This window comes from Protopterus annectens, chromosome 6.part0, assembly GCF_019279795.1.
Source record: "Protopterus annectens isolate FY-2018-M chromosome 6.part0, PAN1.0, whole genome shotgun sequence".
Taxonomy (NCBI): domain Eukaryota; kingdom Metazoa; phylum Chordata; order Ceratodontiformes; family Protopteridae; genus Protopterus; species Protopterus annectens.
The window spans coordinates 1195906619-1195978707 of NC_056737.1; positions in this window are offsets into that span (position 1 = coordinate 1195906619).

The following is a 72089-nucleotide window of genomic DNA, read 5'->3' on the forward strand; positions in this document are numbered from 1 at the left end:
GTGAAATATATCCCTGTTGACATACAGAAACATGACAGAAGTGAGACTGTTGGAAAGGATTGTTAGAATTACAGGTAAAACATGTCAATAAAGCCTAGAATTAAGTACCATCCTGAATTGTAAAAATAAAACAAGTGAGAGAGTGTGAGAAAGAGTTATGAATCCACCAATAAAGTAGTAATAACTCCTGAATAAAGTATACTGCAGTCAGTACAGAATGAAATTAATGTGACAAGCAGAACCAAACAGTAACATGTGTTGAAAATGTAACTGCAGCTGGAATGTGTATCCCAAAATCTGGATATGTTGCTCTCAGTCTGCAATATGCAGATAGTATGGTTGTCTGAAATACCAAACATCCACAGTTGTCTATAGCTATATAAAGCAAATGTAGCAGGATGATGTGGCTGAACAGAGCCAGATATGAATGTGTATGAATAAAAATGAAAATGTATATTGATGTAGCAGTAACATTCCTATCACCAACTTGTAGTTATCACATAGGAAACTGTAGGCAGAACTGTAGTGTGTATATATCTGCAGCTAGTAGAAATGTACAGCATATGTATTGGTATTTGAAGTTGTTAATTATATTTTCTTCACCCCACCCTATAACCACATATAATCCATTCCACGTGAAATTGGTATGTGCAATTACAATTAACACCCCTGGACATTTGTCCTGTTGGTTCATACATATTTGCATGTATGTTGATGGATCTGCCCTGTTCATACATCCAAACCTGATGGCCTGTTGGCATCAATCAACCCTGCATGTTGTTGGACTGTGTATTGCTGTTCAAAATATGCATGTGTTATGCTTGCTGTTCAATGGTTTGAATATCTGGGTGTTTGGTTAATGGGAATACTAATGCATGCTGTTACAACTAATTGTGAATGGTATTGTACGTTACTAACCCAAACTGTCATGACATAATGCAAAACAAAGGACGACAGGGAAGGCGGGTTTCAGTGGACCCACCTCTCCCTCCTCAGCTGGCGAGTGCACCTGGCAGTAGTGCCCAGGCCGGACCCTCCTCTGGTGGCCCTGTGCCACCTGCAGGTGGAAGCACTGCAGGGGATGGGGCTCATCCCCCCTCTGCAAGCGTGGCCAGAGGAGAACATCCACTCACCCTCCGTAGTGTCTGGACTATGGTGCATAGGGAGATCTGGCACGCTGTGCTTGGGCCCCTATGCCAGCTTGAGGCACGGGTGGCATAACTAATGGGCGTGCCTGCTGCCCGGCCTACACAGCCCCCAGCACAGCCCCGTCCTGGGCCGTGAAGGCACAGTGGCAACTGCCCATGGATAGGGATATCAGTACCACTGTTGCCATCTGTGGGCTCATGGGCTCTAGATATCCAAACATCCGTCCCTGTCAATTGTGTAACCCCCCCCACATGTGTCATACACCACCCCTGTATGCATCTTGTTTGTCTTGTCTGTTAACCTACCCAACCTACCTCCCCAGCTATACCGACTTCCTGTACCTGACATACCACTCTCACCTGAAAAAAAAAAGGGGGCACTCTGTACCCACAAAAAATTATGCCCCATACATAGCTGCCCATTTCGCACACATGTCTGCTGGACATGGAAACTGTCAATTACAATTGGCTGTACAACAAGTATTATTGTTGTCCTTACACCTCTCTCATGGGTGGAAGGTTTCAAATGTCACACCAAATTACAAACATATGCACAGCTGTTGCTGATGAAGAAATGGGCAGCTATGGGCCTTACCTACATCCCTCCTGCAAAACCCGAGCTTGTTTCCCTACTGTCTTACCCTCTTTGTGACCCCTTTTTCACCACTTTCCTGTCTCCCCATTTTCATTTCTTTCAAAGAAAATAGCGTGGGTGTGCACAAGAGTAAGCACTGTTAAGCAGTTGTAAGTGGGTGTGCGCGGAGCTGAACGCCAGTGCGCATGCGTGAGCTCCGCGCAAACCAGCGCTAACCCGGTTACAACTGCTTAAAAGTGCCTTAGTCACTCTGAATGACAAATCCTGTAGTCTGCTCAAAAGCAAAATAAAATCCCACTGTCAGTCCCGAACCCAGGACCTTGGAAACAGTAGTCTGCATGACTTACCATGAAGCCATGACTGTTATATAAGAACATTGTGCTACAATAAATATATCATGTAATAGTAGGAATGAATGTAAAGGTAATATAGGATGTGTAGTACACAAAGCATGTCATGTATATTTACTGTCAAATGTAGTGGATTTCTAGAATAGTAGTGTTTGAACAGAAACAGCCATGCTAGTTAGTAGCTAGTAGGTAATAATGTCACTGTAGCACCTTGCAAGCCACACACATACTCACAGCAGGATAATCACTGCCCATACCCCACAACCTCTTACAGCAACACATGCAGACTAAGTAATAGAAAATGTGGAGCAAAGGGCCAAAAACAGGGACACATTCCAAATAATGCTACAACAAACTTAGACAGTTCAGAGAGTAACAGGTTCTGCATTTTGTTGGATGTTTGGAAGGGTATGAAGTCTGAAACTGAAATGTTTGTCACTATAGTCTGACTTGAGCCCAGAGTGAATTGCCAGAAAAAGCTGTTTATGAGATATTGACCAAAATATGAGGCAAAAATGTGGACAACCTGCAAATATCTGTACACTTGAGAGGTCTGACACTGCCATATTTGAATAGTTAAGAGCCTAGACATAGCAACAGTGACTGAGTTACAGGGATGCCCCGTAGACTCCCTGTGAAATGTACAAACAGTAGGCAGAACGGTGTTACAACACATGCAATGGTAACTATGAAGTACTGAAAGTATGCACCACTTGCACGGCAGAAATAGTGTAGTAATACATATGCTCATGCTATCCCACAGTCACAACTGCAGAATACCAGACAATTTAATGGTTGTACCCCACTGATATGTACCATTCCATGAGGCAGATAAAAGATGCACCTGAGAGTCTCTGGGGCCTGCTCAGCAGCATACTCAAATACCCTAATAGATGTCAAGGCCCACATCATGGCCAGACCACACTGCATGCACTAACACCCTAGCAGATATAGCAAGCATTCCAATGTGTGAATGTACATGGAAATTAGGAAAGCCACAGCAACACACTACAGTCAAGACACCTAGCAGGCATACAAGTAGTGAATGTAAAGGGCAAATATTGAAGCCATAGCAACAAAGTGCAAGAGCCACTACTATATACCAGTTACACCACGTCCCACAGGAAAGCACACACACCCACATTAACAGTAGTAGTAGTCTTAGGTGTCAGTGTACATACACACTTAGTACAGGAAACTGGAGAAATGAATGGAGAAATGTTAATCTACAACACAGCCAGAAATATGAGAGGGATACTAACCCTTACACTCACATAACAGTGTCCACAGCATACCAGCATGGTCCCTGCCCTTAAACTCTGAAAGGGCTACGCCTATCTCACATACCTTTTTATAGCACTGTCCTGGAATCACAGTGAGAACTGCAATCAGTACACAACTGGCTGCATGCAATTAGCAAATGCTGGCTCACAATTGGTGCAGAGGCCATCACATGGACATATGCAGATACCTACAAAAGCATACTGTACTCCCAGTCCACACATGCAATACTTTCATTGCACCCTGTGGAGGTAGGGAGAGACAGACAGAGAGAGAGAGAGAGAGAGAGAGAGAAAAAACATACACAAACAAAACCAGTCATCAACAACCACTCGAAAGCTGACAACTGGCAACTGGAGCAGCAGGACACCAAGCCAGATGGCAACGCAAGCAGCTGTGACAAACACAGGTAATGTAAAGTAATACTTTAAAAGTCTACATACTGTGAACCCTCCATATGTGTCATTGGTCTGTATCCATATGTATATGAAGATGTGCATAGGGCAGGGGACATACAGCAACTATCAGTGAAGACTGTACATACATATGTATGTGAGGGCATCTATGTGCACATATCAATGAGGTTGAATGTAGGTTGTAGTGCAATGTACAAAGTAGGTTTCACAGTTATGTATGTTTAGCAGTATGTTAGTGTGTGTATACAGTTTTGTAAACAAACATGTTGATATACCTATCTATCATATGGATACGTATGTATGTCAATATATGTATGTATATATATATATATATATATATATATATATATATATATATATATAATATGCATATATGTATACATACATAGAGAGGGATGTAGGAATACATAGACAGAGGTAGATAGATAGAATATGTACAAACATATATATGTAATACACACATACAGATATAGATATATGTAGATACATATACATAGACAGACAGATCTGACTATCTACAGATATGACTGTATATGATGATCTCACACTCCCCCTGTCCCACCCCCTCTGTCACTCTCACCCCCTCTCTGTCACCCCCCCTCCATATCTATAGCAATATATGTACATCGATATATATATATGTGTATATGTATACAGACATATATATATATATATATATATATATATATATATATATATATATATATATATATATATACATATATATATATATATATATATATATATATAGAGAGAGAGAGAGAGAGATGTATATATATTCTGAGTGAGGCACATGTGTACAGATGTATTGCAACAGGTGCTATGTGATTGGCTGCCCACCACTGCATGTGTCAGGGGTGAACAGGGTCATAAATGTGTACAATAGTCCCCACAATGATATTCACAGTGGCACACTATTCCTGGAATACCTGCACATGGTATGTGTCAGCAGACATGGTGTGTCAGCTATGGACATGTAGGTCAGTGTACCCCTCCACACCACACAATGGCTGCCATGGTATGTACCTCACATGACAGCTACAGATATGGAGAAGGACACAGTGACATGTACAACACTGTGACAATGCACTCAAACACATTACCAATGCACAGTGACTGACAACACCACAGAGTACACACATACTACCCACATAAAGGTTACCACTCCTGGATTTACATACTTAAGTCACACCCATGACAGATGTCCAACAACCATAGTAACACCTCACACCATCCACAACCTAAATGACTGTTGTGTGTCGTCCATGACACTGCAGTAGAGAGCACATGGCAGAGGTACAGGTTCCTACCCACAGATAAGACATACCCTGCAATAAACCACACAGCATTAAGATGCAAGACTCCCCATGAGTACATGTCAGACATACCCCTGCTGAATGTTAGTCAGATAGGTAATATGCCATATGAGTCACCCTGTGTAACTGTTTGACAGGAGCAGGTACCACCACATCACATGTGTCACAATGGTCAGGGTAGCAGAACAGTATTCTGCTGTAGTCCCAGGGGCAATAGCATATTGTATTGTATTGTATTGTAATGTATTGTATTGTGTTGTATTGTATTGGTATGTAGAGGTGCCTCCTTCGTGGAGTGGAACCACTGCTGCTGTACGCCAGTGTACAGGTACATATCCTGTAGTCAGGCTAGTGTTACATAACACTTCTATATGTGTGTTTAGCTCCTCTTGGAGTTCATGTAGCTTGCAACTGGGGATACCATCAGGTCCCATTCATGTTGTGTTTACTGCTTTTCTGAGGGCGGCTCTCACCTGGACATCTGTGATGACAGGGAGGTTGCAGTCAGTTGGGATAAGTATGTCTTAGTTTGGGGGAGAGGGAGGGGGGAAACTTGCACTGAAACTTGTCTGCCACAATGTTGCCAACATCTGTGGGTTCAGTGAATTATATGTTGTTGTGTACTAACTATGAGCATATTGGAGGGTTTCTGACCAGGTTGCTAACATAACTGAAAAAGGTCTTGTGGTTATCTGTAGTGTCCCTGTTGATTTCCCTCTCAAAGTTGCCCATGGATGTTTGTATGAGAGAAAATAGCTCCTTACTAGTGCTGATCAGACATGCCTTCCCTTTATGGAATTATGCTCTGTCTTGCAGTAGCTTCCATCTTTTGTTATACAATATGTCTATGGCTGGGGTCCACCAGACAGGATGCTTTCCCTTTGTGGAGAGTGTCTTGGTCTTATATGGGATTGCATGATCCATGCATTCTCGGAGATGTCCATAGAAATCATTTGTGAAGGGGTCAGCATTGTGGATTGTGTCTTCCACTGGCCCAGTGGGCTTAAATGATACCATGTCAGTGTTACAAAGTGTAAAGTTTGCATTTGAAATTTTATTCACTGTAGTCGTTTGTGCTGGTGGTGGAGGTGGGATATGTATATCCAGGGCAATTAGTTTGTGGTCAGCTCAGAGTAGTTGATGATGTACCCCATACAGTACCTCGATACAAACCCCCAGAGTGAGGAGGTGCTTTGGACCTGAATCAGTGTTCTGACTGCTGGGGTTTGGTAGTATGTCGTATGGAGTGTGCCAGGTACTGTTGCACAGTTGTTGGCTGAGCACTGATACCTGGCCATTTACATGTGTATCCACCAATAGACAGACAGATGCTATATATGTGAGATATGTTGTATCACAGCAGTCGAGTAGCATGTGTAGTATGTGTGCCAAATTCTGCTGACATATTTTGCTGATATCATGTTATTTCCTTTTTAGGACCATGGCTCACCAGCGCAATCCAGCGTACTCTGCAGCTGAGGATGAGGAGATACACCAGAGCCTGGTTTGGGATTATGCAATACTCTTTTCCCACACCAGCCAGAATCAGCAGGAGAGGGCTGCACTGTGGCAAGACCTGGTCCGTCAGGTAAATGACATAGGCACGCATAATAGGACATGAGCAGGTACGACATCACTGCAGTGATTTAATCAGAAATGCCCATCAGCGTGCATCAGATATCCACAGGCAACAGGTTGCCACAGGTGGTGGGGTGGCTACACATCCCCCACTCACCAGACTGGAGGGACTACTCATAAGTGTTGTGGCTCCAGCCTGCCAACAACAACAACAGCAGCAGCAGACCTGCATTATGATGGAGGCTGGAGCCACACAGCAGCAAGACTACAAGCGTGCAGGTAATATGCCATATGTATAGTTGACTGTTGTGTACACTGGTAGTTAATGCATGTGTGAGGTGCTTGGTTTGTAGCTGTCATCATAATATTTAATGTGCAAGTGTGATATTCTCAATATCAGTAGCTGACCTGTGAAAGGTGACTTATACTACTGACCTGTATTATACTCAGTAACAATGGCACAGTTTTGCCCACTGACATTAATTTCCTCACTTCTGCAGGTCCCTCTGGTGTAACAGCAATGCAGTCTATCCATGCTGGTGAATGTGTATTAACAATACCTTTAATAGTCTTGATAGTAATAGTAATATTAGGCTCACTGAGTAGTGCTCTGTGTATGCATGCAGGTGTGTCTGTGTCTGAGTGTTGATATCTCACATAATGAGTAGTGTGCAAGTGTGCAACTGTGTGCATGTGTGCATGTGTGCATGTGTGCACCTGTGCATGTGTGCACGTGTGCATGTGTGCACCTGTGCACCTGTGCACGTGTGCATCACTGGTAACATTGTGCAGACATTGCAAACTGTGTTTCCTGTTTCCCTCCCACAGGTTCTGGTGCTGCTCTGGTGTCATGCAGCAGGGAACCTGAATCAGGTGCCACGGGTACTGATAATGTTGACATCTGTGTAATGGCACAGGAAGATATGCCAGGGTCCGTCATTGGTCAGCCAATTGACAGTACACAGCTGTCAGCCCCATCAATGTGCACAGTTATCCTGCCAATACACCCTTTGTCACCAATGTCCCTAGGTGATGGACAGGATACAGTAGGCATTGACCAGGGTAATGTGGTATCTGTGGCACATGCTTCCCCACACGGCAGCCATGGGCATGGCCCTGAGATGGTACCACACAGACAGATGTCCAGGGGTTCTCGTGGGAGCATCCGTGGGCATACTGCCCCTGTCAGACGTGCCCACAGAGGTCTTACAACCTCAGCTATGTTTCGGGCTGTCATGCAGGTACAGTCACGTATGGAACAGTACACCAGACAGGGTCTGAGGGAGCTGACAGCATGTCGCACAGCCATGACTGACAGTATGTGTGACATTGTGGCTGCCATCCGTAATTTCACTGATGTCATAGACAGACGTTGTGGGGACATATTAAATCGGTTCCACAACTACATGTCCATGATCCAGGGCAATGGTGGATGGTTGAGGCGTCGACGTGAGTGTATGCCAGCAACAGCAGCAGCTGGCAGTCTTCACGGATGACTACAAGGCCGCGGCTGCCCACATAGTGCCAGCAGCAGCCCCAGCAATGCTGGGTCTGTGCTGTCATCAGACCAACCCAGGAGACCACGTGCACGTGGCTCTGGACAGGCCCGACAGGGATCTGTGTCCAGTCAACAAACATCTGCTTCTGATGACAGTACCCAGTCTGGATTGGTACCGGATACGGTCCGTAGCACCCCTGCAAGGCACAGGTACCGTGTCCGTGGCCAAAGACACTGATCTGTATGACCTGGCTGGTACAGTCTGTGGCTGTCCACAAACACCAGTATATGGCAGCCATGAGGTGGAACTGTGTGCTTCCATACACACATGCGAATTGACAACACCTAGGGCTACCGCATACACGCACACACTGCATCAACATTGCCCCACCTTGTACTGCTGTCTCTCACCAACACACATACACATACATGTCAATTGGTGGTATCAGTGGCAGACTCAGGCATACCAAGTTCACACCCTGTGCATATGATGAAACTGTGCCACCTCCTGAAATCTGTAACATCAGTGCAGGTACAGGTTAACATGTTGCTGATGTACAGGGTGACTACATAGACGTGTAGTAATAGTATCATGTTGTTAACAGTATTGTGTGCTGATATAATTGTGGGTATATCCCAGCATGCCTGATGCAGTAAGGGTATGATTGTCTTGTACTGTTGTCTACACCCATGGTAAGTACCATAGTGTATTATCTGCACATGTTGGCATACTGGTGGTAAGGATGTCAACAGAAGGCTACATACATAGGTAGCACAGGGGATAAGGTAATGAAAGTATTGATATGCAATGATGGACATGTAAACTGCAAGTGGCATGTTGCCCACACTGGACTCTGCAATGCGGATGTTTGAGGATGTTGATATGTGTGCAGTACTACACGACTGGTACAGGACACACAGGAGCACCCTAGCACTCATGCTAGACAGCCCCAACACACAAAACTAACTTTCACAGGAGGGAGAGTCCCCATAAATGTCAGGGATACTGTGGTGGCAGAAGAGGTAGCATACATCCTACTAAGTATGGAACCACTGATTGAAGGCTCAGTGTCTGTTATTTGACATGTGTATTACTGCAGGTATGAGCACCTGGGTTTCCATCCAGTTATTGTACATCCTGACGGTACATGGTCTGTACACTTGTGTGCACTGAGACTGGACCCTAGCCATCTGACCTGTGTATTTCCATGTACATGTGCATAGTGCCTGCATATTTGCACTGTTACCTACTGGAAGTGGTACAGCTTGTTTGTTGTACAATGGACTACATGCAGCCCTGCTTACTGTAGATTTGTTTGCATGCATGTTTGCTTGCAGTTACCCTGGAACACTGATCCCACCTGCAATGCAGAGTTACAGAGCTTCTGTGGACTCCTAGTGACATCTGCATAGCTTTCTATATGTATGTCCATGTCTCACTTGACAGAACATCACTGTTTGTCCTGTTCACATGTACATTGCTTGTGACACATTGCATATGACTTACCTGGCATTTGTCCACGTGAGCAGTCATATATGCCAGTGCTAACTAATCACAGGCACTACAACCTCACATACTCACCTTCTGTACCTTGTTCCCTATTGGCCCTATGTGCTGTTAATCACCATGGTAATCACAATACTATGGTAGCATGTGCAAAGGTCACTTGTCAGTCACCTCTATGGTACAGTTGTAGAATATGTGGGTCATGTGGCAATGTCACAGCTGCCACATGTACACAGTCAACCCTCTCCCCTACACATGGACGTACAACACATGTATGAGATGCAACCACATAGCCAAACTGGGGACTATGCACTCTGAACCCAGTACTGGCATAACCTGTCAGGTGGCATGAAATACCACAGTGACTACAATACCGGTCTGATGTAGACCTACACTGACAGCAATCCAAACACGTGAACACACTGGGCCATTCGTGGAGCCTCAGAATAGCATCCTGCCTGAGCAGCAGACACCTCTGCAGCTGGCACACAGGCATACATTAAGCCGGAACACAGCACGTGCAACACATAGCACACAAATCCTGTGTGCCAAACAGTCACAGCCTGTGCGGCTAGACAACACACCTGCTACAGTTGTGTTAGGTACCTTTATTGTCCGGTACAGTGAGGTCCCGCTCACCAGGCTGGACAAGGTGAAGGTCACAGTGATATGCCCGTGGGGCACTATGGTCCACCACATAACACAAGCATACAGGTCAGTCAGAGGCATGGACACATATGACTCAGTCATTGTCCATGCCACTATGGCTGACCTGTGATGTACCTCCCTGGACTACTTGATAGGGAACATGGAAGGGCTCTCTGAGCATGTGGCACAGGCTGGTATGACCCTGACATTGGTTGGCATCATAATGTCACCAGGAATGCTGACATATTACTGAATGCTGATGAATTAATGTAGCTACAACACCCTAGCTGAAAGGTTCCTAGCATGTAGTCACTGCATTGCTATGGAACAACTTGTTACCACTCCCACAACAGGTGAAAACATGCATCACCTTTTCATCAACAACATGTAGACTATATGCCCCAGACCAGATGTGTATCCCTCGCTGCTAGGATGGTACCATACATATCTCACACTGTATATACACATACCGCATGCAGCACCCGCACAGAAGACCACAGTCATAATGTTATCCAGTGCAAATACCATGTATTCACATGTGGCAGGTGTCAGACATGGGAACTATTGAAGGTCACAGGTACATATGTGTATTTGGCACACACATACATCATCTGTGTACATTGCCATTACTGGTTTAATCAATGTCATGCATTATTGTGAACAACAACCCACACACATGGGCATTCTGTGTGACAAAAACACACGTGGCATGTGTGGAATTCAAAGCCATAACTAACTGTGCTATGACAGTAGTGAGAGATGCAGTAACAGAGCATGCTATTTGCATTACTGGGAGATTTGCCCTCTTCTGCTGTACTTGTAGGGTGCTGACATCATCTCTGTGTAGAGATTGGAATATGCAGCAGCTGGTGTGTTGTACTGGTTGGCAAAAGGGTCAGTTCTCTCACACATGTAATCGCACACACCCTACTCCCCCCCACCACTTGCCATTTGCAGGATTCAAACCCCTACCTAACTATGTTATGAAATACAAAATGGACACATTAGTAGAGTGCGTTATTCACATTATTGGGTGGTTTCCCTTCTCCTACTGTACTTATAGGGTGCTGACATCATCAGTGTTTAGAAAGGCGAATGTGCATCCTGTAGTGTGCTCTCCTAGTTGCCAAAAGGGACATTTCCCTCAGACAGAATTGCACACACACTAACCCCTCTCACCCAAACACACACACTTGCAGGATTCAAATCCCTACCTAACTATGTTATGACACTCAAGACAGATGCATTAGAAGAGTGTGCTATTTGCATTACTGGGAGGTTTTCCTTCTCCTGCTGTACTTATAGGGTGCTGACATTATCAGTGTTTAGAAAGAGGAATGTGCATCCTGTAGTGTGTTCTCCTAGTTGCCAAAAGGGACATTTCTTTCATACAGAATTGCACACACACTAAACCCCCTCCACACACAATGAGCATTTGCAGGATTTAAACCCCTACTCAAATATGTTTTGACATTCGACACTGACGCATTAGCTGAGCACACTATTTGCATTACTGGGAGGTTTCCCTTCTCCTGCTGTACTTATAGGGTGCTGACATCATCAGTGTTTAGAAAGAGGAATGTGCATCCTGTAGTGGGGTCTCCTAGTTGCCAAAAGGGACATTTCTTTCACGCAGAATTGCACACACACTAACCCTCCTCCACACACACTGAGCATTTGCAGGATACAAACCCCTACCTAAGTACGTTGTGATACTCGAGACGGATGCATTAGTAGAGTGCGCTATTCACATTACTGGGAGGTTTTTCTTCTCCTGCTTTACTTATAGGGTGCTGACATCATCAGTGTTTATAAAGAGAAATGTGCATCCTGTAGTGTGTTCTCCTAGTTGCCAAAAGGGACATTTCTTTCATACAGAATTGCACACACACTAAACCCCCTCCACATACACTGAGCATTTGCAGGATTTAAACCCCTACCTAAGTATGTTTTGACACTCGAGACTGACGCATTAGCAAAGCGCATTATTCGCATTACTGGGAGGTTTCCCTTCTCCTGCTGTACTTATAGGGTGCTGACATCATCAGTGTTTAGAAAGAGGAATGTGTATCCTGTAGTGTGTTCTCCTAGTTGCCAAAAGGGACATTTCTTTCATGCACACACACTAACCCCCCTCCACACACACGAAGCATTTGCAGGATTCAAACCTCTATCTAAGTATGTTAGGACACTCAAAACAGACACATTAGCAGAGCGTGCTATTCACATTTGTGGGAGGTTTCCTTTCTCCTGCTGTACTTATAGGGTGCTGACATCATCAGTGTTTATAAAGAGGAATGTGCATCCTGTAGTGTGTTCTCCTAGTTGCCAAAAGGGACATTTTTTTCATACAGAGTTGCACACACACTAACCCCTCTCCACACACACTGAGCATTTGCAGGATTCAAACCCCTACCTAAGGTATGTTCTGACACTCGAGACAGACACATTAGCGGAGCACGCTATTTGCATTACAGAGAGGTTTTCCTTCTCCTGCCGTACTTATAGGGTGCTGACATCCTCAGTGTTTAGAAAGAGGAATGTGCATCCTGTAGTGTGTTCTCCTAGTTGCCAAAAGGGACATTTTTTTCATACAGAATTGCACACACACTAACCATTTGCAGTATTCAAACCCCTACTTAAATATGTTATGACACTTGAGACAGACGCATTAGTGGAGCGCACTATTCACATTACTGGGAGGTTTCCCTTCTCCAGCTGTACTTATAGGGTGCTGACATCATCAGTGTTTGGAAAGGGGAATGTGCATCCTGTAGTGTGTTTTCCCAGTTGCCAAAAGGGACATTTCCCTCACACAGACTTACACACGCACCAACCCCACTCACCCACAGCATTTGCAGGATTTAAACCCCTACCTAACTATATTATGACAGTTGAGGAAGACGCATTAGCAGAGTGCACTATCTGAATTACTGGGCATCTGTTCTGCACCTGCAGTATTTATAGGTTGCTGACATCATTATTTCTACAGAGGTATGTACATCTAGTACTACCTGTCAGGTGGGGAATAGCATATATATGCATTTGCAGCCAACTACTTCAGGGTCAGATATGCACATCGCACTGGCAGGTTATGTTCTATACCATGCTTCATGACCACAGGACCTGTAACACACAACACAACCAGTTCGGACCACCCCTCCCACATCCAGGACACACACTTTGCTTCCCTGGGAACAGTGCCAAGATATGCAGGTGTTCACATATACCATTCCAGTTGTTAACGTCAGGTACAGGTATATTGTGTGTGGGAACTACTCAGGCCTCTACATTACCCTACAGCCACTACAATTTGTGAGTCCATGTGCTATGGCAGAACCACTCACCACAGCCACAAGGGGGAATACATATTGCACCTGACCATCTGCAACATGGGTGCTCACTGTTCCACACCAGAGGTAGACCACCATTGTTGATATCTGACCATACCCACCTTTCCCTGGACATCCATATCCCATCCCCACCTCCAGCAAAGGTTGTCACTGCAAACAAAGTGTATTTATCAAAAGCAGACTTTACACTTGTGAAGATTGGGGTGGAAGACTTCAAAGGACCCATGCTGGGGGAGTATACAGGCCACTCTGCATAATCCTTGACAATTGCATTCTATGAGCATGTGGAAGGTTTGCATTGATCATGCTATCCCAAATATACCCATGACTCCTCCACAACAGGACACCTGTCAGGTGTACACCAGCCATATATGAGCTGTCCAACAGACAGAGTGAGCTAATACATTGCACAGCAGTAGCCCACAGAGGGAGGACATCTCTGAACAGTACTGGCTTGACACTTCAATCCCTCATAATCATCACGACAAAGTGTTGATATTGAAATTGTCCAGACAATGCAGATAAGGCTCCCCTCAGTCTGTTATTGATGCCCACTTACTGTTAGAGGTCCTCACCAACCCTCTTCTAGCACACACCAGCAACATGGATGTGGCTTAACAAATTCAAACCCTGGGATCTCCACTGTGTCCCTGCTTGATGGAGGCACAGCACACTAGCCTCACACGGTGCCTAATGTGACCTACTTTACAGTGGCACAGTAGCATACTGTACTGGGGAGGCAGACGCCAAGCACACTCTGGCTAAGCTGTCATTCCCTAGGGCAAACAGCCTAGTGTTGACCTCTACACCCATATGTTTAATTGTCAGATGCACAATATTTGTTGCTGATAGACTGTTTGCAGGTCGTTATTGCCATAGCATTCCCTGTTTCTATGAACAACTTGTGTATCTGTGGAAGATGTTTGAATATGAGAGGGATCCACTATATCACTTATGTCTCTGTAGTCATTTACCTGTGTGCACTGGGCAGATTGCTGTAATGTGGTTGGTTCCTGGAATAACACATACAAATACCAGATATGTGTGGCCAACTGCTAAACTGAGATTTGGCCTAAGTGTGTGAGCATGCCCAGTTCAGGCTTTCCATGGCATGTTGTCTGACATATGTCTCATTTATCAAAGTGTGCGAGCATGCCCAGTGTGAGCTTTCCATATGTTGAACTCTGCAGCCCACCACAATTGTGGATGAGTGTGAACTTCAACAATATCTCACGTTTATGTTGTGTGTCATGTTGTGTAGTTACTGTCCAACTGCTTTGTGTCTGAACACAACAGGGATTATACTGTGCCTGCAGGGTTTGCATGGGATACTTTGCATACAGTTGTCAACATCCTTTCATACTGACCTAACACTGTAGTACCGTATAGTGTACTGGTTAGTACTTTCACTGTGGTGGACAGTATCCTGGGCTTTAGTCCTATCACTGCTTTACATTTTCATAGTGAGCACAAGAGCCTGGTTAGGGGCCAGTTGTGCACATCTGACCATGTTGCATTATGTTCAGATATGAACTACTTAAACCAGGCTTGTCCAACATTGGTAGTGTATTCCACAACATAGGTGTACATTGGCAAACACTAGCGATGTGCCCTAGGCCATTTCCAATGCTAGTTGGAGAGTGTGTTTGTCCTTCGACACACATTGTAAGTGGAGTTTGCCATGACATATGTCATGGTTAGTATACTGTGCCTCCGTCTACCCGTGACATAACAGTGATACCCAGGATAAACCTACCATCTCCCATCCACTCATCAAGATTCCTCTTGAGGAGAGTCGATGAGTGACTCTCTGGCTAACCTGTACTGGGAGTTTACTCAAGAGTGGAGGTGGCTTCTGTGTTATGGATCATTCAGTACAGCTTGTCCTATGTATGTCAGTGCTGGGGTTCAGGTCTCTCATGTGCATAGCTCACTGCCATTCAAATTGTACAAGGTGCAGCATGCTCATTGATTCCAGCTTGGACATGGCTTTATACATCAGGCACAGCTTGCCTCTGGGTGGGCAGTATGGCAGTGTGTGGAGCTGCAGTTTGTTTAATCAGGCAACATATGGCATCTGTTCAAGCTCTTTGATACTCCTGGTGAGGTACTTTTGGGGACTTTACAGTTGATGGAGGTGTCTGCTGAGGTACATCCCACAGGGGCTATTGTAGTCCATAGGTTCATAGGTTCATAGATTAGTACTAAGCTAACTGCCCTTGTGAGCCATTTTAAGCTTAGCCAGTTATCCCTTGTGAGACTCAAACCCTGCACCTTGTGTTTGTAAGGCAAACACCTTAACCATTAGGCCACCCTCCCACCTAATGGTTAAGGTGTTTGCCTTACAAACACAAGGTGCAATGCTGATGAAGGATGACTGCAGAGCCACAATGACCTCCCCTTATCTAGATCTGACAACCTTCATGATTAGGTGGGTATATGGTATGTTTCTGTAACCACTACAGCCACATGCTTGTCCAATGCAGGATATCTATCAACTTGTGTCCCCAGGTCTCTCATTACATGTTAAGTACTTAATGGGTTAACACCTATGTGATAATTGGTGGGCACTTACTGTATATCCACAGGGGTTGACTATACACTTTTCTGCAATTAGCTTGCTAACATGGCTATGGCACCAGTTGTCTGTTTCTATGTGGCCCTTTTGTGGGATGCTTGTATCAGCTGGAGGGTCAGATATGGTGGCCAGTTTGTAGTCCTCTGCAAACATGTTCAGACACAGTCCTTCCATGTTGGCCTGTACCTATGGGACATATATACCAAATGAGGGAGGTCCCAGGACCAAGCTTTGTGGGATGTCAGTTATATCTGGTTTGTAGTCTGACATGGCTGCAGCATGTCTGACCATGTCAGCTCTGTCCTTGGTCTGGTTTGCAACCCCTCTACTGACATAGGGGTTTATATTTAAGCTGGTAAGCTTATCTATAATGAACACGTGGGGCATTGTATGGAAGCCTTTGCAAGGTCCAGCTACGTTGTGTGGACCACATTGCCCTCATCAATGACCTTAATGACTGTTTCAAATGAGTCAAACATGTTTAAGGGGCAGGATCTGCACTTAAGAAAGCCACACTGGGTAGGGTCCGTTGTCAGTAGGTCCCCAATATCTTTATGTCTGCGGTACATGCTGATCCTTTCCATAGCTGTGCAGACCAAGCTTGTCAGGATTCTGGGGTGGCAGTTTGCAGTATCCATTTAGGCAACACCTTTGTTGAGAAGGACCACTGTTGTTGTACACTGCTCTTTGGGTACATATCCTGTGGTAAGGCTGACATTGAGCAGTAGTGTGATTTGGCATTCCATTCTTCTTGGAGTCCATGTTGGACTCAGCCCAGGACGCCATCTCATACCATTGCTGCTGTGTGTTTTGCTTTGTAGATGCTGGCTGTTACCTCAGCATCTGCAATGTCAGGGGGCCAGCAGTCTGCTGGGATAGATATTTTGCATTCTGTGGGGGAGGGGGTTTGCACTGCACCTATCAGGTTGGATGTTGGCAATATGTGTGTGTGTTTGGTATGTTGTTTGTAATATTTGAGTGATTCAGAGCATATCTGTGAATTCCCAACAAGGTTCCTACCATCAGTTAAGAAAGCCTTGTGATTATCCTTAGTGTCCTGTACAATTTGTATCTTCATAGGTTCACAGGTTCATACTAGGCTATCCACCCTATGGGATTTATAAGCCTAGCCAGAGTGTGTGTGGCTTTCGCCACCCCTTGCTATGTGAATATTATGGCCATTTATGATTTACTTTACCGTGCCTCTGTCTGGACGTGACACAGTGAAGACCCCCAGTGTACATCTACGGTCATCCATCCACTTGGCAAGATTCCTGTTGAAGAGTGTCAGTGATGGGCTCTGCCTAACATGGAGTGGGATTCTGTTCGAGGGTGTAGGGAGCCTCTGGGTTATGTATATGTCCCTCCAGCACATCCTATTTCATTATGTGTTGAGGTTGACATCTCTCACTCTCACAGCTCCGATGGCTTTGGGTTTTCTGGGGTGGAGCATGTCCATTACTCCTGTGTTGGACATGGAGTTGTACAACAGGCATACAACGCCTCTGTGTAGGCAGTATGTGACTGCATTCAGCTGGGGTGTCTACAGCCAGGCAGCATATGACATATATTTGAGACCCTTTATCTTCTTGGTGAGGTACCTTTGAGGTCTTTCTAACTGCTGCAGGTGTCAGGTAAGGTACATCCCAAATGAGGCATTGTACTAGATTATGGGTCTGATAAGAGAACAGTATAGTGGCACAATGACCTCTGTGGACATAGATGTGAATCCTTTCATGATACGGTGTCCAATATAGACAGTATTCCTAGCCACATTGGCAATGTGAGTGTCACATAACAGGTTACTGTCCACTTGTGTCCCTAGGTCCCTGATTACTCCTTCCATACATAATGGTTTACCACCTATGTGGTAATTTGTGAGTACCTTGTTTGGTATTTGGTGAGACATTCATACTGTCCAGTGTCTTCAAGACGGCTGGGTGGGCATGCTACAGACTGTACAGCAGTTTTCCCTATGGTTAGTTGCACATGGGTGGTCTCCAATGCTTCGTGCATTGTCAGTTACCTGGACGTATGGGTGTCTGTGCTGAATATGGATACTCCCCCTCCTTTTATGTTTTGGTCCAGGTTTTGGGGCCATAACGCATGATATGAGGTATAACCTGGTAGTGCTGGTGTACTGTTAGGAGGCTTGCTGCAGGTTTCTGTCACTGCAAGGACATCAATGTTCTCCATACTGGGGAGGGCCTCGGGAGCATGCATATTGAGGTTTACACGTCTGGCATTGGTCAGCATTACCCTTATGTTTCTTTCCACTTATGTTTTCTAGGGTGGTGGGTTAGTCTTTTCAGCCTTGCCTATGAAAGGCTCTATGGAGGTGGCAAAAGCCTTATCTAATATCCAGACGCCCAGGGGTAACAGGTGCAAGCCATCCCTGGAACAGCAGCATGGCTTGTCAAGAATGACATCCCAAGCAGACAGACATTGGATCCCCTTGGAATGACACCAGTAATTGTGCCACTTGCTAAAGCTGATCATTCTGTGTTTGTACTGTGGCATCATTCTTGGTAAGGGTAGGATGCTGCAAATGGTCAGTGTCATACCAGCCTGGACTACATAATCGGAGAGCTCATCTATGTCTCTTTTCATGTAGTCCGGGGAGGTACATCTCAGGTCATTCACGCCAGCATGGACAATGACTGCATCATATTTCTATTTGCTTTGGGGTGACCTGCGTACTTGTGTTATGTGGCGTATTGTAGCAGCCTACAGGCAGCTTACTGTACCCTTTCCCTTGTTCAGTCTGGTGAGCGGGACAGCAGTGTGTCTGACTATGGAGTCACCTATTACAACTGTATCAGGCATGTTGTTTCTCCTTCTGGCCTGTGACTGTTTGGCACACCAGCTTTGTGTACTATGTGTTGCATGTGCTATATTTGGAGGTTGTGGTTACTTGGGTGTCTGCTTTGGAGGCCTCTGTTGATGTGGTGTGTTTGTAATTAGGGCCTCCGGGAATGTTTTTCTGTGTTTATGTCTTTGGTTTGCAGTTGTGATAGGTCTATGTGGGACTGGGTTTGTGGTGTGTGTGGTTACCTTCTCCTCCTGACTAGTTTTGACAGTACTGAGTTGAGGGAGCTCAGCCTCCAGTTTGGATAAATGGTTGCATCTCTCACATATATTTGTATTTCTTGGGGGGAGTTGAGGGTTGTCTGTGTACTTGGGGCAGGTGTAACACTGCCTCAAGATTCACAGATTCAACTTGTAGCTGGCCTTAGTGGATTGTATGTGTGGACATATTTTATTGCCATACTACTGATCAGGGATTACTTCCCTTTTTATGTTTGCTCTATCATGTAGTAGCTTCCTCATTTTCTTGCATGGTTTGGTAATGGCTGGAGTCCACCGTGCCAGATGCCTGTGTGTATGGCATTGTGTCTTGGTTTTATTTGGGATTGCATAATCCAAGCATTCCTGGCAGTGTTCATGGAATGCCTGTATAACAGGTTCTGAGGTGTGGCCCATATTTTGCACCTGCACAGGGCCTTTAATGGATTCCACATCAGTTTGGAGGAGTGCAACTTTTGCTTTACAGATGTTTTTCACTGTGGTTTTCTGGCCAGGGACTGTGGTCAGGATGTGTATATCCAGTGTGATTACTCTATGGTCTGGTCTTACCAGTGAGAGATACACTTCTCATCTTGCCATCCAGTACCCATGTTGCTGATTATCACATCCAGTATGCTTACCCCTCTTGTGGGAGTGGTACATTGTTCCTGGCCATTTTGGTTTATGGATTCTAGGAACTTTTGTCCTACAGTGTTGGAGCTAGTATAATGCTCCCAGTCTATGTCTGGGTATTTTCAGTCACCCAATATAATGTGATTTGGAGGGCTTGATATATTCATGTATTCCAACATAGGCCAAGTGCAGTTTCTGGTGTTAGGACGGTAGTCTGTAGCAGGCTATAAACGGGGAGGCAGTTTTAGCCACTGTTACTTGACCATGGCTAGTCCATGCTGCTTCTTGTTGTGGTACCAACATGGGGGTATGGTTATCCTTGACAATTATTGCTAGTCACCCTCCTTTTGTAGCTTGTTCCATGTTTTGAGGCTGTACAGCACAGTATGAGGTGTAACCTGGTAGTTTTAGGGTGCTGTTGTGAGCCTTGACCCAGTTTTCTGTTATAGGACAGATATCAACATTCTCCATACTGGGGGAGTTTAGACTGCATGCATCTTGCTGTTTAGACTTCTGGCATGGGTAGCATTACATCTAGGTTCTTATCCCTTGTGATACCTATGGAGGTGGGTTTGTGATTTGAGCCTTACCTATTCAGGGCACGCTGTGGGTAACAACAGCCTTTGCCAGTATCCATAAGGCCTGGACTGATAGGTGCACGCCACCCCTAGCAGGTGGAGCATCATGCCATGCTCAGCATGTCATCCCAGGCTGGCACACATTGGATCCCCTTTGACTAACTGGAATACTTCAGCCAGTTATTGTAAATGATCATCTCATCGTCATATTGTGGCATCATGCTTGGTGAGGGTAGGATGTTAGTCAGAGTCATCAGGTGTGCATATACTACATGGTGTTACATTGCTTAACACATGGCATTCATGCCTCAGGTGGTGCTGCAGGGCTGCCTCTGTCAGATGCACATATTACACTCCCTGTACATGTTTGAGAGCAGGTTATGTCATTTTAGGCATCCCTGTTATTATATGAGTGAGTTAGAGAGGGGTATCATTCCCAGGGTTCCTACTGAGTCCAGTGTATGTGCTATGCGTTGCCTCTTTGCCAAGGCAAGGGCATACTGGGCACGCCTCCTTCTGCCTACTGGGGCAGGCTCAGGTTGTTCCTCCTCCGAGTCACGCTCTGCCTGTGATGGCCTTGGCAATGGTGGGGGGCTGTTTGGCCCGGCCCTATGCTGGTCCTGCTGCAGCTGTTTTCGCAAGATCATATTATGTAGAATAACACACACCATGACAATTTGGGTACATGTAGTTGGTGAGTACTGCAAGGCTCCACCAGATGTGTCCAGACACCGGAACCGTGACTTGAGCATCCCAAACACACGCTCTATTACATTACGTGTTTGTGCGTGTGCCTCATTATGGCGTTCCTGTTCACGTGTGTGTGTGTTTCTGATGGGTGTCATCAGCCATGGCTCCAGTGCATTACCTGCATCCCCCATTAGGTGTCCATGTGAGATGTTCCCACTGGCAAATGTCTGGTACAGCTGCGTCAAATGCCAGATATGGGAATCATAGTAGCTCCCAGGGCAACCAGCACACACATTCATTGTTATGCCCTGGGCATCACACACGACCTGGCTGTTGATGGAGGGGAAGCCCTTGCGGTTAATGTAGGCCCTACCCCACTCACCGGCTGGTGCTTTGATGCGTATGTGCGTGCAGTCTATTGCACCCACTACCTCAGGGTATTCCGCTATTTGCTGGAAGAGATGCATATTGCTGGCCAATACCTCACGGGCACTGGGGAAATATACATGATCACCGACATGTGCTGACATGGCATCCAGGAACTGGTGCAGTATCCTGGAGGCTGATGCCTGTGATATCCCCATTATATCACCAGTTAGTCTCTGGAAGGTACCTGTTGCTAGTATTCTTAGGCCAACACATACCTTGGTTTCCACTGGGATGGGTTCCCCTCTGTTGGTTCTGTGTGTGAGGCGTGGCCTGCACAGCTTGACAATTTGCTGCAGGAGGTCTCTGTCCACTCTATAGCGCTCTACTATCTCCAGCTCATGTAACCCGTGGTAGGTGACCCTGGGCCTGTACACTCTTCTCCGTCTCCTCACTGTGGGTTGTCTGGCAGCATTTGCATTGTCACCACCCTCAGCAAGTAGCCTATGTCTCCTTATGACAGCTATGGCAGCCCCTAGCATTTCTGCTCTGAGTTCAGCTTTTTCAGTTTTCACTTCTAATAGCTTACTCCTGTCTTGCAGTGTCTCTTGAGAGAAACATCCTGCACTGTTGTTTGCAGAGTTTTAAGTGCTTGGCTGAGCTACTATTCTGCCTGTGTAATTGCCTGCTTCTAATTGTTTTCACCTGCTAGCTCCAGCAGTATTCCCTGCTAGTGTCCTACTAATTCTGTTGCTTCTTTTTTCCTTTCTGTTTCCTCAGGGGGGAGCAACGCGCATACCAGCAGAAACACGCTCACAGTGGCTTACACACGTGCACACATGCTTACATGGTTTAGAATTATCTTGTTTGGGTTAAAACATGCACACACCAGCGCAAACAGTCTTAGAAGTCTGCCAACATGCTCCCACATGCTCAGTCTGCCTTACACACTCGCACACTGCCCTACTCGCACCTCATGGCGCACACACGTGCACATGCATACCCAGCAAGAAACTTTGGTATAAGCAACAGTGTCCACCTTCCATTTCTTGACTTTCCCATGTTTATCTTGTGGCACTCCTCTTTCCATGATATGTGTCTGACATCTGTCATGTAACACTGACCTCTAATGAACTGCATTTCTTTCTGCCATTCCCCCCTGTGATGTCACCTATCTCCTACTCTATTCCTCTCCCTTATGTATCTCTTACACTACTCAGAATGTGCTCATTTGCTATGTGACAGTGGAATTCAGTATCCTAACACTCATTTACATCAGATTGCCTACTAATGCTTAGTTACATGTCTTAGACTCAGCTTCCCCCCTTAGCAACCACTAAACAGTGGCCATGTTGTTTTTGGTCTGCTGGTCCCTGCATTGTAAATCCATGTATTGCATAAAACCCACATTTGTGGGTTTATAACCTTCATTTTTATGTTTTATATAGCGCAGCCCGTTTGTGCGGGGCTGCGCTGCGTTTAAAAAAATTATTTATTTCTTATGTTTGCATCAGGGTACCTTGCCAATGGCCACATATTTGGCCATTGGCATGCTGCCTGACACATATGCACCCTTTATTTGGAGCTGACATGGCTCCATTGTGTTTTTTGCAGAAACGTACTCAGTTGTCAACTGAGTACATTTCTGCAGCTAAAACGGCTCTTACACTGGCTGCTTTGGGCTTCCTGGATCGCTAATCTACCTCATTTGCATGCCTTTTGGCTGCAAGTGAGGTGATTAGCATATCCACACTCACTCCGTGTAAGAGACGTTTTAGCTGGTCTCTTACACGGAATGTCAGGCTGTTCCTGGATCGCGACGGCTGCATGGAGTCTTACACTACTCTTAATCCTGCCCTATAACTTTTCCTCAGATTTTTTAAAATTGATGAAGAAATTATATACTACTTCTATATCATACATTAAAATTGGGGCTTTCTTGTCAGGACCACTTAAAATAATGAAGGGCACCAAGCAAGGATGCCCTCTATCACCCTCATTATTTGCTCTATCAGTGGAGCCCTTAGCTAATTACATAAGAACTAATGATAAAATAAGCAGCTTCCATGTCAATGCAAAGTACAATTCCAAAATGCAGCTTTTCGCTGATGATATCTTATTAACAACTGGGAACATAGATACCTCAACTGAGCATCTTACAGAATCTCTTCAAAATGTTGAAATTTGATATCAGGCCTAAGTTTTAATAAAAAAAAACTGAAACTATTTTGTTAAACAAAAATAAATCCCATTCTGGACAGACATAGAGACTAATTGGGCTAACAATATGATTAAATAGCTAGGTATAACCATTAAAGCAAACTGTAAAGACACTAGGCAACTAAATTTCATAATGTTAATAGACACCATTAAAGATTATTTACACAAATGGAATAAAATGTTATTCATCATGGAGGAAAGGCTATCAATACTTAAAATGATCATACTACCCAAAATTCTCTATGTCTTTCAAGCCATCCTAGCAACCCCTTCCAAAAAACTAACAAAACAACTTAACTCTCTATTAAAAAAGTTTTTATGGTTTCCAAAAAAAAAAAAAAAAAAAAAAAAAAACAAGGATTACTTATTCATGACATTACAGAAGTTGAGAAGAGTGTGGAATCTCATTTCCACATCTAGAATTATATACTGAATCAATTATTTTTAACATTATAAGTCATTGGCTAAACAGCAAATATACTTCCAACTGGAAAAAATCTACATAAAGCAATTATTACTAGACAATTATGAAGAAACAATAGATAATAGACAATAATATGTTTTCTGAAGTGGGAAAAAAGTTACCTTGTCATAAAAAACATTTGCTTTAATACAAGTAACAAAAAAAATCTCTCCATTTGTTAATTACATAGTAAACAATTTTAAACAGCTAATGTTCAAAGATTATAAAATGAGAAATCTTTTATTTATTATGTTTCCCATAGCTTTAACAAATAAATGCTTGGTCTCTTATAACATAAAAAAAATAGAAGAAATGAAAGGAAATGGGCTGGTTTTTGGTATCAGATTCTTGATCACAATTATATACAGGACACAACTTTTTTCATAGCAAGATATAACATAAATCAAAACAACTGGCTAAACATACACACTTTTAGAGAACATATAGTTAATGGGCAGGATTCACGATGGCTTGCACGGAGTCTAAGAGCCGTGTTAGACTCCATGCAGCCATCGCGATCCAGGAACTGCCCGAAATCCCGTGTAAGAGAAAGCTAAAACGACTCTTACACAGGCAGGGCGTGGATATGCTAATCACCCCACTTGCAGCTGAAAGGCATGCAAATGAGGTAGATTAGTGATTCACAAAGCTCAAACCAGCCCGTGTAAGGGTCGTGTTAGCTGCAGAAATGTACTCAGTTGACAACTGAGTACGTTTCTGCAAATAACACAATGGAGCCATGTCAGCTCCAAATAAAGGGTGCATATGTGTCAGGCAGCATGCCAATGGCCAAATATGTGGCCATTGGCAAGGTACCCCGATGCAAATATGAGAAAAAAATATATATTTTTTTTATGGCGATCGCCGATGTTTAAACACAGCGCAGCCCCGCGCAAACGAGCTGCACTACATAAAACATAAAAAGTAAGGTTATAAACCCACAAATGTGGGTTTTATGCAATGCATGGATATACAATGCAGGGACCAACAGACCAAAAACAACATGGCCACCGTTTAGTGGTTGCTAAGGGGGGAAGCTGAGTCTAAGACATGTAACTAAGCATTAGTAGGCAATCCGATGTAAATGAGTGTTAGGATACTGAATCACACTGTCACATAGCAAATGAGCACATTCCAAGTAGTGTAAGAGTTACATAAGGGGGAGGAACAGAGTAGGAGATAGGTGACATCACAGGGGGGAATGGCAGAAAGAAATGCAGTTCATTGGAGGTCAGTGTTACGTGACAGATGTCAGGCACATATCAAGGAAAGAGGAGTGCCACAAGATAAGCATGGGAAAGTCAAGAAATGGAAGGTGTACAGTGTTGCCAACACCAAAGTTTCTTGCTGGGCGTGCATGCACAGGTGTGCGCGCCAGGAGGCACGAGTAGGGCAGCCTGTACGCACACTTGTAAGACTGTTTGCGCGGGTGTGCGTGCGTTTCAACCCGAATAAGTAGATTCTAAACTGTGTAAGCATGTGTGCATGCGTGTAAGCCACTGTGAGCGTGTTTCCACTGGTATGCACGTTGCTCCCCCCTGAGGAAACAGAAAGGAAAAAGGAAGCAACAGAAATAGTAGGAAGCTAACAGGGAATACTGCTGGAGCTAGCAGGTGAAAACAATTAGAAGCAGGTAATTTACACAGGCAGAATACTAGTCCAGCCCAGCACTTAAAAGTCTGCAAACAGCAGTGCAGTATGATTCTCTCAAGAGACACTGCAAGACAGGAGTAAGCTATTAGAAGTGAATACTGAAAAAGCTTCACTCAGACCAAAAATGCTAGGGGCTGCCATAGCTGTCATAAGGAGACATATGCAACTTGCTGAGGGTGGTGACAAAACAAATGCTGCCAGAAAATCCACAGTGAGGAGACGGAGAAGAGTGTACAGGCCCAGGGTCACCTACCAGGGGTTACATGAGCTGGAGATAGTGGAGTGCTATAGAGTGGACAGAGAAGAGTGTACAGAAACATCCCTGTGGAATACAGTAAGTGCCACCAATTACCACATAGGTGTTAACCCATTAAGTACTGAAGAAGTAATAAGAGACCTGGGGACACAAGTTGATAGATATCTGCATGACAACATGTGGCTGTAGTTTACAGAAACATACCATATACCCACCTAATCATGAAGGTAGTCAGCTAGATAGGGAGGTCATGTGCTCTCAGTCATCCTTCATCAGCCTCACAATTGAGTACAATGGCCTAATGTGCCTCAGCAGACACCTCCATCAACTGGAAAGACCCCAAAAGTACCTCACCAGGGTATCAAGCTGCAGATGCCATGTGTTGGCTGATTAAACAAACTGCAGCCTCTGTACAACCGATGTCATAGCAGCTGCAGCAACTGCACACAAATACACCAGGAGGTGCAGAGCTGTAACAGATGCCTGTGTCACCTGAGTAAAGCTGCAGCTCCACACAGTGATGGTGTGAATGTGATGTTTAGAGCCATGCAACCTGGTATCAATGGACATTTGGCACCATGTAAACACTGAATGCTGGTGACCTATGCAGCTGACAGGCCTGAACCCAGCACAGACATAAACAGGACATGCTGTACTGATTGGTCCACAACCCAGAAGCTCACTCCACTCAGACTACTCCCACTACAGGATATCCAGGGAGTCCCTCAGTGACTGTCATCCAGAGGAATCATGATGACTGGATGGAGATGGCGTGTACCCTGGATATCACCTGTATGTCATGGGTAGACAGAGGCACAGAACACTAACCATGACATATGTCATGGCAAACACCAGTAAATGTGTTGAAGGACAAACACTCTCTGACTAGCATTACAAATGGACTAGGGCACATGGCCATTGTTTGTCATGTCCACACAAGTTGTGGAATACATTAACAATGTTGGACAATCATGTACTAAGCTGTCCATATCTGAACAAAATGCAACATAGTCATATCTGCACAACTGGCCCTCAACCAGTCTGGTGTGCTCACTATAAACATTACAAGCAGTGACAGGACTGAAAGTATACTGTCCACCACAGTGAAAGTTTTGCACCAGTACACTATACAACAATACAACCGTTTGGTCAGCAGGAAAGGATGATGACAACTGTATGCAAACTATCCCATGCTACCCTGCAGGCACAGTATAATGCCTGTTAGGTTCAGACACACAGCAGTTGGGCAGTAAGAACACAACCTGATGTCCAACACTCAACTGTACATGTGATATAGATGGCGTCACACACAAACAGAAATGTGGTGGAGCACAGATCCAGACATAAGGAAAGGTCACACTGGGCATGCTCGCTATAGATGAGATGTGGCAGTCAAGAAGCCATACAGACTGTGAACTGGGCATGCTCACACATAGGCCATGTCACAGTTTAGCAGTTGCACACACATATCTGGCAATTCTATGTGTTAACACAGGAACCTCCCACAATACAGACATCTGCCCAGTGCACACAGTGAAGTTACAACAGAGACATAAGTAAAGTACTGGATCCCTCATATGCAAACATCTCCACAGTACACGTTGTTTATAGAGATAGGCTATGGCAATAAACCACAAACAGTATATGAGCAACAGATATGTGCATCTGACAGGTAAACATATGGCCGTAGAGTGCAATACCTGACTGTTGTCCCTAGGGAATACAGAAGGCTATCCACAGTGTATTTGGCATCTGCCTCCACAGTACAGTAGGCCACTGTGCACAGTTAATGCATAGATATGCTCTCCCCCCTGTACTGATGGATAGTCACAGATATACATACCTCTTCATCCATAATGATGTCAGCACACTATACATATGTCAGGAGCAGGAATTACCCAGTAATGTGAATAGCACTCCACTACCATCTCTAACAAGTGTCATAACATAGTTAGGTAGGGTTTGAATCCTGCAAGTGTATTAATGCTGACGTGTTGTACATGTATGTACAACAGGAAAGCAATCCCTGTAATGCAAATGGCATGCTCCACTAATGCTCACTGTTGGAGTCATAACATAGTTAGGTAGGGGTTTGAATCCTACAAGTGCCCAGTGACTGTGTATGGTAAAGCATGTGTATGAATCCCTTTGGCAACTAGTCTACACAAAACATGCTGCATATTCATGTCTAAACACTGATGATGTGGTATGTACAGGGGAGAAAGTAATCCCACCAATAATGCAAATAGCGCGCTCTGCTAATATTCCACTGTCTAAACACTGATGATGTCAGCACCCATGTACAGCAGGAGAAACAATCCCCAGTAATGCAAATACGTGCTCTCTGTGTCTCTCACAGTGTCATAACATAGTTAAATAGGAGTTTGAATCCTGCAAGTGCCCAGTGTGTGTGACTGTGTATGGGAGTAGTGTGTTAATTCCATGTATGAGAAATGTCCCTTTTGGCAACTAGTACTACACAAAACATGCTGCATATACCACTGTCTAAACACTGATGATGTGCACCCTATAAGTACAGCAGGAGAAAGCAATCCCCAGTAATGCAATAGCGCTCTGCAATGTCTCTCACTAGAGTCATAACATAGTTAGGTAGGGGTTTGAATCCTGAAAGTGCCCAGTGTGTGTGACTGTGTATGGGGGAGTAGTGTGTGCAATTCCATGTGTATGAGAAATGTCCCTTTTGGCAACTAGTACTACACAAAACATGCTGCATATTCCACTGTCTAAACACTGATGATGTCAGCACCCTATAAGTACAGCAGGAGAAAGCAATCCCCCCCAGTAATGCAAGTAGCGTGCTCTGCTAATGCATCTCTCACTAGTGTTATAACATGGTAAGGTAGGGGTTTGAATCCTGCAAGTGCCCAGTGTGTGTGTGACTGTGTATGGGGGAGTAGTGTGTGCAATTCCATGTGTATGAAAAATGTCTCTTTAGGCAACTAGTACTACACAAAACATGCTGCATATTCCACTGTCTAAACACTGATGATGACAGCACCCTATAAATAAAGCAGGGGAAAGCAATCCCCCTAGTAATGCAAATAGTGCGCTCTGCTAATACATCTCTCACTAGAGTCATAACATAGTTAGATAGGGGTTTGAATCCTGCAAGTGCCCAGTGTGTGTGTGTGATTGTGTATGGGGGAATAGTGTGTGCAATTCCATGTGTATGAGAATTGTCCCTTTTGGCAACTAGTACTACACAAAACATGCTGCATATTCCACTGTCTAAACACTGATGATGTCAGCACCCTATAAGTACAGCAGGAGAAAGCAATCCCCCAGTAATGCAAATAGCACGCTCTGCTAATGCGTCTCTTACTAGTGTCATAACATAGGTAGAAGTTTGAATCCTGCAAGTGCCCAGTGTGTGTGTGTGTGACTGTGTATGGGGAGTAGTGTGTGTAATTCCATGTGAAAATGTCCTGGCAACTAGTACTACACAAAACATGCTGCATATTCCACTGTCTAAACACTTATGATGACAGCACCCTATAAGTACAACAGGAGAAAGCAATCCCCCCACTAATCCAAATAGCACGCTCTACTAATGCGTCTCTCACTAGTGTCATAACATAGTCAGATAGGAGTTTGAATCCTGCAAGTGCCCAGTGTGTGTGTGTGACTGTGTATGGGGGAGTAGTGTGTGCAATTCCATGTGTATGAGAAATGTCCCTTTTGGCAACTAGTACTACACAAAACATGCTGCATATTCCACTGTCTAAACATTGATGATGTCAGCACCCAATAAGTAAAGCAGGAGAAAGCAATTCCCCCCAGTAATGCAAATACCGTGCTCTGCTAATGTGACTCTCACAAGTGATCTAACATAGTTAGGTAGGGGGTTGTATCCTACAAATGCCATGTGTAATTTTGTCACACAGTTTGTCCACATGTGTGGGGTGTTGTTCCCAATATTGCACGACATACATTATATCAGTAATGTCAATGCACACATGATGTATGTGTGTGCCACCTACATATATGTACCTGTGAACTGCAAGAGTTCCCATATCCGAAGCCTGCCTCATGTTAATACATGGACAGTACTGTTGTATGCATCAGACAACTGTATGACTGGGGTGTTCTGTGCAGGGGCTGCATGTGGTATGTGGGTTGTAGATGGTGTCATCCCACCAGCGAGGGATACATGAGTGGTCTGGAGCATATAGTCCACATGTTGGTGATGAACAGTTGCAGCATGTTGTCACCACTTGTGGGAGTGGTAACAAGTTGTTCCATAGCAATGCAGAAATGATGCACCTTCAGATAGGGTCTTACCTGAATGATGCTCACACTGTATGTTTGGGTAGTTGCAGTACAACCATGTAATGGTGTGTGTAGAGACTCATATTCCCAGTGTTGTCAGAAGGCCAAGTGGGTTTCCTGGGTATGGGATGTGGTGTGTGCCAGGCTGAACCTGAAGGCAGTCTAACCCACTGTGTGTTGCACATGGAAGCTCTGATGCTTTGTGCAGTGCCACCAACCTTGTGTGTGTATCTGAGCTGGCATTGTTCTGTTTTGTGGGCATGTGTAGGGGATGACAAGCATGATATCAGGAATGACCCTGGCACTGATGGTGTGCACCTGGAGTCTGTACCAGGAGTCTGTTACTGCACGGATATTGCTTTACATGCTGGACAGTTTCCACTGCATGCATCCTGAGGTTTACATGCTGCTGTTGAGTACCATTGCATTAGTGTCCCATCCTGTGTGTGCACCTGTGTAGGTGGCTATGTAATCAGCCTTGCATACAAAGGTACATGTGTGTAGCAACAGCCTCTGCCAATATACAAGGCCCATGGGTGACAGGTGCAAGCTGTCCCAAGCAAGCTGTGTGGCATGTCAGCATGTAATCCCACACTGACAGGCATTGGATCCCCTTTGGATGTCACAGAAAGATACTAGTGCAGAACATGATCCTGTCTACATATTGTGGCACATTCATGGTGAGGGTGAGATGCTACCCAAGCCAGGTCATACCAGCCTGTGCCACAACCTCAGAGAGCCCACATGCCTAACATGGTCAGGGAGGTGCATCAGAGTCATACACACTGGCACAGACAATGACTGAGTCATACTGCTACATGCCTTGGAGTGACTGCTTTGCTTGTGTTATGTGGTGGATCATAGTGCCCAACAGGGAGCTCAGCTGACCCGTCACCTTGTTCAACCTGGGAGCAGGACCACTGTGTGTCAATAAATACCTGAAGTGCCCACCAATTACCACATAGGTGTTAACCCATTAAGTACTGAAGAAGTAATAAGAGACCTGGGGACACAAGTTGATAGATATCTTGCATTGGACAAGCATGTGGCTGTAGTGGGTACATAAACATAACATATACCCACCTAATCATGAAGGTAGTCAGATCTAGATCAGGGGAGGTCATTGTGGCTCTGCAGTCATCCTTCATCAGCCTCACAATTGAGTACAATGGCCCCTGTGGGGATGTGCCTCAGCAGACACCTCCATCAACTGGAAAGACCCCAAAAGTACCTCACCAGGAGTATCAAGGAGCTCGAACAGATGCCATGTGTTGTCTGATTAAACAAACTGCAGCCTCACAATTGAGTACAATGGCCCCTGTGGGATGTACCATAGCAGACACCTGCAGCAACTGGAATGACCACACAAATACCCCACCAGGAGGATTGCAGAGCTGTAACAGATGCCATGTGTCACCTGAGTAAAGTAACTGCAGCTCCACACAGTGCCATACTGCCTGGCTGGAGGTGAACTGTTCCTGATGTTTAGAGCCATGACCAACCTGGTATCAATGGACATTTGGCACCATGTAAACAATGAATGCTGGTGACCTATGCAGCTGACAGGCCTGAACCCAGCACAGACATAAACAGGACATGCTGTACTGACTGGTCCACAACCCAGAAGCTCACTCCACTCACGACTACACTCCCACTACAGGATATCCAGGGAGTCCCTCAGTGACTGTCATCCAGAGGAATCATGATGACTGGATGGGAGATGGCAGGTGTACCCTGGATATCACCTGTATGTCATGGGTAGACAGAGGCACAGAACACTAACCATGACATATGTCATGGCAAACACCAGTAAATGTGTGTTGAAGGACAAACACTCTCTGACTAGCATTACAAATGGACTAGGGCACATGGCCATTGTTTGTCACTGTCCACACAAGTTGTGGAATACAATAACAATGTCGGACAATCATGTACTAAGCTGTCCATATCTGAACAAAATGCAACATGGTCATATCTGCACAACTGGCCCTCAACCAGTCTGGTGTGCTCACTATAAACATTGCAAGCAGTGATAGGACTGAAACCGATCATACTGTCCACCACAGTGAACGTTTTGCACCAGTACACTATACAACAATACAACTGTTTGGTCAGCAGGAAAGGATGATGACAACTGTATGCAAACTATCCCATGGCGACCCTGCAGGCACAGCATAATGCCTGTTAGATTCAGACACACAGCAGTTGGGCAGTAAGAACACAACCTGATGTCCAACACTCAACTGTACATGTTATATATAGATGGCGTCCACACACAAACAGAAATGTGGTGGTCCACAGATCCAAACATAAGGAAAGGTCACACTGGGCATGCTCGCACACATAGATAAATGAGATGTGGCAGTCAAGAAGCCATACAGACTGTGAACTGGGCATGCTCACACACTTAGGCCATGTCACAGTTCAGCAGTTGCACACACACATATCTGGCATTTCTATGTGTTAACACAGGAACCTCCCACAATACAGACATCTGCCCAGTGCACACAGTGAAGTTAGCACAGAGACATAAGTAAAGTACTGGATCCCACTCATATGCAAACATCTCCCACAGTACACACGTTGTTTATAGAGATAGGGAAGGCTATGGCAATAAAGACCCACAAACAGTATATGAGCAACAGATATGTGCATCTGACAGGTAAACATATGGCCGTAGAGTGCAATACCTGACCATTGTCCCTAGGGAATACAGAAGGCTATCCACAGTGTACTTGGCATCTGCCTCCACAGTACAGTAGGCCACTGTGCCTGTGCAAAGTTAATGCATAGATATGCTCTCCCCCTTACTGATGGATAGTAACAGATGTACATACCTCTTCATCCATAATGATGTCAGCACACTATACATATGTCAGGAGCAGAAATTATTCCCAGTAATGTGAATAGCGCACTCCACTACTGCATCTCTAACAAGTGTCATAACATAGTTAGGTAGGGGTTTGAATCCTGCAAGTGTGTACGTGACACTGATGATAACATCACCCTATAAGTACAGCAGGAGAAAGCAATCCCACCAGTAATGCAAATAGCATGCTCCACTAATGCGTCACTCACTGGAGTCATAACATAGTTAGGTAGGGGTTTGAATCCTACAAGTGCCCAGTGACTGTGTATGGGGGAGTAGTGTGTGCAATTCCATGTGTATGAGAAATGTCCCTTTTGGCAACTAGTACTACACAAAACATGCTGCATATTCCACTGTCTAAACACTGATGATGACAGCACCCTATAAGTACAGCAGGAGAAAGTAATCCCACCAATAATGCAAATAGCGCGCTCTGCTAATATTCCACTGTCTAAACACTGATGATGTCAGCACCCCATAAGTACAGCAGGAGAAAGCAATCCCCCCAGTAATGCAAATAGCGTGCTCTGCTAATGTGTCTCTCACTAGTGTCATAACATAGTTAAATAGGAGTTTGAATCCTGCAAGTGCCCAGTGTGTGGGCGACTGTGTATGGGGGAGTAGTGTGTGCAATTCCATGTATATGAGAAATGTCCCTTTTGGCAACTAGTACTACACAAAACATGCTGCATATTCCACGGTCTAAACACTGATGATGACAGCACCCTATAAGTACAGCAGGAGAAAGCAATCCCCCAAGTAATGCAAATCGTGCGCTCTGCGAATGCGTCTCTCACTAGAGTCATAACATAGTTAGGTAGGGGTTTGAATCCTGAAAGTGCCCAGTGTGTGTGACTGTGTATGGGGGAGTAGTGTGTGCAATTCCATGTGTATGAGAAATGTCCCTTTTGGCAACTAGTACTACACAAAACATGCTGCATATTCCACTGTCTAAACACTGATGATGTCAGCACCCTATAAGTACAGCAGGAGAAAGCAATCCCCCCCAGTAATGCAAGTAGCGTGCTCTGCTAATGCATCTCTCACTAGTGTTATAACATGGTAAGGTAGGGGTTTGAATCCTGCAAGTGCCCAGTGTGTGTGTGACTGTGTATGGGGAGTAGTGTGTGCAATTCCATGTGTATGAAAATGTCTCTTTAGGCAACTAGTACTACACAAAACATGCTGCATATTCCACTGTCTAAACACTGATGATGACAGCACCCTATAAATAAAGCAGGGGAAAGCAATCCCTAGTAATGCAAATAGTGCGCTCTGCTAATACATCTCTCACTAGAGTCATAACATAGTTAGATAGGGTTTGAATCCTGCAAGTGCCCAGTGTGTGTGTGTGATTGTGTATGGGGGAATAGTGTGTGCAATTCCATGTGTATGAGAATTGTCCCTTTTGGCAACTAGTACTACACAAAACATGCTGCATATTCCACTGTCTAAACACTGATGATGTCAGCACCCTATAAGTACAGCAGGAGAAAGCAATCCCCCAGTAATGCAAATAGCACGCTCTGCTAATGCGTCTCTTACTAGTGTCATAACATAGGTAGAAGTTTGAATCCTGCAAGTGCCCAGTGTGTGTGTGTGACTGTGTATGGGGGAGTAGTGTGTGTAATTCCATGTGTAGGAGAAATGTCCCTTTTGGCAACTAGTACTACACAAAACATGCTGCATATTCCACTGCCTAAACACTTATGATGACAGCACCCTATAAGTACAACAGGAGAAAGCAATCCCCCCACTAATCCAAATAGCACGCTCTACTAATGCGTCTCTCACTAGTGTCATAACATAGTCAGATAGGAGTTTGAATCCTGCAAGTGCCCAGTGTGTGTGTGTGACTGTGTATGGGGGAGTAGTGTGCAATTCCATGTGTATGAGAAATGTGCCTTTTGGCAACTAGTACTACACAAATGATGCTGCATATGCCACTGTCTAAACATTGATGATGTCAGCACCCAATAAGTAAAGCAGGAGAAAGCAATTCCCCAGTAATGCAAATACCGCGTGCTCTGCTAATGTGACTCTCACAAGTGATCTAACATAGTTAGGTAGGGGGTTGTATCCTACAAATGCCATGTGTAATTTTGTCACACAGTTTGTCCACGTGTGTGGGGTGTTGTTCCCAATATTGCACGACATACATTATATCAGTAATGTCAATGCACACATGATGTATGTGTGTGCCACCTACATATATGTACCTGTGAACTGCAAGAGTTCCCATATCCGAAGCCTGCCTCATGTTAATACATGGAATATGCATCAGACAACTGTATGACTGGGGTGTTCTGTGCAGGGGCTGCATGTGGTATGTGACTATACAGTGTGGGTTGTAGATGGTGTCATCCCACCAGCGAGGGATACATGAGTGGTCTGGAGCATATAGTCCACATGTTGGTGATGAACAGTTGCAGCATGTTGTCACCACTTGTGGGAGTGGTAACAAGTTGTTCCATAGCAATGCAGGGAATGAATGATAAGACACCTTCAGATAGGGTCTTGCAGCTAGAATGATGCTCACACTGTATGTTTGGGTAGTTGCAGTACAACCATATAATGGTGTGTGTAGAGACCGTCATATTCCCAGTGTTGTCAGGAAGGCCAAGTGGGTTTCCTGGGTATGGGAGTGTGGTGTGTGCCAGGCTATGAACCTGAAGGCAGTCTAACCCACTGTGTGTTGCACATGGAGAGGCTCTGATGCTTTGTGCAGTGCCACCAACCTGGGGGTGTGTGTATCTGAGGTGCCTTTGGATACATCCCCCCTGTTCTGTTTTGGAGCATGTGTAGGGGATGACAAGCATGATATCAGGAATGACCTGGCACTGATGGTGTGCACCTGGGAGTCTTGTACCAGGAGTCTGTTACTGCACGGATATTGCTTTACCCCATGCTAAGGACAGTTTCCACTGCATGCATCCTGAGGTTTACACTGCTGCTGTTGAGTACCATTGCTATTAGTGTCCCATCCTGTGTGCTACCTGTGTAGGTGGCTATGTAATGTCAGCCTTGCATACAAAGGTACTATGTGTGTAGCAACAGCCTCTGCCAATATACAACGGCCCATGGGTGACAGGTGCAAGCTGTCCCAAGCAAAGCAATGTGGCATGTCCAGCATGTAATCCCACACTGACAGGCATTGGATCCCCTTTGGATGTCACAGAAAGATACGTTAAGTGCAGAAACCGATGATCCTGTCTACATATTGTGGCAGCATTCATGGTGAGGGTGAGATGCTACCCAAAGCCAGGGTCATACCAGCCTGTGCCACAACCTCAGAGAGCCCCTCCATGTCCCCTAACATGTAGTCCAGGGAGGTGCATCAGAGGTCATACACACTAGCACAGACAATGACTGAGTCATACTGCTACATGCCTTGGAGTGACTGCTTTGCTTGTGTTATGTGGTGGATCATAGTGCCCAACAGGGAGCTCAGCGTGACCATCACCTTGTTCAGCCTGGGAGCAGGACCACCGTGTAAGTGTCAATAGAGGTACCTCATACAACCGTAGCAGGTGTGTTGTCTAGCCGTATGGCCTGACACTGTTAGGCACACAGGCTTTGTGAGCTATGTGTCGCATGTGCTCTGCTCTGGCGTAATGTTTGCTTGTGTGTCTGCTTTGCAGGTGTCAGCTGCTCAGGCAGGATGCTATTCTGAGAGCCCAATAATGTACCTGTGTGTGTCTGTGTTTGGATTGTGGTCGTGGCAGGTCTATGGGAGACTGGTACTGTATTCACTTTAGTTTCCCACTCCACCTGACAGGGAATGCCAGTGCTGTGTAAACAGACCTTAGCCCCCAGTTTGGCTATGTGGTTGCATCTCTCACATGTGTTGTACATGTATGGGAAGGGGAGAGGGTTGTCTGTGTACATGAGGCAGCTGTAACATTGCCACATGACTCACAGATTCACCAACTGGACCTGAGAGTAGATCGACAGGTGACCTTTGCACATGATACCATAGCATTGTGACTCCCACACTAAGTAACGACACATAGGGCCAATGGGGAACAAGGTACTCAACGTGACTATGTGAGGGTGTAGTGCTCCTGAATTGTTAGTGCTGGCATATATGAATGCTGTCTTGAGCAAATGTGAGGTACATCATATGCAATGTGTTACAGGCAAGCTACATGCAAACAGGTCAAACAGTGACGTTCTGTCAAGTGACACATGGACATCAGTACAGTAAGCAACACAGATGTCACTAGGGATCCACAGAGGCACTGTATATCTGCACCACAGGTGGAATCAGTGTTTCAGGAACATAACAGGCAAACATGCATACAAACAAAGGTACAGTCAGCAGGCCTGTATGTAGACTATGCTACAACAAACAAGGTGTATGACTTCCAGTATGTAACAGTGCATATATGCAGGCACTCTAAGCCAGTACCCAGACATTCCCAGGTCAGATGGGTTGGGTCCAGCCACAACCCCCACAAGTGTATAGACCACGTACCTTCGTAATGTTGAATAACTGGCCTGATACCCAAGTGCTCATACCTGTAATAATACACATCTCAAATAACAGACACTGAGCCCTCACTCAGCAGTTCCAGATGTAGTATGATGTATGCTACCTGTCCTGGCACCACAGTATCCTTGACATGTATGGAAACTCTCCCTCCTGTCATAGTTAGCTCTGTGTTTTGGTGCTGTTATGCATGGTATGAGGTGTGACCTTGTAGTGCTAGAGTGCTCTTGTGAGCCCTGAACCTGCTGTGTAGTACTGCGCAGATATCAACATCCTGAAACATCTGCATTGCAGAGTCGTGTGTGGACAGCATGCAACTCACAGTTGACATGGCCATCATTGAGTATCAATATGTACATTGTTGTATCCCCTGTGCTACCTATGTAGGTGGCCATCCCTTCACAGCCTCATCACCAGTATGCAAAGATGAGCAGACAGAACACTGTGGTAATTAGTATGGGTGTACAAAACAATACAATGACATTCATACTGTAACTGCATCAGGCATGCTGGTATATACCCACAATACTATAATTACACTGTACTGTTGTCATCATACTATTACAATACATCTATGTAGTCACCCTGTGCATCAGCACCATGTTAACCTGTTCCTGCACCGATCTTACAGATTGCAGGAGGTGGCACAGTTTCATCATATGCACAGGGTGTGTACCTGGTATGCCTGAGTCTGCCACTGATACAACCAATTGACATGTCTGTGTGTGTGTGCTGGTGAGGGACAGCAGTACAAGATGGGGCAATGTTGATGCAGTGTGTGCGTGTATGCGGCAGCCCTAGGTGTTATCACTTTGCATGTGTGTATGAATGCACACAGTCCCACCTCATGGCTGCCATATACAGGTGTTTGTGGACAGCCGCAAACTGTACCTGCCAGGACATACAGATCACTGTCCGTGGCCATGGACACGGTACCTGTGCCTGGCAGGGGTGCTACGGACCATATCAGGTACCAATCCAGACTGGGTACTGTCATCAGAAGCAGGTGTTCATTGACTGGAGACAGGTCCCTGTTGGGACTGTCCAGCACCACGTGCACGTGGTCTCCTGGGGTGGTCCGATGACAACACAGGCCCAGCATTGCTGGGGCTGCTGCTAGCACTATGTGAGCGGCCGCGGCCCTGTTGTCATCCGCGACGGCTGCCAGCTGCTGCTGTTGCTGGCATACGGCCACGTTGATGCCTCAACCATCCACCATTGCCCTGGCTCATGGACATATAGTTGTGGAACAGATCTAATGTGTCCCCCCAACATCTGTCAATGACCTCGGTGAAGTTGCAGATGGCAGCCGCAACATCACGCATACTGTCACTCATGGCTGTGCGACATGCTCTCAGCTCCCTCAGACCCTGTCTGGTGTACCGTTCCATACGTGTCTGTGCATGCATTACAGCCCAGAACATAGCTGGGGTTGAAAGACTTCTGTGGGCACATCTGACAGGGGTGGTACGCCCACGGATGCTCCCACGAGAACCCATGGACGTCTGCCTGTGCGGTACCGTGTCAGGGCCCTGACCATGGCTGCAGTGTGGGGATGCATGTGCCACCAGTACCACATTACCCTGGTCAATGCTCACTGTATCCTGTCCATCACCTAGGGACATTGGTGACAAAGGATGTTTTGGCAGGATGACTGTGCGCATAGATGGGGTCGACAGCTGTATAGTGTCAATTGGCTGACCAATGATGGACCCTGGCACATCTACCTGTGCCATTACACAGGTATCATCATCACTATCCACAGCAGCTGATTCAGGTTCCCTGCTGCATGACACCAGAGCAGCCCCAGAACCTGTGGGAGTAAGACAGGAAATACAGTTTACAATGTGTACACAATGCCACCACTGATGCACACATGCACACATGCACACATGCACATGCACACATGCGCACATGCACACATGCGTACATGCACATGTGCACACATGCACACATGCACACATGCACACATGGGCACATGGGCACATGCACACATGCACACATGCACACATGGGCACATGCATACATGCACACACCTCAGTATATGAGATATCAACCCACAGACACAAACACACCCGCAATCAAACACATTGCACTACTGCTTCAGCCTATTATTACTATTAGTATAACAGAGTAGTGAAGGTAATGGTATTACACACTCAGCAGCATGGATAGGCTGCCTTGCTGTTACACCAGAGGGACCTGCGGAAAAGAGACATCCATCGTCAGTGGGCACAACTGTGCCATTGATACTGTGGGCATGTTACAGTTCAGTAGTGCAACAGTTAGCTTCCACAGGTGTACTGCAGATAATGAGGTTATCACTAATGCACAATAATTACCAAGATAACAGCTGCAAATCGAGGACACACCCCACACATGCATAACTTAACAGTGTACAGAATGGTCACTATACACATGGGATGTTACCTGCATGCTCTGTGTCCTGCTGCTGTGTGGCTCCAGCCTCCATCATTACACATGTATGCTGTTGTTGTTGCTGCTGTGCTGGAGCCACAACACTCAGGAGTAATCCCTCCAGTCTGGTGAGGGAGAATGTCTAGCCACCCCACCATCTGTGGCAAGCTGCTGCCTGTGGATATCCGACGCATGCTGACGGACATTTCTAATTAAATCACTGCAGTGATGGCGTACCTGCTCATATGTCCGGTTATGTGTGCTTATGTCATTTACCCGATGGACCAGGTCTTGCCACAGTGCAGCCCTCTCCTGCTGGTTCTAGCTGGTGCGGGAAAAGAGTACAGTGAAATCCCACTGCAGCGGAGTAGACTGGGTTCTGCTGGTGAACCATGTCCCTGAAAAGGAGAAGGGAAATATGTCAGCAATATCTGTCAGCAGACTATAGCACACATAATACACATTATACTTGACTGCAGTGATATAACTTAAGCACCATATATAGCATCTGTCTGTCTATTGGAGGATACACATATACATGACCAGATATCAGTGCTCATCCGACAACTGTGCAACAGTACCTGGCACACTCCATACAACAGACTAGTATACTGCAGCAGTCAACGCACTGTTTCAGGTACAATACACGACCCTACACTGGGGGTTTGAATCAAGGTACTGTATGGGGAACATTATCAGCCCATGCACTGCACACAATACACATTACATATTTCACTAGTACTGCACACTACTCTTACTTGCCATAACCCTACCTACACTACAGTGACATACAGGGTAACACAGCACAACATATGGCAATGTAGTATGTGTTGATCGCAATACCCCACACACCTGTCTCTGGCCTCACACCATGGACACACACTACCATGACAGACAGTCATGGTGAGCAATCACACCAGTACACAACATGCACCCAGTCACTAGCACACTCATTCCACCTCACGTATTCCGTTTGCAATGTGTTAATGGGTGTGCATTGCGTCCTAGGTAGGTAGTGTGCTTTTGGCCCTGGGCCTACAGCAGCATACTGTTATGCTATCCTGCCCCTTGTGACACATGTGTTATGATCGTACCTGCTCCTTACAAACAGTTACACAGGGTGACTCATATGGCATATTACCTATCAGCATAACATTCAGCAGGGGTATGTCTGACATCTTCTCATGGGGAGGCTTGCTTCTTAATTCTGTGTGGTCTACTACAGGATATGTCATATCTGTGGGTAGGGTCCCATACCTCCACCATGTGCTCTATACTGCAGTGACAAGGACGACAGATGTAGGTAATTTGTGTTGTAGATGTTGGAGGTGTTACCATGGTTGGGAGACAACTGTCATGGGTGTGACCGAACTATGTATATCCAGCAGTGGTAACCTCTATGTAGGTAGTCTGTGTGCGCTCTGTGGTGTTTGAGTGCATTGACACAGTTATTTGTATATGTCTGTGTCCTTCACCATATCTGTAGCTGTCATGGGAGGTACATACCATGTAGGTCATTGTGGGGTGTGGAGGGGTACAGTGACCTACATGTCCATAGCTGACACACCATGTCCACTGACACATTCCATATACAGGTATTACAGGACTAGTGTGCCACTGTGTGTATCGATGTGGAGCCTATTGTACACTTGTTGACCCTGTTCCCCCCTGACACATGCAGTGGTGGGTAGGCATGTACATATGTGGTGGTTACTGGTGTCAGTGTTTTTGAATGGGGTATGGTACTCCAGTATCCACACTGGTGTTCACTCCATGCCTGTGACACCAGGCACCTGTAGCAAGACATCTGCACACATGTGCCTCACACAGTCTATATATGTATATATATATATATATATATATATATATATATATATATATATATGTATATATATATATATATATATATATATATATATATATATATATATATATATATATATATATATATATTATATATATGTATTGATATATTTATATCTGTATATGGATATATATCTGTTTGTATATATGTATATATCATATGTATATCTAGATGTAGATATACACATATAGATGTGGGGAGAGAGGGGGAGAGAGTGAGAGAGACACAGGGTGAGTGTGAGTGTGAGGGGGTGGGACAGAGAGTGAGAGATAGTCATGTACAGACATGTCTGTTGTCAGTCAGATCTATCTGTATATGTGTAAGTCTCTGCAGATATCTATATATGTATATGTGTATTACATATATCTGTACATACATATTCTACCAATCTCGATGTCTGTGCAGTACGTGAGAACCTGGTTCAAGGCTCCTGAGAGCACACCAGCGGTACCAGGCTATACCCCGTATCATGCATTTTGGCCCCAGGACTCAGGACAAAACGGAGAGGGAGGGTGTGTGTCCATATTAATGGAGGACACACACACCTCCAGGTTAGTGGCAACACATAAAGCATCACAGACCATCCAGGTGCAGATAACCATAGGCAAACCTGCTATACAACTGGTAGCATGTTACAGACTACCCTCCCGATCTCAGGGATCACAGTCGGCCTTCCTGTAGACATTGGAGGATATGAATGTCCCACCACACACCATCATATTGGGATAGTGCGACTACCCTAACATACACTGGGTGCATTATACTACCCCAAACACCTTAGCCCAAAGTTTCCCGGTATTCACTATGTCAAATGCAATGGAACAGCTAGTCACCTCTCCCACAACAGGAGATAATATACTAGACCTGATCATCACAAACATGGGGACAATGTGCTACACACTGGAAGGATACCCCTTACTAGTCACATCTGACCACAGACTAATCACCATGAATATACATATCCCACCTCCCCCACAACACAACAGACTACAGTGGGAGACCTCTCACATGCCAACTTTACACGTCTTATAACTGAGTTGGTATCCTGAATGCCCACTGGGCCAGTGTAATCCACTTCCCACAATGCAGACACCCTCACATATGCTTCTACAGACATCTCCAAGAATGCATGGATCATGTAATCACAAATGGAACCATGACCCTATCCACCAAGGGCAGACGTCCTGTCTGGTGGACCCCAGCATTGAACAACTTGTATAACAACAGATGGTAGCTACTGCACGGCAGAGCATACTTCCATAGAGCTACGGCATCTCTCATCAGCAGTAGTAGACAGATGGGTTTTGTTGTACAAACATGCAAGGCCAACAATGAGAGGGACATCGCTATGGTCACTACAGATAACCACAAGGCCTTCCTCTGCTATGTGACACACCTGGGTGGGAACCCTCAGTTGTGTTCACAGTTAGTTCACAGTGACATACACTACACTGAACACACAGATAATGCCAACAGTCTGGCAGACAGGTTCAGTGCAGGTTTCTACACTCCCTCACCCACACATGTGGAATTACTTATCCCAGCTGACTGTAACCTCCCTGTCATCTCGGATGTCCAGCTGGGAACCACCCTCAGCGGAGTTGTAAACACAGCAGCAATGGGACCCAACGGTATTGCGGGTTGCATGCTACGTGAACTGCAAGAGGAGCTACACATGCACATTACATACTATTCAGCCGTAGCCTTACTGCAGCATATACAGCCATTGATGAGGGCAAAGCAGTCCATACAGCCTACCTGGACTTGGCTAAAGCCTTCAACACAATACCCCACTCAGGCGTCATAGATAAGCTCAACAGCTTAAACGTAAACCCTTATGTCACTAGATGGGCTGCAAACTGTCTAAAGGACAGAACCCATAAAGTTAAAATCGCTGGAGCATTGTCATACTCAAAGCCAGTCACAAGTGGTGTCCCACAGGGATCTGTCCTGGGACCCCTCTTGTTCGGCATTTACTTCTCAGATGTTAAAGCAAACATGGGAGGGTTGTGGCTGACAAAGTCCACAGATGACTGCAAACTAGGCGCCATAGTCGATACACCAGTGGACACATACATCCTACAAAAAGGCCTCACAGAAACGGACAACTGGTGCCGGAGTCATTGCCTTAAACTAAATGCCAAAAAATGTATAGTCATCCCCTTTGGGAAAAACAAAGTACCCACAAATTATCACATAGACAGCAACCCACTGAGTACGGAAAAAGTAATCAGAGACATAGGGACCCAAGTCGACAGCGACCTCTCATTTGACACCCACATTGCCAAAGTGGTTAGGAAAACATTCTACCTTGCACACCTTATCATGAAGGGATTCACATCCAGATCCAAGGATGTCATTATACCCCTATACTCCTCCCTCATCAGACCCATGATTGAGTACAATGCCCCATTTGGTATGTACCTCACCCGGCATTTGCAACAGCTGGAGAGACCACAAAAGTACCTCACCAAGAGGATCAAGGGTCTCCAACATATGTCTTATTCTGCCAGACTAAAGAAACTCCAGCTCTATTCAGTAGCATACCACCTGCTCAGAGGTGATCTCTGCCTGACGTACAAGGCCATGTCCAATCAGGAACTGATGGACATGCTTCACCTCAAAAAATCCAAATCCATCAGGACCATGAGAGCTAAAGACTTAAACCTCGGCACAAGTATGAATAGGACATGCTGGAGGGATAGATTCATAACCCAGAGGCTTCCCATGCTCTGGAACAAGATCCCAGTTCATGTTAGGCAGAGCCCCTCACTGACTCTCTTCAAGAGAAATCTTGATGAGTGGATGGGAGATCGTAAGTTTACCCCAGGGGTCACATATGTGTCACTACTAGACAGGGGCATAGTAAACTAATTCTATTATATAAGGGGACCTTCACTGTGTCACTACTAGACAGAGGCACAGTATTCTAAATCTATTCTGTGCATTTTTGTACCATTTCATGGGGTGGCGAAAGCCACATCACTATGGCTAGGCTTACAAATGCCCCAGGGCAGATAGCCTAGTACTAAACTATGAAGCTAAACTATGAAACTATATGTACCTGGACACTGGCATACAGCAACAGTAGTCTCACTCCACACAGGAGGCACCTCTACAGACCCTGGTAACTACCACCCCATATGCTTAACCAGCCTGGTCTGCAACACTATGGAAAGGATCATTATGGTACCCATACACAGAGACATTGGGGACTTAGACACTTGTTCCCACCCGGTTTGGCTTTGTAGAGGGCAGATCCTGCCTTATGAACCTGGTTGACCTTTTCAAATCAGTCACTATAGCCATTGCTGAGGGCATAGCGGTCCATACAGCCTACCTGGACTTGCCTACAGCATTCAACACAATACCGCACTCTGCCATCATAGACATGATTAACAGCTAACATGTAAATCCATATGTCACATGATGGGTTGTAAACCAGCTAACGGATAGAAACCCTATAGTCAACCTCACTGGTGCCATGTCAGACTCAGAGCCAATCACATGTGGTGTCCCACAGGGCTCTGTCCTGGGACTACTCATGTTCGGCATATCATTCTCAGATGTGGAAGCAGACATGGGAGGGTAGTGGCTGACAATGTTCAAAGATGACTGCATACTAGGTGCCATAGGCAATACACCTCCTGACACATACATCCTACTGACAGGCCTCACGGACACCAACAACTGGTGGCAGAGTCATGGCCTGACACTGCATGCCATGTAATGTATACTCATACCCTTTTGGACGGACAAGGTACCTACATATTATCACATAGACAATAACCCACTGAGTACAGACAAAGTAATCGGAGACCTGGTGATACTGTGCAATGCTGACCTCTCATTTGACACCCACGTTGCTGAAGTGGTTGGATGGACTTCCTACCTTGCCCACCTTATCATGAAGGGATTCACATCCACATCACAAGGGGTCATTGTCCCCTTATACTCCTCCCTTATCAGGGCCATGACTGTGTACTATGCCCCATTTGGTATGTACCTCACCTGGCACTTTCAACAGCTAGGGGGACCCCATGAGTACATCACCAGGTGGATCAAGGGTCTGCAACACCTGTCATATGCTGCCAGACTAACGTAACTCATGCTCTATTCCGTAGCATACTGCCTACGTAGGGGTGATCTGTGACTGATGTAGTAGGCCATGTCCAATCTGGTAGTGATGGACATGTTCCACCTCATACAATCCAAATCCATCAGAAGCACGACAGCTACGGATTTAAACCTCAGCACACATATGAATAGGACATACTGTAGGGACAGATCCATCACTAAGAGGCTTCCCATACTGTGGAACAGGATCCCAGTTCATGTTAGGCAGAGACCCTCACTGACACTCTTCATGTGTATCCTTGACAAGTGGATGGGAGATCATAGGTTTACAGCAGGGGTCATCTCTGTGTCACTACTAGACAGAGGCACAGTACACTAATGCTATTATGTAGGTGGGTCTTCACTCTGTCACTATTATACAGAGGAGCAGGTTTCTAAATCTATTCTATACACTGTCTGCAGATAGCCTAGTACTATACTATGCCACTGTGAAACTATATCTGTCTATGTATTTCTACATCCCTGTCTATCTATGTATACACATATGCATATTATATATATATATATATATATATATATATATATATATATATATATATACATACATATCTCGATATACATACATTATATATATATATATATATATATATATATATATATATATATATATATATATATATATACTCCTTTTTAGGTCCACATATGTATACACACAGTAACGTACTGCTGAATACCCATTACTGTACCACCTACTTGTACATTGCACTACAACCTACATTGCTATGTGCACATAGCTACCATCACATACATATGTATGTGGAGCCTTCAGTGACAGTTTCAGTATGTCTCTGTCCCTATGCACATCTTCATATACATAGATACAGACCAATAACACATCTGGAGGGTTCACAGTATGTAGAGTATTATAGTAGTACTTTACATTACCTGTGGTTGTTGCAGCTGTTTGTGTAGGCTTGCAGTTGCTTGGCCTGCTGTCTGCCTCTTTGCCTTGATGTTTCCAGTTTGTTATTTCTTTCTCTTTCTTTCTTTCTTTTTTTTTTTTTTTTGGTTTTCTCTCTCTCTCTCTCTCTCTCTCTCTCTCTCTCTCTCTCTCTACCTCCAGCGGGTGCAATGACAGTATTGCATGTGTGGACTGGGAGTACAGGGTGCTTTTGTAGGTATCTGCACATGTCCATGTGATGGCCTCTGCACCAGTTGTTAGCCAGCATTTACTAATTGCATGCAGCCTGTTGTGTAGTGAATGCAGTTCTCACTGTGATTACAGGCCTGTGCTATAAAAAGGTCTGTTAGGTAGGCATAGCCCTTTCAGATTATCAGGGTGGGGACCATGCTGGTTTGCTGTGGACACTGTTCTGTGAGTGTAAGGGTTGGTATGTCTCTCATATTTCAGGCTGTGTTGTACACACTGCAATGCATGTTGTTCTTTAAGCTACTGTTAGTACATTTGGCAGGGTGTCAGTGGGGCACAGTTGACATTTGTTTTCACATCAGGTACATCCCTGTAACTCAGTCACAGTTGCTATGTCTGCACTCTTAACTATTCAACTATGGCTGTGTTTATCCTGCTCTGAGTATGTGTGTGGCTTGCCAGATGCTACTGTGACATTATTACCTAGTAGCTACCAACTAGCATGACTGTTTCTCAGCACACAGTACTATTTTACAAATCCACTAGATTTGATAGAAAATATACATGACATGCTTTGTGTGCTAGACTTGTATATTCCCTTTAAATTAATTCCTACTATTTTATGATATATTTCTTTCAGCACAATGTCCTTGTATAGCACTCATGGCTTAGTGGTAAGTCATGCAGACTAGTGTTTCCAAGGTCCTGGGTTCGAGACTGAGGGAGGTATTTCATTTTGCTGCTGAGAAAACTACAGACCTTGTCATTCAGAGTGACGAAGGCACTTTAAAGCAGTTGTAAAAGGGTTAGCGCTGGTTTGCGCGGATGTCATGCATGCGCACTGCCGCTTAGCTTCGCGCACACACGCTTACAACTGCTTAAAAGTGCTTACTCTCGCGCACACCCACGCTATTTTCTTTGAAAGAAAAGAAAATGGGGAGATAGGAAAGTGGTGAAAAAGGGGTCACAAAGAGGGTAGGACAGTAGGGAAACAAGCTCGAGTTTTGCAGGAGGGATGTAGGTAAGGCCCATAGCTGCCCATTTTTTCATCAGCAACAGCTGTGCATATGTTTGTAATTTGGTGTGACATTTGAAACCTTCCACCCCTGAGAGAGGTGTAAGGACAACAATAATACTTGTTGTACAGCCAATTGTAATTGACAGTTTACATGTCCAGAAGACATGTGTGCAAAATGGGCAGCTATGTATGGGGCGTAATTTTTTTGTGGGTACAGAGTGCCATTTTTTTTTTTTTCAGGTGAGAGTGGTATGTCAGATACAGGAAGTCGGTATAGCTGGGGAGGTAGGTTGGGTAGGTTAACAGACAAGACAAACAAGACGCATACAGGGGAAGTGCATGACACATGTGGGGGGATTACACAATTGACGGGGACGGATGTTTGGATATCTTGAGCCCATGAGCCCACAGATGGCAACAGTGGAACTGAGATCCCCACCCATGGGCAGTTGCCACTGTGCCTTCACTGCCCAGGATGGGGCTGTGCTGGGAGCTGTGTAGGCTGGGCAGCAGGCACACCCATGAGTTTTGCCACCCATGCCTCAAGCTGGCATAGGGGCCCAAGCACAGCGTGCTGGATCACCCTACGCACCACAGTCCGGACACTACGGAGGGTGAGTGGATGTTCTCCTCCGGCCACGCTTGCAGAGGGGGAATGAGCCCCATCCCCTGCAACGCTTTCACCCACAGGTGGCACAGGGCCACTGGAGGAGAGTCCGGCCTGGGCACTACTGCCAGGTGCACTCACCAGCTGAGGTGGGAGAGGTGGGTTCGCTGGAACCCGCCTTACCTGTCGTCCTATGTTTTGCATTATGTTATGACAGTTTGGGTTAGTAACATACAATACCATTCGCAATTAGTTGTAACAGCATGCATTAGTATTCCCATTAACTAAACACCCATATATTCAAGCCATTGAACAGCAAGCATAACACATGCATAATTTGAACAGCAATACACAATCCAACAACATGCAGGGTTGATTGATGGCAACAGGCCATCAGGTTTGGATGTATGAACAGGGCAGATGCATCAACGTACATGCAAATATGTATGAACCAACAGGACAAATGCCCAGGGGTGTTAATTGTGATTGCACATACCAATTTCACGTGGAATGGATTATATGTGGTTATAGGGTAGGGTGAAGAAAATGTAATTAACAACTTCAAATACCAATACATATGCTGTACATTTCTACTAGCTGCAGATATATACACACTACAGTTATGCCTACAGTTTCCTATGTGATAACTACTTCAGGTTGGTGATAGGAATGTTACTGCTACATCAATATACATTTAATTTTTATTCATACACATTCGTGTCTGGCTCTGTTCAGCTACATCATCCTGCTGCATTTGCTTTATATAGCTATAGACAACTGTGGATGTTTGGTATTTCAGACAACCATACTATCTGCATATTGCAGACTGAGAGCAACATATCCAGGTTTTGGGACACACATTCCAGCTGCAGTACTGTTTTCAACACATGTTACTGTTTGGTTCTGCCTGTCACATTCATTTCATTGTGTACTGACTGCAGTATACTTTATTCAGGAGTTATTACTACTTTATTGATGGATTCATACCTCTTTTTCACACTCTCTCACTTGTTTTATTTTTACAATTCAGGATGGTACTTAATTCTAGGCTTTATTGACATGTTTTACCTGTAGTTATAACAATCCTTTCCAACATCCTCACGTATGTCATGTTTCTGTATTTCAACAGGGATATATTTCACACATGTGTTTTACTCAGCTTCTGCAGCTTTACTTTTCAGCCTGCTGCAGGTTATGTACTATTATATTACAAGTGGGACATCTTTATTTCAGACTTGTTTCATTTTTATGTTTGGATTACAGGCTGCATCACACTTTTGTAATCAAGCAATACTTGCAAACCCTCTTACACTGTTACTTGCACATTTAATTAATTAGTGACTACACTGCACTCTTTTGCTAACTGTCATACTTATATATTTATTTACAGTTACAGGCAGAGAATTACTGACCTGCCTGGTGGTGCAACCGCACCAGCCTATCGCCATAGGCTCAACGGTTCACAGAACGGACACCTGCAGCTGTAATATAAATGAAGTAATATTGGAATACACATCTCCATAATATCAGCTAGGTTAATTTCTTACATAAATAATTACATGTAACTTACTCAGTAGTGGGGCGTTGGACATTTGCCGGGCCTCCTGGATCCAACTGTTCAGTTGGTCCTGCTTCTGTCTCTTCAGGTCCGCATGGTGGTGACGGACCTGCTCACCAGTCCTTGGTATTCCTGTGGCACTGGTGAGATCATGTGCCAACCTGTCCCATGCCTCACCCCTATATGCTCCCCACAGGACCTGGCCCTGCATGAGTTGGGCCTCATGATTATGCACGAGGAGCCAAACCATATATTTGGACTCCTCAATGCCCCACCTCTGTGCTCAGAAGCAACTACCCTCACCTACACCTGACATCCTGGCTGCAAGTTGGTTCTACAATTGGTTATGCTGTGTATTCCCGCCTATGGGGCTTATATATGCCGTTTTTCCCGCACTTATCTGTGATTGGCCATTTTGGGATTTTATCAGCTTCAGAAAACCTGCTTTGTCATGCTCCTCTTTCTATTCATTCCTATATATATGCTATTACTGCATTGCTAAGTGCAACTGTCATGGCTTAGTTGTTCAGTATTTTGACTATTGTGTAATGGTATCCTGGGTTCGAACCTGGCCATTGCTTTTTATATTTTATGACTGTCTACACAGGCTAGGAGGTGTGTCTGTGTAAAGGCAGTTTTGATACAGCTTGCTCAACGTTACCCGTCGGTTAGCTTGTTGGCGCGGTGAGCAGCTCCGCGCAAATGGATCACACTGATTTACACGTGGTTTGGCTGTCAGCATGCATATTATGCTCAACTCAGCTACGGGCACACAGTTTCAGCATGTTAAAATGCTGCTCAACCCCGGGCACTCATTTTACACCTATTAACCCACTGCTCACCTACGGGCACTCATTTTACACCTGTTAAAACACTGCTTACCTACAAGCAGATATCCCCAACTTGTTAGACTGTAGCTCAGCTATGGGCACATCTCACATTTTTTTTATTTTTTTATCTCACATTTCTTCAAAATACATGTCCCATTTCATTACATTTTACATAAAATATAATTTTATATATGTACATATATGTCAGGAACTTGTTTCGTGCTTATTTCACTAAAAATAAAAATTGATGTTGTGGGGGCTCAAACCATGACTGCCTCCTCTTCAGCTGGCATCTCTACCACTACGCTATTGCTTTTTGGCTTACTTTGCATATTTAGTTCTTATATGCTTTTCCACTGACTGCTAACTGTGGCTAAGTGCCGGGCACGCCCGTGCAAATGAGCACACTCACGGGCAAACATCTTTACAACTTATAAAAAAAATTATTAGATGTTCATTTCTACATTTTATGTTCATAGTCTGTGGGGGCATGTGTTGTGTTGTGTTTATTCACATTTACACGGACTCTGTCGTGGGGGTTTACTTTTGGGACTTTTACTCTTCTGGGGGAGTGTCCGTTTGCAGGGCTCGCCCTACAGACACGTCCCCTACTGTCTTACATGGACCGTGTTAGCCTTAGGTGTGATTCAGCATGCCCTCATGCATATGCATGACATGCTGACGTCACACCGTTTAACTGCAGCCTCCATGTAAGCCTTGTAACTCTTACACGGAGGCTTCGTGAATCCTGCCCAATGAGTTTAAAATAAATCAAATAGTGAAATCCACGCCTAGACCCAAAATTCTAACACTTTTTTGTGAAATCAACACACTATGCATAAATGATGGACTATCAGTGTTAAGGTTATATAGGAAAATGCAATGGATTTACCAGCTCCAGATGAGTCCCTACGGAGCTATGCAGAAAAAATTAATACATCTAGTTTTATAAAAAAAGAGCAATCAGTAATACTTAAATCAGCCAATAAAACTACATCATCTCCCTTTAGGAAAATTTACACATGGAAATTTATTCACAGAAGTTTTTTCACACCCGAAAAATAGCATTAATATCAGGTAATGAGACATCATTATGTTGGGGATGTGAATAAGCAGAGTATGCAGACTGGGTACATATGTTTATAAAATGTAATACTGTAATTCCCTTCTGGTCAGAATTCAAATCTTTTATTAAAGCGTTGTGGTCGGATAAATGTGAAGTCACTGACTCATTAGTATTTAATGCTCCGATCCAAGTGTATGTGCCAAGTACACAAGTGCATCTCCTCTGGTCTCTCCTTGCAATAGCAAGAAAAACCATTATCTCAGACTGGAAAAGTAAGAAAATGACACCTTTTGTGGAATTTATATCACTGGCCAAACTAATTTGCAATAGAGAATTAATGACTATGACTTTAAGAACTACAAGAATGACACATAAAAAACTAGCTTGGTTAAAACTTAAAAAATTGTTAGATAAGATGTGAATGTATTGACAAAGTTACTTCTATTATGGACATTGTATATAGTTAAGATTAGTTTATATTGTTTAACATTTTTGATGCATTTGTATTTATGAAAATTCAATAAAAATTATGTGGAAAAAAAGAGTGAAGCTCAAGCGGTAAATATGGCATCCATGTTGAGAATCCTGACATGATCATAATTCTTTGCAGTACATGGAGCTCTATCTGCTTCATTTACTGCTGGTTACAGGGAAAGAGTGGGAAGTGTTTTGATGGCTTCCAAAGCCATAAAATGTTTAGCAGATCCTGTCAGAAAGGCAGTCTAAAACAGTCCGTTACATTTACACCATCTCCATGCATCTCAACAGTCCAGATTTTAACAGAACATCCATATTATTACTTCATATTCATTCTTCATAAAATATGAGTTTTTCAAACAAAACACTGATACTTAAAGTAACTAAATAATGACATATTTCTGAATTTCAGAGTTTGTGTCCTTCAGAAAATAGATGCTAACATATCATGTTATTCTAACAGCTAAGTTTATTTGAGGAAATTGGGGTCATGTTACCCGTACATATAGAAGGCAGAGACAAATCTTTTACTTCTGCTACTGCCATTTGCTGGTGGCAGATTTTACTGACTGGCACTAGACCCAACCTTAACAACTTTAACAGGAGGTGCTTAATATGTGTTAAGGTTGGGTCCCATGCCCCTCTCTGGCACTTAGCTGGTTCGTCTTTTTCCAAATACGAGAGTGTGATTACTGAGCTCCATGCACTATATATATTCTCTCTCTCTCTCTATGTCTCTGTCTCTCTCTCTTTATATATCTATATATATATATATATATATATATATATATATATATATGTGAGTGTGTGTGTGTCTGTGTGTGTGTGTGTGTGTGTGTGTGTGTGTGTGTGTGTGTGTGTGTGTGTGTGTGTGTGTGTGTGTGTGATGCACTCGGGTTAGAGATGCGGCTGCTCATCTGCAGGAACACAATCTTAGCAATATGTGCAAATACACATGCTGACATATTCAACAGGTCCAGGGCACCCATGGCAGGGGGCTGAACATCCTGTGCATGCACCTGCCCACAAGTGTAGCCTCTTCTGCCTCACTAGATGTTGGCATGTTGCATGCCTGTGATCTAGGTCCCTCTGCAGACATGTCATTGTCATGGCTGCCATAACCTTGGGCATAACCTTTCCAAAGGATAGACTAACAACAGATGTAGCAGTCAATCTGCTGGTGCCACATGACTATGATCTATATCATCCATGGCCAGAATGACCACCATCCACAGAGGTACTGCTGTAACAGCATCATTAACAGTGCTTCAAGCTTGGCAGGCATCTTTGAGAGGACAGAGTGTGTTCAACTGCATGATTTATTCTATCAAATCAGTAACACATGTGGAACATGCTCTCACATAGGTCATCCTACACAACCTGAATCAATCTGACCCACTCTGCCACAATGTGGTGGGACTATCCTGTGCCTCCATGATGTTCTTGCACATACACTGAGTTGCAAATTGTTAATACATTAAGTTCAGGGAATGGGCTGTAACAATATCTGTACTGAGAACCAGTACTCACCTCTTTGTGTCTCCCCTGCCCATTGCAGCTACTGGCAGATACAGAAATGTGTCTCGTATGAGGTCATACATGTTCCTGAGTGATGGTATGTATCACCAGTAATTTGTCCTCCCTTTGTTGTGTATATTTCCAAGGTGTCTGCAGGCACTGACATTGTATCCATGAAATGTGTAGGGGATGCAGTAGTTACATTCCCTGTGTCCAGCACAGACACCTTATACAGCCTGACTGTGCCATTTCATGCTTGGTATCATCCTGAAAGGCATCACATTCTCTGACCTCAGGTAGTGGCAGTTTCACAGCAGTAGTACCAGATAAAGGACCTCATATGAACACAACACAGTGTGACAGCCTGCATAAGTAACACATTTTACTTTGCATATATTATTAAATGAGGTGTTGAGATAACAGCTCAGCAATACCACCCAGGTAAATACAATACTTTCTACAGAGGGTTGTGGTGTTGGTGCAAAATTTCCAATGTTCTTATATAACCCAAACAGACAACAGGAACAGATAGAGCAAAGAAGATTGGTTACGGGGAACTTATATGTGCTGAAGAAGAGACATAGATGGACATAGCTGGGGCATCTTCAGTAGCTAATCTTGGGGCCCAGTGAGCTTCGGCACTGACATTCAGCACCACAATGTGGGACGATATCTGAGGTTTCTGTGCCCCTGAGAGACACCAGAAACTCCTCCATAAGAGGTGGTTCAGCCAATGGTTCCACCCATCAAACTATATTTGCATGCCAGGTGGGCAGCCTATTGTTGTGCAGCATAAAGAATATTGCTGGTGCTCTGTCGGACCATTGCATAAGGCTGGTCTGGCGACCAACAGGATGTCCACCAGGCTTTTCCAGGCATGGTCAAGGTAAGCCTGTTTGGCTGCATCCAAGTCAAGGAACTGTAAACCATAGGAACTGAGACCCTGACTGAACACACTATTCTTAGCATCTGAGAATTTGGCCATTCTCATTGCTTTGTCAGCTGACAAATTGGTACATTTCTTTTGAGCTTATCATTTAAATACTGATGTATAAGTATGGGAAACACTAATATGAACATTATTACCAGCAATGGACCAAAATCTCCTTCAAATAATGTTTGACCCTCAGACCATTCACCATGCTGCCTGTGTAAGACATTCCCATATGTCTAACTAGGCTGTGAATCAAATATCAGTCACATAACAGTAATGAACAAATAACCTCAGTATAGAAACTGTATTACTGCAATTCTCCAAAGGGATCCAGTATCTGTCTGCCTGGGATGACATGTTCGACAGACCAGAATGCTTTGCCAGAGATGGCCTGTACCTGTCACACCTGAGATTGTGGATACTGGCTAAGGTTCTTGCCGCCCCTATAGTGCCTTTTTTAGGCAAGGCTCAAATGACAAATTCACCAACGTAACAGGAACAGGCAAGCAAAAACTGAGGGTGATGCTACTCAATGCTAGAAGTCTAAATCTCAAAATGCGCTCACTCGAGGAACTCCTTAAAATGGAGAACATTGACATCTGTGCAGTGACTGAGATCTGGATCAAGGCTCCAGAGAGCACCCCTGCACTACCAGACTATAACTCATACCACACTTTTTGGCCATATAACCTGGACTGGAACACCAAAGGCGGAGGTGTGTCCATATTCATTAAGGATATCCACACCTCCAGGCTAGTTGCTCAGCATAATGGAGCTGAGGTTATCCAAGTGCAACTAACTCTGGACAAAACTGCAATCCAAATTGTAGCTTGCTACAGATCACCCACCATGCCCCAGGATTCCCACTTCTATTTTTTTGATGTACTGGAAAATATTAGGGTTCAGCCAGACACCCTAATAATGGGAGATTTCAACTACTCCACCATTAACTGTGAAAACTACTCATGTACCAACTCATTCGCTCAAGCGCTTTCTGGAATTCATAAACTCCAGTGCTCTGGATCAACATATCCACACGCCCACCAGGGGCAACAATATCCTAGATCTAGTCATTACCAATATGAGTGACCGGTGTTCCACACCTGAAGTCAATGCCTCTTTGGTCCGATCCGACCATAAGCTAATTACCCTAGATATCCACATCCTGCCTCCACCCCCCCATTAAGGAAACCATGGTAACAAATTTCTCCAAAGTCAACTTCATGCTTCTTAAGACAAAAGTGGTGAACTTCATGACACCCATGCAGATGGACAATACAGTTATGACTACTGAATTTTACACAATTGCACTTTATAAGCATTTACATTACTGCATGGATCGAGCTATCCCAAACAGAACCAAGACGCTATCCTCCAAAAAAGGAAGCCAATCTGGTGGTCCCCTGCCATAAACAAACTGTACAACAGAAGGAAGAAACTCTTGCAAAAGAGAGTAAAATCTCACGAGTGGAGGAGCACCCTGGTCAGCCTCAGTAAGAAGCTGTGATCCCTGATAAAATCCTCCAAAGCTAGTTATGAAAACAAAATCACCACTGATTCTAAAGACAACCACAAAGCATTCTAGAGCTATGTCAAGAATCTCAATGGCAACACTCAGATCTGCTCTGAGTTACAGCACAATGGCAATAAAAATACAGACCCAACTGATACTGCCAACATCCTGGCAGATAGGTTCAGTGCTAACCTTACAACCCTCTCACCCCCTAAAGAGCCCATCTCTATACTGGAAGAATGCAACGTTCCTGTAATCACGGCTGCACAGGTAAAAAACACACTCTCCAAAGCCAGGAACACAGCATCCATGGGACCAGACAACATCCCAGGCTGCATTCTGCATGAATTACAGAATGAACTGGCACCCCACCTAAGTACCATGTTCAGTCATAGCCTCACCTCAGGCTTTGTGCCTGCTGAATGGCGCATAGCAATGGTTATCCCACTCCACAAGGGGGGAGCCACCACGAACCCCAGGAACTACCGTCCCATTAGCCTGACAAGCCTGGTCTGCAAGGCCATGGAACGTATCATCATGGAACTTATAAACAAAGCCATTGGTAATCTCCAAACTCTGAATCCCACCCAGTCCAGGTTTGTAAAAGGCAGACCATGTCTCCTAAACCTGATAGACTTCTTTGAAGCAGTCACCAAAGCCGTAGACAAGGGTAAGGTGATTCACACAGCCTATCTAGATCTTGCCAAGGCTTTCAACACTATCCCCCACTCTGGAATTATAGATAAACTCACTAAACTAGGTATAAATCCCTGTCACAAGATGGGTTGCCAACTGGCTCACTGACAGAACCCACACTGTGGAAGTAGCAGACTCCAAATCCAACTTCAGACCAGTGACAAGTGGAGTACCACAGGGTTCAGTCCTGGGTCCTCTCCTGTTTGGTATCTACTTCTCTGAAGTACAGGCTAACACAGAAGGTCTTTGGCTAACGAAGTTCACAGATGACTGCAAACTAGGAGCCATAATCAAAACTCCTAACGATGTGGACATCCTACAAAATGGCCTCACTGAGACAGATGCCTGGTGTTAAAGCCATGGCCACAAGCTTAATGCCAAAAAGTACATTGTCATCCCCTTTGGTAAAAACTCTGTACCCATGAACTACAACATAGGCGGTAGTATACTTAACACTGAAAGTGTGATAAGAGACCTTGGGACACAGGTGGACAGTAGTCTCTCCTTTGATAATCACATTGCCACAGTAGTCAGGAAATCCTTCTACATGGCACACCTCATCACAAATGGTTTCTCATCCAAAAAAAAAAAATGGGTCATTGTTCCCCTCTACTCATAACTCATTAGACCCATTATAGAGTACAACACCCCTTTTGGTATGTACCTCACAAGACATCTACAACAACTGGAAGGGCTGCAGAAATACTTCACAAAGAGGATTACCGGCCTCAAACAGATGCCCTATGCAAACCATCTCAAAAACCTCCAGCTTTACTCCGTCCCTACTCAGAGGTGATCTCTGCCTAACATACAAAGCTATGTCAAACTCAGAGCTGTTCGACATGCTCCACGTAAAGAAATCCCAATCCCTCCGAGCTACACGCTCTAGGGACCTAAACCTTGTCACCACAATAAACAAAACATGCTGGAGGGATAGATTCCTGTCCCAGACACTTCCCATACTCTGGAATAAACTACCTATCTATATCAAACAAAGCTCCTCATTAGCACTCTTCAAGAAAAATCTTGATGATTGGATGGGAAATAGGAAATTCACCCTGGAGATTACCTCTGTGGCTCTGCTCGACAGTGGCACAGGAAAATAATTTTCTTGGGTGGCAAAAGCCAGGATACCTTTTTGGCTGGGCTTGTATAGGCCCCAGGGCTGATAGCCTAGTACCTACCTATGAACCTATGAACCGATAACATAAATGTGACCTGGCATTGTGATACACACATTTGCAAATGTGGTGGACTAAATAGTCAATTTTTAACATACAAATAACACACCCACAGGCTGAATGATATACACAAGTGATCTGAGGATGTACAGATGGGTGTAGAACAATTACACATACTTCAGTTACTTCTCTAGGTTCACTGTTGTCCTATAACCCTTTGGAAGTACTGTTACTGCTTTATATATGACAAAATAATAAAGCAGCTGTTGATTAACAGTGTTCATGTACGTTAGGTTGAAAATGCTGAGACTTACCATGTTAAAGGGTAAGCAGGTGTTCTGTGCCAGTGAAATGTTTAGCCGAAAATGCTGAGACTTTCCTTGTTACAGGTTAAGTAGGTGTTCTATGTCAATGAAATGTTCATCTGAAAATGCTTTGACTTACCTTGTGAAAGGGTAAGCAGATGTTCTGTGCCAATGAAATGTTGAGCTGAAAATGTTGAGACTTACCTTGTTAAAGATTAAGCAGGTGTTCTGTGCCATTGAAATGTTGAGCTGAAAATGATGAGACTTACCTTGTTACAGGTTAAGCAGGTGTTCTGTGCCAAGAAATTGTTGAACTGAAAATGCTGAGACTTACCTTGTTACAGGTTAAGTAGGTGTTATGCGCCAAGAAATTGTTGAACTGAAAATGCTGAGACTTTCCATGCTACAGGTTAAGGAGGTGTTCTGTGCCAATGAAATGTTGAACTTAAAATGCTGAGACTTACCTTGTTACAGGTTAAGCCGGTGTTCTGTGCCACTGAAATGTTGAGCTGAAAATGCTGAGACTTACCTTGTTACAGGGTAAGCAGGTGTTTTGCACCAATGAAATGTTGAGCTGAAAATGCTGAGACTTACCTTGTTAAAGGTTAAGCAGGTGTTCTGTGCCAATGAAATGTTGAGCTGAAAATGCTGAGACTTACCTGTTGAGCTGAAAATGCTAAAATATACCTTGTTACAGGTTAAGCAGGTGTTTTATGCCAATGAAATGTTGAGCTGAAAATGCTGAGACTTACCTTGTTACATGTTAAGCAGCTGTTCTGTACAAATGATGGTTAAGCTGAAAATGGTGAGACTTACCTTGTTACAGGTTAAGCAGGTGTTCTGTGCCAATGAAATGCTGAGCTGAAAATGCTGAGACTTACCTGTTGAGCTGAAAATGCTAAAATATACCATGTTACAGGTTAAGCAGGTATTTTATGCCAATAAAATGCTGAGGTGAAAATGCTGAGACTTACCTTGTTACATGTTAAGCAGCTGTTCTGTACAAATGATGGTTAAGCTGAAAATGCTGAGACTTACCTTGTTACAGGTTAAGCAGGTGTTCTGTGCCAATGAAATGCTGAGCTGAAAATGCTGAGACTTACCTGTTAAGCTGAAAATGATAAAATATACCTTGTTACAGGTTAAGCAGGTATTTTATGCCAATGAAATGCTGAGCTGAAAATGCTGAGACTTACCTTGTTACATGTTAAGCAGCTGTTCTGTACAAATGATGGTTAAGCTGAAAATGCTGAGACTTACCTTGTTACAGGTTAAGCAGGTGTTCTGTGCCAATGAAATGTTGAGCTGAAAATGCTGAGACTTACCTTGTTACAGATTAAGCAGGAGTTCTGTGCCAGTGAAATGCTGAGCTGAAAATGCTGAAACTTACCTTGTTGAAGGTTAAGCAGGTGTTCTGTGCCAATCAAATGTTGAGATGAAAATGCTGAGAATTACCTTGTTACAAGTTAAGCAGGAGTTCTGTATCAATGAAATGTTGACCTATAAATGCTGAGACTTACCTGTTGAGCTGAAAATGCTGAAACATTCCTTGTTACAGGTTAAGTAGGTGTTTTGTGCCAATGAAATGTTGAGCTGAAAATGTTGAGACTTACCTTGTTACAGGTTAAGCAGGTGTTCTGTGCCAATGAAATGTTGAGCTGAAAATGCTGAGACTTACCTGTTGAGCTGAAAATGCTAAAATATACCTTGTTACAGGTTAAGCAGGTGTTCTATGTCAATGAAACATTGAGCTGAAAATGCTGACTTACCTTGTTAAAAGGTTAAGCAGGTGTTCTGTGCCAATCAAATGTTGAGCTGAAAATGCTGAGACGTACCTTATTAAAGGGTAAACAGGTGTTCTGTGCCATTGAAATTTTGAGCTGAAAATGCTGAGACTTACTTTGCTACAGGTTAAGCAGGTGTTCTGTGTCAATGAAAAGTGCTGAAAATGCTGAGACATACCTTTTTACAGGTTAAGCAGGTGCTCATTGCCAATGAAATGTTGTGCTGAAAATTCTGAGACTCACCTTGTTACAGGTTAAGCACGTATTCTGTACCAATGAAATGTTGAGTTGAAAATGGTGAGACATAATTTGTTGCAGGTTAAGCAGGTGTTCTGTTCCAATAAAACGATGAGCTGAAAATGCTGAGACTTACCTGTTGAGTTTAAAATGCTGAAACTTTCCTTGTTACAGGTTAAGTAGGTGTTTTGTGCCAATGAAATGTTGAGCTGAAAATGCTGAAACTTACCTTGTTAAAGGTTAAGCAGGTGTTCTGTGCCAATCAAATGTTGAGCTGAATATGCTGAGAATTACCTTGTTACAAGTTAAGCAGGAGTTCTCTGCCAATGAAATGCTGAGATGAAAATGCTGAAACTTACCTTGTTGAAGGTTAAGCAGGTGTTCTGTGCCAATCAAATGTTGAGCTGAAAATGCTGAGACTTACCTTGTTACAGGTTAAGCAGGTGTTCTGTGGCAATGGAATGTTGAACTGAAAATGCCGAGACTTATCTTGTTAAAGGTAAAGCAGGTGTTCTGTGCCAATGAAATGTTGAGCTGAAAATGCTGAGAGTTACCTTGTTAAAGGTTAAGCAGGTGTTCTGTACCAATGAAATGTTGAGCTGAAAATGCTGAGACTTACTTTGTTACAGGTTAAGCATGTGTTCTGTGCCAGTGACATGTTGTACTGAAAATGCTGAGACTTACTTGTTGAGCTGTAAATGCTGAAACATACCTTGTTACTGGATAAGCATGTGTTCTATACCAATAAAATGTTCAGCTGAAAATGCTGAGACTTACTTTGTTACAGGTTAAGCAGGTGTTCTGTGCCAATGAAATGAGCTGAAAATGCTGAGACTTACCATGTTAAAGGTTAAGTAGGTGTTCTGTGCCAATGAAATTTTGAGCTGAAATTGCAGAGACTTACCTTGTTAAACATTAAGCAGATGTTCTATACTAATGACATGTTCAGCTTAAAATGCTGAGACATACTTTGTTACAGGTTAAGCAGGTGTTCTGTACCGATGAAATGTTGAGCTGAAAATGCTGAGACTTACCTGTTGAGCTGAAAATGCTGAAACATACCTTGTTACAGGTTAAACAGGTGTTCTGTGCAAATGAAATGTTGAGCTGAAAATTAGACTTTCCTTGTTACAGGTTAAGCAGGTGTTCTGTGCCAATGAAATGTTGAGCTGAAAATGCTGAGACGTACCTTGTTAAAGGGTAAGCAGATGTTCCGTGCCATTGAAATTTTGAGCTGAAAATGCTGAGACTTACCTTGCTACAGGTTAAGCAGGTTTTCTGTGTCAATGAAATGTGCTGAAAATGCTGAGACATACCTTTTTTCAGGTTAAGCAGGTGCTCTGTGCCAATGAAATGTTGTGCTGAAAATGCTGAGACTCATCTTGTTACAGGTTAAGCAGGTATTCTGTACCAATGAAATGTTGAGTTGAAAATGCTGAGACTTACTTTGTTGCAGGTTAAGCAGGTGTTCTGTTCCAATGAAATGTTGAGCTGAAAATGCTGAGACTTACCTGTTGAGCTTAAAATGCTGAAACATTCCTTGTTACAGGTTAAGTAGTTTTTTGTGCCAATGAAATGTTGAGCTGAAAATGCTGAGACTTACCTTATTACAGGTTAAGCAGTTGTTCTGTGGCAATGAAATGATGAGCTGAAAATACTGAGACTTACCTTGTTAAAGGTTAAGCAGGTGTTTTGTACCAATGAAAGGTTGAGAGTTGAATATTAGATCACCGAGTGCTTAAAAAAGTGAACAGTGATTCATCAACACTATGTAAGCGAAAGTTTACAATTTCAAACTGTCAGAACAGCGATTTTTTCCCTAGGGAAAAAACTCTCTGTTCCAAAAAAAAAAAAAAAACTTTAAATATTATATTAAGTGGGGGCTTCACCACCACACTCCCAATGTGGGGGGCTGTGCCCCCCACCCCCCTACTTAAATATACCAACTCCAAGACCACACTACAGTGCCAAAATGGCAAAGTAATGAAGCGGCCAAGCAAATTCTTTCCCAGGGAAAGAATTTGCTTAAAGGCTGCTTTGACATTTTGCCATTTCAGGCTTTTGAATTCGACCAAGATGTATTCAAAAGAATGCGTCTTCGGTCTTTTAATAGGGAACCCTGAGATTTACCTTGTTAAAGGGTAAGCAGGTGTTCTGTGTCAATGATATGTTGAGCTGAAAATGCTGAGACTTACCTGTTGAGCTGAAAATGCTGAAACATACCTTGTTACAGGTTAAGCAAGTGTTCTCTGCCAATGAAATGTTGAGCTGAAAATGCTGAGACAAACCTTGTTAAAGGTTAAGCAGGTGTTTTGTGCCAATGAAATGTTGTGCTAAAAATTATGAGTCATACCTTTTTACAGGCTAAGCAGGTGCTTTGTGCCAATGAAATGTTCTGCTGAAAATGCTGAGACTTACCTTGTTGCAGGTTAAGCATGTGTTCTGTGCCAATGAAATATTGAGCTGAAAATGCTGGGCCTTACCTTATTAAAAGTTAAGCAGGTGGTCTGTGCCAATGAAATGTGCTGAAAATGCTCAGGCTTACCTGTTGAGCTGAAAATGCTGAAACATACTTTGTTACAGGATAAGTGGGTGTTTTGTGCCAATGAAATGTTGAGCTGAAAATGTGAGTCTTACCTTGTTAAAGCCTTACTCTCCTTTACTAACACTATCCTTCAGCATAAAAACAATGGCTATCTCTCCTCTGCTACTTTCCTAGACCTATCTAAAGCATTTGACATGGTCCCACACAAACAACTTATCTCTGTCCTCAATAATCTATCCTTCTCACAATCAGTCACCAACTGGTTTCAGAGTTACCTGTCTGACCGCCAACAATCCGTTTTATGGCAGAATGACATATCTCCCCAACTACCTGTCTACATAGGGGTTCCCCAAGGATCCATCCTTGGACCCCTACTCTTCTCTGTTTTCACCAATAATCTAGCCTCTGCCACCAAACATGGCACATTCATACAATACGCAGATGACTCAACCATCATCTGCTCAGCCCAGTCCCTACCCAAACTGCAAAAAGTCACACAGGAAGCCTTTTCCTCTGTTGAAACATGGTTATCCGATGCCCAATTAATACTCAACCCAAACAAAACTAAACTACTCATCTTCCAACCCACCAAACATACTCAAAACAACTTTCACTTTAACATCACAGCAAAAGACAACACCACTATATACCCAACTGAACACACCAAATTGCTAGGAGTGGAAACAGACAATAAACTAAAATTTGACATTCACATATCCATGACCATAAAAAAAGTCCACAAAAAACTAGGAGCATTATACAGAAATAAACAATTTCTCACCAAAGCAGCAAAGATTTCAATAGCAAATTCCCACCTTATCTCCACCCTACTTTATGCCTCTACAGTATATACCAACCTAAGGCAATGTGATCTAAACAAGCTAGAGACCTGCTACAATAAAATCGTCAAATTCACCACAGGGGCATCCTACCGTAGTCATCACTGTCTCTCACTTGCTGAACTGGGCTGGCTTGAACTCCCTCACCTCCTTCAGTGGTATCAACTCTCACTCGCCCACAAACTAGTAAACCATCCGCTAAATGTCCCATCCCTCCAGAATCTACTCCAACCCTATCGCACCACCAGGCCACTAAGATCCAGCAACAAAAATCACTTGCAGATCACTAAAGCCAATAACTCTGCTGGTGAAGCACTATTCTCTTGCGTCATAGCCAAATTATGGAACTCACTCCCACCCACAATTACCTCCGTACCATCATGCACCAACTTCAAAACTTTATTAAAAGCACACCTAAAAACATTCTGGCTATGCCCTTGCAACTCCCACTCTAATATCACCCACCCCATCCAACCACTACCTTTCTTTCACCTCCACTAACTACCTTGATTATAGAAAGCTCAGATGCTCATAAGCCTAGTACTTATTATACAGCAGGAACTTCTCATTGTTACATTTGTTAATGCCTGTTATGTACTTCACAGATAAAGATTCTAGTTGTCTACTGATGTACTATGTTCTTCATCTGTAAATATGTTGTAAGTAATTTCTATGTTAAATTGTTAATCGCTATGTAATCCAATGTAACTACTGCCTGTTTATTTTACTGTGGAGCTTTTCTCCCCAGGCCTCCGCTGAAAATGGACACTCCCGGTCAACAAATTTAAATAAATAAATAAATAAAGATTAAGCAGGTGTTCTGTACCAATGGAATGTTGAGCTGAATATGCTGAGATCTATCTTGTTACAGGTTAAGCAGGTGTTCTGTATCATTCAAATGTTGAGCTATAAGTGCTGAGAATTTCCTGTTGAGCTGAAAATACTGAAACATTCCTTGCTACAGGTTAAGCACGTGTTTTGTGCCAATGAAAGGTTGAGCTGAAAATGCTGAGACGTACCTTGTTACAGGTTAAGCAGGTGTTCTGTGCCAATGAAATGTTGAGCTGAAAATGCTGAGACTTACCTTGTTACAGGTTAAGCAGGTGTTCTGTGCCAATGAAATGTTGAGCTGAAAATGCTGAGACTTACCTTGTTACAGGTTAAGAAGGTGTTCTGTGCCAATGAAATGTTGAGCTGAAAATGCTGAGACTTACCTTGTTACAGGTTAAGCAGGTGTTCTGTGCCAATGAAATGTTGAGCTGAAAACGCTGAGACTTACCCTGTTACAGGTTAAGCAGGTGTTCTGTGCCAATGAAATGTTGAGCTGAAAATGCTGAGACTTACCTTGTTACAGGTTAAGCAGGTGTTCTGTGCCAATGAAATGTTGAGCTGAAAATGCTGAAACTTACCTTGTTACAGGTTAAGCAGGTGTTCTGTGCCAATGAAATGTTGAGCTGAAATGCTGAGACTTACCTTATTACAGGTTAAGCAGGTGTTCTGTGCCAATGAAATGTTGAGCTGAAAATGCTGAGACTTACCTTGTTACAGGTTAAGCAGGTGTTCTGTGCCAATGAAATGTTGAGCTGAAAATGCTGAGACTTACCTTGTTACAGGTTAAGAAGGTGTTCTGTGCCAATGAAATGTTGAGCTGAAAATGCTGAGACTTACCTTGTTACAGGTTAAGCAGGTGTTCTGTGCCAATGAAATGTTGAGCTGAAAACGCTGAGACTTACCCTGTTACAGGTTAAGCAGGTGTTCTGTGCCAATGAAATGTTGAGCTGAAAATGCTGAGACTTACCTTGTTACAGGTTAAGCAGGTGTTCTGTGCCAATGAAATGTTGAGCTGAAAATGCTGAAACTTACCTTGCTACAGGTTAAGCAGGTGTTCTGTGCCAATGAAATGTTGAGCTGAAATGCTGAGACTTACCTTATTACAGGTTAAGCAGGTGTTCTGTGCCAATGAAATGTTGAGCTGAAAATGCTGAGACTTACCTTGTTACAGGTTAAGCAGGTGTTCTGTGCCAATGAAATGTTGAGCTGAAAATGCTGAGACTTACCTTGTTACAGGTTAAGAAGGTGTTCTGTGCCAATGAAATGTTGAGCTGAAAATGCTGAGACTTACCTTGTTACAGGTTAAGCAGGTGTTCTGTGCCAATGAAATGTTGAGCTGAAAATGTTGAGACTTACCCTGTTACAGGTTAAGCAGGTGTTCTGTGCCAATGAAATGTTGCGCTGAAAATGCTGAGACTTACTTTGTTACAGGTTAAGCAGGTGTTCCTGGTTAATGAAACTTGAGCTGAAAATGCTGAGACTTACCTTGTTACACATTATGCAGGTGTTCTGTGCCAATGAAATGTTGAGCTGAAAATACTGAGAGTTACCTTGTTAAAGGTTAAGCAGGTGTTCTGTGCCAATGAAATGTTGAGCTGAAAATGCTGAGACTCACCTTGTTACAGGTTAAGCAGGTGTTCTGTGCCAATGAAATGTTGTGCTGAAAATGCTGAGACTCACCTTGTTACAGGTTAAGCAGGTGTTCTGTACCAATGAAATGTTGAGCTGAAAATGCTGAAACCTACCTTGTTACAGGATAAGCAGGTATTCTGTGCCAATGAAATGTTGAACTCTGTAATAACACAGCTGCTGTTTAGCTGCTTCCTTAGTACAATGAGAATTATTAATTAATTAATTAATTAATTAATTAATTAATTTATATTTGTTTACCGGGTAGTGTCCACTGGACAAAACAGTCCTCTTTCAGTGGAGCTCCGGGGGACAAAAGCTCCACTGAACATAGTTATGCATTGTATATAGAAGTAAAAAGGTTACAATGAAGAAGACATGCAGGTATTACAAATAAGCCAATAAAAACATACTGAACATAGTAATTAGGATAAAATGAAATTACAAGAATGTAAAAACAATGATACAATATAAACATTTAACAATGTACAAATTATTGTTTTGTTGTTAATTTGTGTGAAATGGGTGCCTTCCTCATATGTTTTGAAAGCTGCAACCTGAGTCATTTAGGAATAAGAAGAAATAAAGGAAAAAAGGGGGAGAGGGTATAGGTTAGTCTGGAGTGGAACATGAACATAGCCAGTGGGATAGGAAGTACTGTCTTAGTTTTTGCTTTAAGTTTCTTGTATGATCTACAGAGAGATTTTGTTGTGGGAGTGAGTTCTATATTTTTGTAATTTTGTTGCAGTATAAGGAGTCACCATGAGAGCTATGAGATTTATGTACTTTAAGCAGGACTTTGTCAGCAGACCCAAGAGAGTTAAGGTATTTATAGGGTTGTACAAGGTTAGTTAGAGCTGGATAGTGATCATGTTTATACAGCACTGTGTGGGCTAGTGATAACTGGTTTAGCATGAGTAAGTTTGGGAGTTCTAACCAATTTGTCTGAAGACAGCACAATTATGTGTTTTTTGGGGTAGGTTTGTTGCAAATTTGGCTATCTTGTTATAGCAGGATTCAAGGTTATTTATTTCTGTTTTTGGAAGGCTTTTGAATATTTGAGAAAAGTAGAAATGTGAGGAGAGCAAGTGGGTTTTGCTGTGGACAGTCTAGCATGGTCTGAAAGATATATGGACTTTTTTAGTAGTCTGCGATACATGTTTGTCAAATTTCAATCCATTATCTATGGTAACCCTTAGAAGTTTAGTATGGTCATCTTATTCTATTTTAGTGCAATTGGAGAAGAAAATAGAGAGAGATTGGCTATTAGCAAGTGAGAAAAGATTTTAAGAGACCACAAGCTTGGTTTTATTGGATTTAGTATAAGTTGATGGTTCACTAGATATTTTTCAATGTTGGCAAGGGCAGTCTGGGTATTTTCTTGAAGTCTCTCTATTGTTGATGCAGAGCAGATAAGCGAGGAGTCATCTGCATATTGAATAATGTTGGCAGAACTAGTGGCTGTAGTAAGGTCATTGGTAAATATCATAAAGAGTAGTTGTCCTAGAATCAATCCTTCGGGGACTCCTACAGAGATTAGGAGGTGGGAGTAGAGTTTATTATCCCATAGGGTGGCTTGCTGCCTGTATGAGAAGTAGCTATGGAACCACTTTAGGGCCTCAGGGCAAAGGCTGTAATTAGCAAGTTTGTTTAGGAGGAGTTGATGTGATACTGTGTCAAAGGCTTTTAACTTCTCAAGAAAGGTAGCAGAGACAAGTTGGTTGTAATTTTTAAGGTGATGTATAGAGGTGATGAAGCTAATGAGGGCTGTACTTGTACTGTGTTTTGGTCTAAAACCATGTTGTGTAACAGATAGGAGGCTGTTTTTTGGAAGTAATCAATTATTTGTTTGTGGACACACTTTTCTATAAGTTTTGCTAAGGGTGGGAGAATAGGTCTGTAATTAGATATGTGTTTAGAGGGGCCTCCTTTATGTATTGGGATGATATGAGATATTTTCCATATGGTAGGTATATATTGTTCAGTAACAGAGTGGTTAATTAGGACTGATGTGGGGTATGCAATAGATGGGGCAGCTAATTGCAGAAACTCACCTGGTAATTGGTCAGCAGTGAGGGTACATGGCCTTACTTTAGATACTAAGCCCTGTATATAGCTTGTTTGAATGGGTTCTAGTTTTAATTGGGTTTATGGTGGACCAGATGGAACTGGAGTAGAGAGGGATGGGGTACAAGTGTTATGTAACAGGGATGGTATTGATTTTAAGAAGTGGGAATTAAGCTGGGATGCAATAGGGTCTATAGTATTATTGGTAGCAGGGACTTTGGTAGTGGGTTTGCCAGGCTTTAAAAGGAGGTAGACTAATTGCCAGAATTTTTGTGGCTTTGTTTGATATTTTAGTTGGCAAGTTTGAAAGTGTGTTTTTTTGTCTATTTTGATTTGTTTCTTAGCATGATTTCCAAGTTGTTGGGAGGTAATAAGATTAACATGACTTTTGTTAGAAAGACAGAGGGACCATTCTTTGTTTCTTTGTCTAAGTAGCTGTATTATTTCTTTTGCTAACCATGGGAGTCCTTTGGTTTTAATATGAATTTTCTGGGTTAGGCAAGTTTACTTAAGATTTGTAGGAAAATGTTATTAAAATATTGGACTGCATGATCTAGTTCTAGGGTTTTTAGGGGAGCCCAGTTGTGTTGTTTTAAGATAGTTTGGAATGTAGATAGTGAGAATTGTTTTTTGTTTTGGATGTAGTGGTAAGTGATATTATTACAGTTATTTGTGTGTTTCCTCATTAGGTATACTGGGAAATGATCACTTAAAGTGTCAGGGAGATGGCCAGACTCATAGCTGATGTTAGTTTTATTTGTTAGAATCCAATCAAGGGTGGAATGCCTATTTGTATGCTTGTCTATCCATGCAGAATGTTGTATATTTTGATGGAAATTGTATAGGTTTATACAATTTGTTGGTGTATCTGAGGAGCATGTGATCCAGTCCAGATTACAATGCCTTACAAATGCCTTCTACGAGCACCTCCAGGAATGTATGGATCAAGCAATCCCTAATAAAATCAAGACCCTTTCCACCAAAGGCAGGCACCCAGTCTGGTGGACCCCAGCCATAAACAAACTCTACAACAAGAGGAGAAAGCTACTACATGACAGAGCAAAATCCCTAAAAGGGAAGGCATCTCTGATCAATACTAGCAAAAAACTACGATCACTCATAAAATCATCCAAGGCCAACTTTGAGAGAAAAATCGCTAAAGACATAAAAGACAATCATAAGGCCTTCTTTAGCTATGTTAGAAACCTGGGTGGAAACTCCCAGATATGCTCAGAATTAGTCCAAAATGATAAAAAAATCACTGAACCCACAGACATTGCCAACATACTGGCAGACCAGTTCAGTGCAAATTTCTCCCCTCCCTCCCCCCAAAAGGAAAAATATCTATCCCACCAGAGTCTAGCCTCCCAAACATCTCAGATGCCCAGGTGAGAGCTGCTCTCTCTAAAGCAAAAAACACAGCATCAATGGGACCGGATGGTGTCCCCGGCTGTGTGCTACACGAACTCAATGAGGAACTAAACCCACACATAAGGCTGCTGTTTAATCTTAGCCTTACTACAGGATATGTACCCAAAGAATGGCGTACGGCAACTGTGGTCCCACTCCACAAAGGCGGTGCTTCTACAGACCCTGGAAATTACCGCCCCATAAGCTTGACGAGCCTTGTCTGCAAAGCTATGGAGAGGATCATAATGGAACTCATAAATAAAGACATTGGGGACCTACAGACACTGGATCTTACCCAATTTGGCTTTGTCAAGGGCAGATCCTGCCTCTTGAACTTGGTCGACTTTTTCGAAACAGTCACTAAGGCCATTGATGAGGGTAAGGCAGTTCACACAGCCTACCTTGACCTAGCAAAAGCGTTCGACACAATACCCCACTTGGGCATCATAGAAAAGCTCACCAGCTTAGATGTAAACCCATATGTCACAAGATGGGTTGCAAACTGGCTCAAGGACAGAACCCACAGGGTTAGAGTTGCTGGTGCCATGTCAGACTCTAAGCCTGCCATGAGCGGTGTCCCACAGGGCTCAGTCCTGGGCCCCCTCTTGTTCGGCATTTATTTTTCTGAAGTGCAGGCAAACATAGGGGGATTGTGGCTGACAAAATTTGCAGATGACTGCAAACTGGGCACCATAATTGACACTCCATCAGACACAGACATCCTCCAGAGAGGTCTCATAGAAATGGATAACTGGTGCCAGAGCCATGGCCTTAAGCTTAATGCCAAAAAATGTATAGTCATACCCTTTGGGAAAAACAAGGTAACCCCTAATTACCACATAGGTGGTAATCCATTAAACACGGAAGAAGTTATCAGGGACCTGGGGACCCAAGTTGACAGTAACCTCTCTTTTGACACTCACTTTGCCAAAGTGGTTAGGAAGACCTTCTACATTGCCCACCTGATCATGAAGGGATTCACATCCAGATCAGGAGAGGTCATTGTACCCCTGTACTCTTCACTTATCAGACCAATGATTGAGTACAACGCCCCATTGAATGTACCTTACCCGACACCTGCAGCAGTTGGAAAGACCCCAAAAGTTCCTCACCAAAAGGATAAAGGGGCTCAAACATATGTCATATGCTGCCCGACTGAAGAAACTCCAGCTCTATTCATTCGCATACCATCTGCTCAGAGGTGATCTGTGCCTGACATACAAGGCCATGTCCAACCCGGAATTAATGGACATGCTCCACCTCAAAAAATCCAAATCCACCAGAGCCACGAGAGCAAGAGGCTTAAACCTCAACACGGATATAAATAGGACATGCTGGAAGGACAGATTCATCACCCAGAGACTCCCTACACTATGGAACAGAATCCCAGTCCATGTGAGGCAGAGCCCCTTACTGACTCTGTTCAAGAGAAATCTTGACGAGTGGATGGGAGATCATAGGTTTACCCCGGGAATCATCTCTGTGTCACTGCTGGACAGAGGCACAGCAAACTAATGGGTATAGTATTCTCATTGTAAGGGGTGGTGAAAGTCACACACACTCTGGCTAGGCTTATAAATGCCCTAGGGCAGATAGCCTAGTATGAACCTATGAACCTATGAACCTGTGATTAAAGTCACCTAGTATTACTGTTTCATGTTTAAAATTTGGGGAAGCCCATTCAAGTATAT